Genomic DNA, 55,330 nt, shown 5'->3' with positions numbered 1-55,330 from the left:
TCTTGTATTTCCCACTTGAAAAAGATAACCTAATTCTCGCATTTTATGAATGGGGCAATGTGGATTCAGAAATGATGAAAGAAAAGAGAAATAACATTCAGTAAGTGCTTACAATCCCTAGTGTCCTTACAACAACCCTGTGGGGATCAATAATATTATCTTCCTTTGACAAATGAGGGAACTAAAAGCTTAGAGAGCTTAAGTAATTTGCTCAAAGTCACATAGCTCTTAAGTAACAAATTCCAAAGCTCATATTGTTTCTGTTTCACCAAATTATCTCTCAGAACTGAGGTTACATGAGGAAAATAGTAGCAGAGCCAGGAGTGAAGCCTGATACTCAGTCTGCAGAACCCAGAGCATAATTTGGATGTTGGGATTACATCTGGTCAAAGTTTTGCTCCTCCTCAGAGCTGTGAAAAGAAGGTAAATGAGTATCATACAATCAGGATCCCCCAAACCACTTGTGTTCATTCTCTCATCAAATATTTATTGAGCCCTACTGTGTGCCTGACACCATTTTAGACATTGGAGATGCAGTCGTGAACAAAAGAGTCGAAAACCTTGACTACTGTGGCACTTCTCAGGGTGTACAAAATGTCACCAAGTAAATAAGGTACTTTCAACTAAGGATAAGTATCAGAAGGAAATAGGACCAGATGGTGCAACAGAGGGTGGCTATGGTTGGGGACTTCTTTAATGTGAGCAGGGAAGGCATCTCTTAGGAAATAACACATGAAATGAAACTTGAATGGTGAGAAAGAGTTAATCATTTGAAAATCTAGAGGAAGAATGTTCTAGAGAGAACTACAGAAACTTTATAGTGAGATTAAAGTTGGCATGTCTGAGGGAAAGAGAGAAGACTTGTGTGACTGGAGCCAAATGAAGAGGAATATCATGTGGGAGTTGGAAAAGAGGCAGGCAGGGGTCAGATTATGGCTGGAAATCTAGCAAAAGGCCAGATGTGCTTCCCCCTGATTCAGAGAATCAGTGAGGAGACTCAGCAGGGAGCGGTGAAAGTCCCCGCTGGAAGGTCCTCCTACCGTGGGAGGACTTGGGAACAGACACTTGCAGAAGGAGGATCATGAACAAGTATCTATCTGGAATCCATGCTAGTTCCTGAGAATCTTACTCTAGTAAAGAATATAATGATTTTAAAATACAGATGTAGGGCTTCCCTGGGGGTTAAGTGATAAAGAATCCCCCTGCCAATGCAGGAGACATGGGTTCGATCCCTAATTGGAGAAGATCCCACATGCCATGGAGCAACTAAGCCTGAGTGCCACAACCACTGAGCCTGTGCTCTAGAGCCTGGGAGCTGCAACTACTAGAGCCTGTGTGACTACAGCCTGTGCTGCACAACGAGAGAAGCCACTGAAATGAGAAACCTCCGCACCGCAACTAGAGAGTGGCCTGCGCAGCAACAAAGACCAGCACACCCAAAAATAAAAAGTTTTAAAACCCAATATATTCTCCAGGGGGATCTTCCCAACCCAGGGATCGAACCGAGGTCCCCTGCATTGTAGGCAGATTCTTTACTGTCTGAGCCACCAGAGAAGCCTAGATAATATTTTATATATAATATACATATGAAAGGAAATAATAGGTGTTCTGGCAGGAAAATAGTGGGGTGAGTGAATCACTCCCTGGAAGGGAGTGGATATTGGGTGCAGGCCTCACTGAAGAGATAAAGGACCTTCAAAGATGAGTGGGGGTTGCCAGATGGACAAACAGGTAGCAGTTCGTGAGACTGTGAACTCTCGTGAAGAGCACATCATGTTCAAGGACATCATTCACCAAAGTATTGAGGGAGGGCTATCGTGTGCCAGGCCCCTTTTAGAATTAGGCAGTAGAAAGTTGAATTTGGAAAAGTCTTTCTCTTTCTTTTCACTATTCTGCATTTCACTATTTGCCTTCAGCCTCAGTAGAAGTTTACTTGAGCTTCTGAATCCCCAAGGACTTGGTACAGAGAACACACCATCCGCCATCCCATCTCCCAACTCCTCCTTTCTTAGCATATTCCACATCATTCTTTACGTCTTAACATCATTCTTAACGCCTTAACATAATTGCCACTTCTTTGAAGAGGCATTGGATCATATAGGATTCTCTCCTACCTGCAAACTTCCTACCACACTTGAAAATATTTGTTCAATGTCTATCTTCTGCATAGAAACTGAGGGCAGAAATTTTATCTTGTTCATCTTTCTATGTTCAATACCCAGCACGCAGTAGGTAGTGCTGTTGTTGAATGTCTCTTTATTCTAAAGAAGCTCTTGATGTGTTAAGGGCTCAGAGGAAGAGGGTACTAACCCAGGCTGGAAGTTTAGGGAAGGCTTCTGGGAGGAAGTAACACTTAAGGTATTTGGATAGGGGGTGGGGAACATTCCAAGTTAGGAAAACAAAACGTTTAAGAGGCACAGAGCTGAAACCACACAAGTGGAAGGTCTTGAATGCCAACTAAGGAGTTAAGTTTTACAGACAGGACATGCTGCTATACGGTAGGGTTTTTAATAGGGGAGTGATGTGGTCAGATTTTTACAAAGTTCACTGCAGAGTAGCTTGGAAGCCGACCTGGTCGGGTGGGGAGACACGGAAACCAGCAGAAACGATCTTCCCAAAGGCCTCCATTAAGGTCTTTGAGGGGTGTGTGCATCTAAGGACAGAAGCCGCAAAGAATCCCGCGGCTGAAGTCAAAACACTGGGATTTCGAGTCTGTATAACAACTTGGTAGGGGTGGGAAGGCTGGGAGGAACCGCGCTGCATCAAGCTTTCATTGGTTTCTAGGGAAGCCCGGCCAATGGTTAATGTCGCGAGAGCTTCTACCCAGGGACCGTTCCCGCACGCAGATTAACTGAAATGCCAAGCCAGCGAAGTTGCAGAGCAGTCTTGTACTTCGTTTCTTAGTTCGGTGAACCGCCCTAGTCTTTTTGGTCCCTGGCCAACCAGGTCAGTTCCTCTTCCCCCCTTCCTCCCTACTGGCGCCCTCCTTGGAAAAAGCTGGGAATTAAGAGTCCAGCATCTAACGACGCACGGAAGGCTGGGAAATATGGTTGCCTTTTCCAGGGGATAGAGACATCGCCTTTGGGCTATGCAGCCTAATGACCCGTTTCTCGACAAATAAAAAGGGGTCGTAGGGAGGCGGGGTTTCCCTGAAGGCAGAGCATCAGCGTCTGGGTCTTCTGCGCCGCTACCAGACCGGTTGGCCACTTTTCTCCCGGGTACTTGTCGCCATAGCAACAGCGCTTGCCTAACACCAACCCCTCACGCTCCCACCCGTGGCGTCGCGTTTTTCCTTTTAAGGGTCGCGCTAGATCCTGTGGCGTAGGTGGCGCCTGTGGGCAGCCAGCACTCAGGTCTAGGGCATCAGCTGACAGACCTGGTGGCCGTTTTTTAACCTGTTGCCAGAGCTAAAAAGCAGCTTTGACGACCCAACTTCTTTGACGGGCTCAAAGACGGCAGGTTTACACATGGCTTGTGGGTTTTGTCTGTGGTGACCCTTCAGCATCTTTCTCACCCCTCGATGCACACACACGCACACACCAGTCCAAGCCTCAGATAAGAAGCAGTTTATTGGCGAGAAGACATAGGGAGATGTGGCTGTCAGGCCTTGGTGCTTCCCTGGCCATTCCTCACTCCTGTAATGCCCTTCTCCCAGCCAAGGTGTCTGCTGCCGTCCACCAGGACCTGGGCTTGGGGCGCAGAGCAAATGAGCGCTCATTGCGCTATCTCTCACCTATTCTGTTGTGTCCAGGAGGTCAGGGCAGTTGGGTCTGGACTCACTCCAAGTGTCCTCTTCCTGGCTCCAACCATGTCCAGTGACCCGAGGCTGGGTACTGCCTGCCTACCAACAGTACTCTCCCATCAGGAGGATGGTCAAGATGGCCCTGCCTCACACTCTCACCCTTAACCTCAGAAGTCTCATTGCTCCTAGGTCTAACAAATCTGGTTCAGAATGCTGGTCTGGGTGGGGGTGGGGGGAGGCAAGGTTGGGAGGGGTCAATTTACAGGCAGTAGGAATTTAGAATTCTTTAAGGGCCCTCAGGCTAAGGCTAGTTTATCAACAAGTATTTATTGCCTATTGTATTCTAGGCAGTGTTCTAGAAGCTAGGGGTATAAACCACACTGGCAAGGTCCTGACCCAGCCCAGCCAGGACAGTTTCCTGAGCTCCAAGATCATTTGTTTCCAAATCTCTATTTCTATCTATTCACTCCTTTCTCCCCTTGGTTTCTTCCCTTCCTTCTCCCTCCCACCACCTCCCCGGGCCCTTTCTTCTCTGCTTAAGCAGCAGATACCCTCCCTTTGGTCTCTTGGGCCTCCACCCTCCCTGGACCCCATCATTCCAGTCCCGTTGATGGCTCCTCTTTGAGGGGCCTTGCCCGACCATCTCCTGTCCCAAAGGGCCTCAGGATCAGGTGCCCACGCTGGTGCTTGATACGGGCAGAACTGTCACCAAAGCCCTTGCCACACTCCGCACACTTGTATGGCTTCTCCCCAGTGTGTGTGCGCCTGTGTTTGACCAGGTCTGAGCTCCGGGGAAACTCCTTCCCGCAGAAGCCGCACACGTGGGGCTGGCTGGGTCCAGATGGCTGAGCCCGGACTCGTGATCGAGGGGCAGTGGGTGCTGGGCCAGGAGGGTTATGTGGCCTCAGGAGAGTGGATGGTGGTGGCGGCCTAGCCCGTTCCCCACGATGGGTGCGGAGGTGCTTGACACGGGCTGAGCTGTCGGCAAAACCTTTGCCGCATTCTGGGCAGAGGTAGGGTTTCTCCCCCGTGTGTACGCGATGGTGTTTCACCAGGTCCGAGCTCCGGCGGAAGCCCTTGCCACACTCAGGGCACTTGTGGGGCTTGTCACCCGCCAGTGGTGGTGGCGGCTCTCCAGGTTGTGGGCCCCCGGGCTCCGGCTCCAAGCCAGGCAGGCCAAAGGGGCCATCCCCTGAGTGTGAAGGGCTTCGAGGCGTCAGCGGGGGGCTGGTGCCTAGAGGAGGTGGGGGTGGGCTGGAGCTGGGGGGCGGGCTGGGGATCAGGGGGGCCAGCGGGTAGCCTGGGAAGCTGAAGTCCTGGGGCTCCATGTGAGTGAGGCGGTGGCGGAGGAGGGTGGAGCTGAGGCTGAAGGTACGGTCACACTCGGGACAGGCGTGAGGCCTTTCGCCACTGTGGGTGCGGAGGTGCTTGACCCGCGCAGAGCTGTCAGCGAAGCCCTTGCCACACTCGGGGCAGAGGTAGGGCTTCTCTCCCGTGTGCACTCGCAGGTGCTTCACCAGATCTGAGCCCCGGGCAAACTCCTTTCCACACACATCGCAGCCAAAGGGCTTGGGCCCCAGGTGACTGCGCTGGTGGCTTAGGAGGCTGCAGCTGAGCACAAACCTTTTGCCACAATCGGTGCAGATGTATGGCTTCTCCTGGGCCTTAGGTCCCTGTGCGGCCACCGTGGCGGCTCGAGATGGCTGCCGCCGGGGCACCACGGGCCGGGGGGGCTGCTCCCCTCGGTGCGTCCGCTGGTGCTTTATGCGGGCAGAACTGTCGCCAAAGCCCTTGCCACAGATGCCACACTTGTACGGCTTCTCGCCCGTGTGTGTCCGCTGGTGTTTCACCAGGTCCGAACTCTGCCGGAAGCTCTTGCCACATTCACCGCAGATAGTGGGGCGCTCACCAGCCGGGATCCTGGACCGAGGAATCTTTGGGGGCCCCTGGGCTGGCGCCCGGGCCCTGTAGGGCTTTTCGCCACTATGAGTTCGCTGGTGCTTGATCCGGGCAGAGCTGTCCCCAAAGCCCTTGCCACAGACCCCGCACTTGTAGGGCTTCTCCCCGGTGTGGGTTCGCTGGTGTTTCACCAGATCTGACATCTGCCGAAAGCTCTTGCCACACTCGCCACATACAGCAGCCCGATCACTAGCCTGGCCCCAGCGTGGTTCTGAGACTAGGAGCCGAGGGCCTCTGTCCCGAGCCTGAGGTTTTCCAGGTCCCTCCCTCTGGACCCACAGGTCATCCCAGGTCTGAATGCCTTCAGGTTTGAGAGAGGCATTTCCTACTTCATGACCTGGGGCCAAATCTTCCTCTTCCTTGAACTCCAAGTCATCCTCCTGTGGGGCATGTTCAAACTCATCTGGCTGAGAAATCTCCACATGCTCACTCCCTAGACCTGGGGAAAGAAAAAGGAGCGGTAGACCCTGCCTTTTGGCTCAGCCTTCCCGCCGAGGCTCAGACGGTAAAGAATCAGCCTGCAATGTGGGAGAAACAGGTTCGATCCCTGGGTCAGGAAGACCCCCTGGAAAAGGGAATGATCACCCACTCCAGTATTCTGGCCTGGAGAATTCCACAGACAGAGGAGCCTGGTGGGTCCATGGGATTGCAGAGTCGGACATGACAGAGCGATTAACAGACTATCTTCAATAGCAACCTCCCCAGAAAGGCATCCTTGATAATATGTCGTCACAAAGATCTCTCTCCTCTGAATTTCCGAAACCCTTATATTGTTTGTGCCTCTCAGTAACAGTAACCTCCTTTTACCATTCCTTTCATATGTGCCAATCACTTAAGTAAGCGTTACTGAATCCTTGCAAACAATCCTATGAGGTAATACCGTTAACTGTCCCCATTTTACAGACATGGAGTCTCTGAGAATTTTAAGTCACTCGCTCAAGGTTATAAAGTCACAAAGCCAAGTTTCTAACTCGGGTCTGATTCCCAAGCCTGCTGTTAAGCCCTACCTTATATTCTATTTGGAAAGCCTAGTATTTACTAATTAATTTTTTTCTTTTATTAGCCCAATCTGTAGTTTATTTCTTCAATTATCTTGTATGTACCTGAGAGGAGCCAGACACACAGCTGTCCCTCAGGATACTTAGCGTTGGTAGGAGAGATAAAACATAAATAATTATAATTGCAGGCTCAGAATGAACTGTGCTGTCACAAGAGAGAGGGGACATTAGAGAGAGGGCTAGGCTTTCACAGCAGAGAAAAAAAGTAAACCATGGAAAGGAATGTGTGATAAAGCTGGAAAAGGGATGTTGGGACTAGATGAAGCATGGAAGATGTGAATTGAACGCTAGACTAACACTTTTAATTAGTAGCAGAAGGGAACTAGGGAAGATTTTTGTGGAGGGAGACAAGATTAGACCAGACTCAGATCAGTGTGGCTTGCACAGTGAGTGCCACACTGGAGAGAAAAGGGCTGAGGGGAGGCCGCTGCATTTGCCAGGATGAGACTGAACGAGGCCTGAAGTAGGACTGAAGCAGCGAGATGATGATGACTGCAGGGGACGGGGAAAGAGTCCTTGAAATGACGCCTCTCAAGGGGTGTCGCTTAGTAGGTGCTCAGAAACACTGGTTCCCTCCCCCTCCCTGGAATCACAGTTCACGTCCTATTTTTCTGGATCTGGGCTAGGCAAAGCCCAGAACCGGGGGCCCCACCCGGCCATTACCTGCCCATGGAGGTGCACCGCTTCGGCCCTCACCTGTGCGGGCGCCTCTCAGCTGCTCTCTCTCCTCTGAGCCAGGGAGATCCGGACCCCAGGGCCCCACCGCGCGCTCCATCGCCGGCACGCCGCCCTGAGCAAGGAGACAGACACAATTTCACGGTCACACAGCCATGTGCAGACGGCGGCGCCCTGCCGCTGCCCTCTGCCGGCCGGCACGGGCACCGGACAGCATTCCGGTGTCCGAGGTACGGGGCGCGGCTCCGGTGACCCCCACCCGCGCGGCCGGCCGCCCCTGCACCTGCTGCTCCTTCCGGCGCGCAGACGCCCCCTTCCCCTCCCGCCGCTGCCGCCGCCTTTTCAGCCGCCGCTTCCGCCAGTCCGGGGCCCTCCGGAGCTCCTCCGCGGGGCTCCGGCGCCCGTGCCACCAGTGGCTCGGGGATCGGGCTCGGCGCCAAACCGGGAGGGGGCTCGGACCCGGGCGTCCCGGGGGCGGCCGCTGGGGGCGGGGACGGGAAGCGGAAGCGCCGGGCGGCACCGGGCCGCTCTAGGACCCTGGAGGAGCTGCACGCCTGTGGGGGCCGCCCGTGTCCTCTGGAGCTCGGTGGCCGGCGGGCGGCCGCGTGCCGCGGAGAGGGCTACTCTGAGCCGAGTCCAATTGCCCGAACTCGGTGGTATTAACCGTGTGCTTCCTGGGCTGGAGCTGGATGCGGAGAGCCGAAGACTCTTCCTAATTGTCGCTGTGTCCGGCCACCCGCGCCGACCTCCGGAGGTGGCAGACAGCTCCAGCCACCCCAGCCTGGAGAAACAAAGAGACAGCCAAAGATAGACCCAGGGAAAGGGGTGGGGGAAAGACCTAGGCAGACAAAGGGCGGCAGAGGGCGGCGGAGACCCCAGACGGGGCGGGGGCGGGGCGCCGAGACGCAGGAAACAAAGCCGGGCTGGTCGGCGAGGCCGAGGGCCGGGGGTGGGGGCTGGGCTGGGCTGGGCTGGGCTGGGCTGGGGGAGACCGAGGCAGGATCGGGAGCTAGTGGCAGACGCCAGATAAATGCTGGGTAGAGGCAGGCCCATGGACTTAGACTTGGATTGGGAGACTCACAGAGTCGTAACCCTAAGAGCCCCCAGTCAGAGAGAATGCAAAGGCAGAGAGACCGAGAGACTGCAGCGGACCAAACACACAGGAGCAAAAGATTGGCCTCCTGAAACAAAGACATGTAGAAACAGATAAGAGAGATATCAAGTCGCTGAAGCAGAGTCGGAGGAACTGGGCAGGGCACCTGGCGAGAAACAAGCCCGGAGGCAGAGGAACAATGAGTGAAACTGGCAGAGACAAAGACAGACGCAAAGAAAAGAGGCCACGGAAGACTAGGGACAGGTCTACACCGCTACAAAAGGAGCCGAGGGAGAAGCTAAAACATTAAACCTTGTTTCTCAGCTTCGTGCGGCCCTGGTTGGGGCTGTTTCAGTGGTCCCAGGGGTGTGATCCCCAGTATCTCCTCTGGGCATGTTTGCCTTTGGGGAGCAGGTGGGGTGCCTCTGCCGCTCATCTGATGATGGAGAGGGTTAATTAAGATTTGTATATTAATCAACACTTATTAGTGCCTCAGTACTATGCCAACAGTTTGATAAAGAGATAAAACACATATAAGTTGTCTTGGGGTGCTACCATTTTAAAGGGGCAAGCACACATTTCATGATAAATAAGAACTGTAAGGGCATGAGAGTTATGTGGGCTAATCCAAGATATTATAGTATGGGAAACCAGGAAGAGGTCTAATTTGTGGGAATGAGCACGAATGTTTGTTGTTGTTTAGTTGCTTAAGTCATGTCCAACTCTGTGACCCCATGACAAGCTTCCCTGTCCTTCACTGTCTCCCAGAGTTTGCTCAAAGTCCTGTTCATTGAGTTGGTGATACTATCTGACCGTCTTATGCTCTGTTACCCGCTTCTCCTCCTGCCCTCAATCTTTCCCAGCATCAGGGTCTTTTCCTATGAGTCAGCCCTTTGCATCAGGGGGCCAAAGTATTGGAGCTTAAATTTCAGCATCAATCCTTCCAATGAATATTCAGGGTTGATTTCCTTTAGGATTGACTAGTTTGATCTCCTTGCTGTCCAAGAAACTCTCAAAAGTCTTTTCCAGTACTGCAGTTTGAACGCATTAATTCTTTGGTCCTCAGCCTTCTTTATGGCCCAATTTCTCACATCTAGAACATGGAGACATACAGATGTTGTGGACAGAGTCTACACTGACCTAATGAACAAAGATATGATAGGAATGTAGTACAGAGAGAAACCTGTAGAGTTTAGTGGCTGCGGACATTATCTTTAAGGTCATTCATGCAGAGTTTTATTCCTGATCTTGTCATTTACTCCCTTTAACCTTGGGAAGTTACTTCTGTTTTTTGAACTGTAAAATGGAGATACTACCTAATTTGAATGGTTGAGAATAATATGTGTAAAGTACTCAGTAAAAAAAATATCAGTTGTGACTCTTTGGGCTGAAGTAACCAAGGAAGAATGTGGTGTTTTCAAGCTGATCCTTTCAATCAGCTAAGATTTCAGCGAAGTCCAGAGCCTGGCTGAAAGGGACCCTGAATGAAGAACTCCAGGCACAGTCGCTCACAAACTAATGGAAAACCTACTATGCGCTAGAAGCTTGGGGATCCAAAGATGATTAAGGGGACTTTCCTGGTCATCTGATGGCTAAGACTCTGAGCTCCCAATGCAGAGGACACGGATTCAATTCCTGGTTGGGAAGCTAGATCCCACATGCTGTAACTAAAAGATCCCTGATGTGCAATGAAGATTGAAGATCCTTCATGCTGCAGCTAAGACTTGGAGCAGGCAAATACATACATATATATATGAAAAAATGAAAGTGTTAGTCACTCAGTTGTGTCCAACTCTGCAATCCCATGGACTGTAGCCTGCCAGGTTCCTCTGTCCATGGAATTCTCCAGGTAAGAATAGTGGAGTGGGAAGTCATTCCCTTCTCCAGGGGATCTTCCCAAACCAGGGATCAAACCTGGGCCTCCTGCATTGCAGGCAAATTCTGCAGATACTTTACCGTCTGAGCCACCAGGGAATCCCTATATAGACTGTAATTATGTATATTAAATATGTATAATTATAAATATGTATAATAATGTAATTATATATATAAATATATATCCTCCATGATTACGATCAATCCTCAAAAGAGGAAAATAAATAATAGCTCTGATTAATGTGTCATAAGTTTACATAATAGGAAAGTAGTGGAAGCTGCAGATAAGATGGTAAGTTAATGATTGATTTCACAAACATTTCCTGGGGGTCCAACATGTACAAGGCACATTGCTGGGAAACTGAGGTAAGAGGGTTCCAAAATGGCAAAGAGCCAGCCCCTCTTGGAGGGAACCCCCCAAAGGCTGGTCAGCCTTCATGCCATAGTCACTTGTAGAAAGGGTAACTTTGAGAAGACGAAACCTGGAGTTATTGGGTCTGAATCTGAATTCATGTCTGAAAATACAGAAGGGACTTCCCTGGTGGTCTAGTGGCTAAGACTCTGCACTCCCAGTGTGGGGGGCCTGGGTTCATTCCCTGGTCAGGGAACTAGATCCCATATGCTGCAACTAAGAGTTCCCACAACTAACACCTGCATAGCCAAATAAATAAAATTTAAAAAATAAATTAAAAATACAAAAGCCCTTCCAGGGGTGTCTGGTAGGGCCATAGGTGGTTATGAAGATATGATGGTGAGATGAAAAAGAAGTAATCCAGGTGATTATGAAATGGAAAGACTGCTGTCTACCATTCACTGCCCCATAGAAACTTGGGGCCCCAAATTTTATCATTATAAAGTCATTATCCCAGGAATGACTAAGCATAATTTGTTGGAATTAATAAGCATGTAAATGAAATATTGTGTCACTACTAATTCATGTCATTTCTGAACTTAGCCAAGCCACCAACCTTTTTTGAGGGCGTTTGTTAATATGCACAAATGCCTTAAATATGTGGCTTCCTTTGACTCAGTAATTCCCCTAATAGAAATGAGGCCCAAGGAAATGGTTTGGACAAGTGCTCAACGATAGCACCACATAGTCATCCCAGCTCAGTGTTGTTTATCTCAGGGAAGAGTGGGAGTCAACCTAAATGTGCGTGTGTGTGTGTGTGTGTGTGTGTGTGTGTGTGTGAGTGGGAGTCAACCTAAACGTGAGTGTGTGTGTGTGTGTGTGTGTGTGTTTCGCTTCAGTCATGTCCTACTCTTTGCAACCCTATGGACCGTAGCCCAAACACTTTCACTCCATTTCCTCCTCCAAGGTATCTTCCCAACCCAGGGATCGAATCTGCATGTCTTACGTCTTCTGCATTGGCAGGCGGGTCCTTTACTGCTGCTGCTGCTGCTAAATCACTTCAGTCGTGTCCGACTCGTAGCGACCCCATGGACTGCAGCCCACCAGGCTTCTCCGTCCATGGGATTTTCTAGGCAAGAGTACTGGAGTGGGGTGCCATTGTCTTCTCCGGGGTTCTTTACTAGTGCCACCTAAATACTAAGCCCATCAACCTAAATACTAAGCAGCTATGAAAACGATAATGTAGGCTGAGACGCCACACTCCCAATGCACGGGGCCCAGCTTCTATCCCTCATGCCGCAATTAAGACCCGGCACAGCCAAATAAATAAATAAATACAAATGAAATATAAGTGTATATAAATAATAATGAAATAAAATTATTAAAAAATGATAATGTAGATGTGTGTTTATGATTATAGACTTACAGGACATATTAAATGATAAAAACAGGCTTCTAAAATTATAGTATGATCTTAGTTTTGTGAATATATATTTATTAATATGCGTAGGCATATGAGAAAATCCAGAAGGATGAAAATCAAAATGAGGTTATATCAGTAATGATATTAGATGTATGTTTTTCTAACCATTTGCAGTTGTGCATTTTTCCATGAGAATATGTATTGATTGTACAATAAATAAATGAATATACATGTCATTTTTCTCTTGTTTTCTTTTTTTGTTGAGGTATAGTTGATTTACAATATTATATAAGCTTCAGGTATATGACATAGTGATTCATAATTTTTAAAGATTATACTACATTTATAGTTATTATAAAATATTGGCTCTATGTCTTGTGCTGTACAATATATCCTTGTAGTTTATTTATTTTACACATAGGAGGTTGTATCTTTTCATCTCTCAGCCCTATCTTGCCCTTCTCCCCCCACAACTCCCTACTGGTAACCACCAGTTTATTCCCTAGATCTGTGAGTCTGTTTTGTTATATTCATTAGCTTGCTTTATTTTTTAGATTCCATATGTAAGTGATAATATATAGTATTTGTCTTTGTCTGACTTATTTCACTAAGCATAATAACTCTCCAAGTCCATCCGTGTTGTTGCAAATGGCAACATTGTATTCTTTTTTATGACTGAGTAGGTAGTATTCCATTGTGTGTGTGTGTGTGTGTGTAACACCACATATTTATCCATTCATCTGTTGATGGGCACCGGTTGCTACCACATTTTGGCTATTATCGCTTCCATATTTTGGACATTGGTGTGCATGTATCTGTTTGAATTAGTGCTTTTATTTTCTTCAGATTCATACATGAGTGGTGGTGTTGGATCACATGGTGATTCTATTTTTAGTTGTTTACAGAACCTCCATACTGTTTTCCACATTGGCTACACCAATTTACATTCCCACCGAGAGTGTACGAGGGTTCTCTTTTCTCTACATCCTTGCCAACATTTGTTATTTGTGGTCTTTTTGATGATAGCCATTCTGACAGGTGTGTCCATGTTATTTTCTTGAAGGTTGTTGAGTAATTCAGGGAAGAGCCTGATCTGAGTCTGAAACCAGGGCAGGGGCAAAATGGTGAGGGATGTAGGCAGGAAGGGCTGCTTTTTCTCATCAGTAGAAAGGACTTGGAAACCAACTGGATATATTTGCAGAGGGCAAGGGAGGGAGGCGTTCAGAGTTTTAACTAAAATGGTAGGGCTGCTTAGCCTGATGAGAAGTGCAGAAGGAAGGGTTGTGGTGCAGCGAAAGGGTGTAATTATCCCGTCCCTCGGCTTCTCAGAGGACTCTGTTTATCTCCTTATTACACTACATTTTTAGCACCAGTGCTGTATGTCACACTTGCGGCTGTCTCCGTCTCCCCAGAGGGCAGCAACCCTGACTGATTCACTCCGTCTGGATTCTCAGCAACTGACCCAGAAGAGCAGTCTCTAGGTTGGAGCTATTGGCATTCACACCTCTCAGCTCATGTCATAGCAAGAGCTAGCATTCAAGCTCATCTTTTAGGTCAGGCACTGCTAAGAGTTTTATGTGTATCAGATATATAATCCTCATCATGGCCCTATGAGGTGAAATTATTAATGAATCATTTAACAGATACAGAAACGAAGTCACAGGAAGGTTAAAGTGAGATACCCAAGGTCACACAGTTCTTAATCCCTATATGTTTTTGTAAGCATAGGAAACTTGAACAACTTCTGTGGATTCAGTGTGGCAGGAGCATGCAATCCCATATGATAGATGAGAAAAGTAAGGCCCAGAGGGGTGGTTTTCCCAGGGTTACAGAAAGGGAGTACTAAAAATGAGGTTGAAGGACTTCCCTGGTGGTCCAGTGGTTTTGAATCTGCCTGCCAAAGACATGTATGTGTTTGATCCCTGGTCTGGGAAGAGCCCACATGCTATGGGGCAACTAAGCCCATGTGCCACAACTGCTGAAGCCTGTGCTCTAGAGCCTGTGCTCAGCAACTAGAGAGTAGCCCCCACTCGCTGCAACTAGAGGAAGACTGCGTGCAGAAACTAAGACCCAGCACAGCCAAAAATTAATAATTTGAAATATACATATATAATAAAAATGAGGTTGAAACAAGGATAAGATGGCAGCATGGATGAATCTTAAAAGATAATGCTAATTGAATAAATTAATAAGTAGAAACATACATTAACACATATAACTATTTGTGGCTCAACTGGTAAAGAATCAGTCTGCAATGCGGGAGACCTGGGTTTGATTCCTGGGTTGGGAAGATCCCCTGGAGAAGAGGAAGGCTATCCACTCCAGTATTCTAGCCTGGAGAATTCCACAAACTGTATAGTCCATGGGGTCGCAAAGAGTTGGACAGGACTGAATGTCTTTCACTACTACACTACTATTTGTGTAAACATTTGTGTACTGTTACATACATAGTGGAAGTCACTCAGTCGTGTCCAACTCTTTGTGGTCCCATGGACTGTAGCCTGCCAGGCTCCTCTGTCTATGGAATTCTCCAGACCAGAATACTGGAGTGGGTAGCTGTTCCCTTCTCCAGGGGATCTTCCCAACCCAGGGATTGAACCCGGGTCTCCTGCATTGCAGGCAGATTCTTTACCTTCTGAGCCACCAGGGAAGCCCATTACATACATAGCATATATATAACACATATGTAAACACATACAACTATTTCTGTAAACATTTGTGTACCATGTACTACATATTTTTCAAAATATATACGAACCCCCCAAAATTACACATTGTGCACATTAGAGTGGTTGCCTTAGGATAAGGGGAAAGGAGGGTGCTGTGAGGCTGTATTAACTCAGGCTGGCATAACAGAGAACCACAGACTAGAAGTCTTAAACAACAGATATTTACTTTCTCATAATTCTGGAGACTAGAAGTCCAAGATCAAAATGCCAGCAGAGGCGGTTTCTGGTGCGGCCTCTTTTCTTGGGTTGCAGACAGCCACCTTCTCACTATGTCTTCACATGGCCTTCTCTCTGTGCATGTGCAGAGATTGCTGGTGTCTCTTCTTATAACAGAGCCCTACCCTCCTGACCTCATTTAACCTTAATTACCTCCTTAAAGGTCCTACTTCCAAATATAGTCATATGGGGGTTAGGGCTCCAACACATGAAGGCGGGCGGGGGGACACAACAGGGTCTAAAGGGGAAATGATAAATAGAACCACAAGGATTGAAGGATGAAAATGGGGTTGGAGCAATAGGCAGGATCTAGACCAAGCAATGGGCTTCCCTGGTGGCTCAGATAGTAAAGAATCTGCCTTCAATGCAGGAGACGTGAGTTCTATCCCTGGGTTGGGAAGATCTCCTGGAGAAGGGAATGGCTACCCATTCCAGTATTCTTGTCAGGAAAATCTCATGAACAGAGGAGCCTGGCAGGCTATAGCCCATGGGATTGCAGAGTCAGACACGAATGAGTAACTAACACACACACACACAGACCAAACAATGCTTTATAGGTCATATTAAGGTTCACAGAGGTCATTCAGTTCATCAATTCTAAAGTTGGGATGTATATGTGTGTGTGTATGTGCGTGCCAAGCAGGAGATGCAGGTTCGATCCCTGGGTCAGGACGATCCCCTGGAGAAGGAAATGGCAACCCGCTCCAGTATTCTTACCTGGCAAATTTCATGGACAGGGGAGCCTGGCGGGCTACAGTCCATGGAGTTGCAAACAAATCAGGCACAACTTAGCGACTAAACAACAACAATATGTGTACATATATATTAATATGTATGTATACATGGTATGTTGTATACATAAATGATTAGCTCCAAAGCCTGTGTCATCCAAAACCACTCTGATTCCTGATAAAAAGTCTAAGTGTGTACATTTCATCTTACTCTGAAAAAAAAATGGAGTTCAGAGAGGGCAAATGACTTGCCCAAGATCACACAGCAAGTGGTAGAACTGAGGTCTGGGAAGTTCTTTCTGACTCCAAAGACAAGCTCCTTTTACACATTCTGCAGCCTCCCTGCCTTTTCCCTAACTAACTTCAATCACTCACTCTTTCATGCATTCATTCATCTGGTATATTATTAATTGGCACCTTCTTGGTGCCAGGCCCTGGCACCAGGGATGTAAACATTAGGAAGACATAGTTCCTGCCCTCAGAAATTTCAGCCAGGAGTAGAAGAGACAGCCAGGTAAGCAAAGGTGGGCATTGGAGGGGCTATGAAAGGTGCTGGGGAGTTCAGAGGATGGAAAATGACTCTACCTTTTGTGGGTGGGGAAGATTTCATAAAGGAGGAAGAAGAACTCTTTGAATCAAACTCTTGAAAGATAGAGTTCACCAGGTGCAGAAGAAGGAAAAGTCCAATAGAGACAGAGCCAAGGGTGGTATCCTGGTGACTCAGTGGTAAAGAATCCACCTGTCAATGCAGGAGACATGGGTTCCATCCCTGATCTGGGAAGATCCCACATGCTAAGATCCCACATAACTAAGTCTGTGTACCACTACTGAGACTGCTCTAGAGCCCAGGAGCTGCAACTACTGAAGCCCTTGCCCCTAGAGCCTGTGCTTTGCAACAAGAGGAGCCACCACAATGAGAAGCCTGTACATCCCAACTAGAGAGAAGTCCTTGCTCACTGAAACTAGAGAAAAGTCCTTGCAGCAATGAAGACCCAGCACAGGCAAAAATAAAATAAACAAAATTGTAGACAGAGCCAAGGGCGAATCAAAGAGGAGGTGATGAGGTCAAATGCAGGAGGCTTTGGCCAGGACTCTCAGACTTGATTCTAGGATCACTGGGAAGTCCGTGAAGGGTTTTGAGCAGAGGAGTGCCTTGGCTAGGATTCTGAAGGCAGGCTCTCTGGCAGTAGTATAAAGACCTGAAGTCCTTTTTTAAGAATCCAGTGCAAAAAAAACAAAAAACAAAAAAAACCAATCCAGTGCATGAGCTGGGGAGGAAAATTGATGGTCCCTCCCACCCTCAATCTTGTTATTGCTTTTGGTCTACTCAGACCGTTGGAAATTGTTTGAAATTTTATTATTTTTTAATTAGAAGATAATTGTTTTACAATGGTGTGTTGGTTTCTGCCATACCACAGCATGAATCAGTCATAAGTATGTATATATCCCCTCTCTTTTGAGCCTTCTTCCTACCCCACCCCCATCCCACCCCTCGAGGTCATCACAGAGCATCAGGCTGAAACTTTTTTAAACTATCTTTATCCAAGTCTTCACCTCACTTGCTAGAGAGACCAACCCACTTCCTTCCTCTCTGCTTAAACCATACCTTCCATCAGGGTGATGGGGCCACAGTGGGGCTTGGAATAAAGGTGTACAGAGAACAGAGGGATTACTGGCTTCCTATTGGGGTGATGGGCAAAGGGACCCAGGAATCGAGAACCAGCTGTTCTCAATCTTGGTTTTCCCCACTTCTTCGGGCCAGTTGGAGCATCTCATCTCCTATAGTGCCCGCCCCCTTGTTTGCCGCCCTCAACTTCCTGCCCCACCAGAGGAAGTGGGGAGAGCCATCAGGTGCAGCAACAGCTATCGGGGCCATGGTGAGTCCTCACGCCCAGGAATTCAGGCATCTCTCCATCCCCAGCCCTTAGGGTAGCCCAGCCCAGGTCAACCCACAGTCAGCTGACTTCTCCTAGCCTCTGAGATCAGGTCATACTGGGGGACCCTGCCTGCCGCCCCCAGCAGCCTCATATCGTCCACCCTCACCAACAGGACAAGGAGTATGTGGGGTTTGCCGCCCTCCCCAACCAGCTGCATCGCAAGTCTGTCAAGAAGGGGTTTGACTTCACACTCATGGTGGCAGGTCTGAGGGTTTTGGAGAGGGGCCTGGTAGGGGGTCCTCAAGAGACCTTGGCTGTCCACTTACCTGACCAGCTGGGCTTGACCTGTCCACAGGGGAGTCAGGCCTGGGAAAATCTACCCTCATCAACAGCCTATTTCTCACCAACCTCTATGAGGATCGGCAAATACCAGAAGCCAGTGGTAAGACGCCCCTCTCCCCACCACACTGCCCAAGCCCTCTGACTCCTCACCTTTCATGTCCCCAGACTGCACACCCTTCCTTTCCTTCTGGGTCTCCCATGACATTCTGGGGAACGCAGGCAACTCACTGCTTTCCTCCGAGACTCAGTCTCTTCCCCTGAAAAATGGGGGGGGGGGGGGGGAGCAACTGTGAGTCTGAGAAAGGAAATTAGTCCTGCTTCAGACCCCTCGCCAGCTCCCTGACCTCTCCCCATCCTCATAGCTCGCTTGACGCAAACGCTGACCATCGAGCGCCGGGGCGTGGAGATCGAGGAGGGGGGTATTAAGGTGAAGCTGACTGTGGTGGACACACCTGGCTTTGGGGACTCAGTGGACTGTTCAGACTGGTGAGGAATGGGGGAGAGCCCAGGGCTCAGCTTCCCAATGTGGCTACTCTGTGGAGACCAAGGGGTCGGATTCAGGGCTGGTCTGCCCTGCCCTACCCACGCCCCCGCAAAAGCAGGAGCTGTTTCCGGTGATCTTGGGGCCCAAAACGCCTTGTGCTTCCCAACATCTCGCCTGCCAGTTTCTTCTGACATCTTTGGTTGGAGCCAAAGACCCTGCTTCTCACCCCCACTGTCCCGGCTAGCCTTGCCCCCTTCCTTCCCCTGCGATCCGGATCTCTGACTGCTCTCCCCACACCCCCAGCTGGCTGCCTGTGGTGCGCTTCATCGAGGAGCAGTTTGAGCAGTATCTTCGGGATGAGAGTGGCCTGAACCGGAAGAACATCCAGGATTCCCGTGTCCATTGCTGCCTCTACTTCATCTCACCCTTTGGCCGGGGGTCTGTGGGACACCCTGGGACATTTGGGGAGAGCCGGCGGGGGGGGGGGGGGGGGGGCGGGGCGGGTCTCTGTACCCTGAAACTGAGCCCTGACCAATTTCTGGGTGCAGGCTCCGTCCCCTAGATGTGGCCTTTCTCCGGGCGGTGCACGAGAAGGTCAACATCATCCCAGTCATTGGCAAAGCAGATGCCCTGATGCCGAAGGAAACACAGGCCCTCAAACAGAAGGTATGTGTGAAAAAAAAAAAGAGAAGGTATGTGTGGTGGCCTCTGACCTTTGGCCTGCACATGAAGCCAAAAGTCAAGACGAAAGCTGAACTCAGTTTTGACTTCTTTGATCTTGGGGTAGCCTTTTTGGAGTGTGACATGTCAGGCTAGACTGGAAGAAAGTTTTTGAGATAGGTGGGTCATAAGCTGCCTCTGGAAGCCACATCTCTGGAGGGTCAGAATAAAATCCCTGGACTGGATGCTTGGCTAAGATCTGTCTGAGGGCAGGAGTGTGGACATAATGACCCATGTTATCTGTCTGGCCCCAGGATGCTGACCATGCCCCCATCTCCCCACTTCTTCAGTGCCCTCTCCCACTGTTTCCACTTATATCTCTCTGTCCTGGTCTTTTGGTGTCTGCTTATCTTCAAAACTTCCCAAACATTAGGCTTTCCTCTTAGGGTAAGGTCTCAGTTTTTCATCATCTATGTCTCTGTCTCTCATGTCTGAGATTTTGTTTTCAGTCTTCCTGGATGCCCATCTCTCACCATCTATGTTTTTCACGCCTTCCTCTCTGTCTCTTTCATCCCGTGTCTGTATCTAGATCTCACTGTCTCTGGTCAGGCAATGTCTTTGTGACTCACAGCCTTTGTGTTTCTGTCTGCATCTGTCTCCTCCAAGATCCGGGAACAGTTGAAGGAGGAAGAGATCAATATCTACCAGTTCCCCGAATGTGACTCTGATGAGGATGAAGACTTCAAGAGGCAGGATGCAGAGATGAAGGTTACAGAGGCAAAGCAGGACGGGACTGAGAAGCCAGGGGAGGCGGATGTGGAGGTGGGAGCTGAGAAAGGTTTCTGTCCACGGGGCGGCGAGAGGATGGAGATCGCTGACTCCTCCCCTCTAGGAAAGCATCCCTTTTGCTGTCGTCGGTTCCTGCGAAGTAGTGCGGGACGGCGGGCCCCGACCGGTGAGGGGACGTCACTACTCCTGGGGCACTGTAGAGGGTGAGTAAGGCTGGGTACGAGTTCTGAGGCCAGAAGGGAGCCCAGACCTCCTCCCAGTCAACCGTACCCAACATGTGAAGTTGGGGAAAGTTCTGGTCCCAGGGGTCGTAGGAGCCCAAAGATGGGTCCTTGGGCAGCCGACCCGATCCAAGTTCCCTGACGCTCGCGGGTCCGCCCCCCAGTGGAGAACCCACATCACTGTGACTTCCTGAACCTGCGACGGATGCTCGTGCAGACACACCTGCAGGACCTGAAGGAGGTGACACACGACCTGCTCTACGAGGGCTACCGGGCCCGCTGCCTGCAGAGCCTGGCCCGGCCTGGGGCGCGGGATCGAGCCAGCCGTAGGTGAGAGCCAGCGCGGGCAGTTAGGTGCTTCCAAGGCCCCGCCCTCACTCTCCATGACCTCGACCTTCACCTTCTCTCCCAGAGCCTTTCTTTCCCCATCCCCTTTGCTTACAGCCCTAACCTATGGATATGGCCCCGCCTCCTAAACTCCAAACGAACTCCAGATCCTGTCTTGCGGCGGTGACTCAACCAAGGCCCTCGCCTCTGATTCCTTTCCTTCTCTCCCAACCCCTAGTAAGCTTTCCCGTCAGAGCGCTACAGAGATCCCGCTGCCCATGCTGCCTCTGGCCGATACGGAGAAGTTGATCCGCGAGAAAGACGAAGAGGTGAGCTTTCCCCCAGATCAAAACCCCCAAGTCCTCTTCGGAGTCCCTCTCTGGCCTCGCCCGGACTCAGTGCCTGCAATCTTGCCCCGCACAGCTGCGCCGCATGCAAGAGATGTTGGAGAAGATGCAGGCCCAGATGCAGCTGAGCCAGGCTCAAGGCGAGCAGTCGGACGCCCTCTGAGGCCCCCATCGGGGTTTTCTTTACCTTGCCTCTGCCTTCGGTTCGTCTCTTGTCCAATCCCTGACCCTCAGACTGCCAGGCGCCTAATCCCGGAGCCCCAGCCTGTAAGGCCCGCCCTACTAAGGGGCGGGCTCTCAGGATCTCCCAATCCTGGAATTTGTAGCCCCGCCTTTGGCTCCGCCCCAGCTCACTTCAGGAGCGCGACCTCCTCTCCCAACCCTGAACACCTCCATCCCCTCCCCACTTCTCCCAATCGCGACTTCAATAAAAACTGAGTTTCTCTGAGGCCATGCAAATCTTCTCTTTCCCAGCGGGAATAAGTGGCGGGCGTAGCGGGCGGAACCGCTCCACCCAGGCCTCCGGGCCACTATTTATTCATTCATTTGCTGGGCACCCGTTTCGTGCCAGCCGGTGTTTCTGCCCAGCCTCCCACCTGAGTCCCACTCGCACAAACGCACTGAAGGCGCCGCGGATAAGAAACGAGACCCTTTCGATTTATTAGGAGTCTGGCTGGGGAGGTCGAACTGGCAGGAAGGTGCTGACTAGCAGAGGCCGAAAAGGGTCCGCTCTACTCCTGGTCCTTGGCGTCGCCATGCGTAATGACGTAGCAGATGTTCTTGTAGTCTACGTTGCCGCCCACGTCGGGGGGGAAGGCAGCCCACATGTTCCTCATCTGCGGAAACCAGGCCGGGTATCGCCAACTGGTTCCTTACGTTCCCCTTCTCCCATCCCTCCGCTTCTCCCAGACCCCTCCTCCACTCACCTCTTCCTGGGAGAAGCGGTCACACTGCGTGGTCAGCAGCTCCTCCAGGCTGGAGAGAGGTGATATACGGAAGGTTTGAGATTGGACTTCGGGATTCCTTTCCACGCCCTCCCACCTCATCCCCCTGCCATTCCCAGTCTCGTCTTGAAAACCCGGGTCATTCTGGATTCCTCATTGGTCTCCCAAACACTCTAGCCTCCCCTTTTGCCCTTCTTCCTGTGTTCCATCGCCCGTTTCCACAGTCCTGACTTTTCCCTTATCCCTGTGCTATGCGAGGCTTGGTCGATCAGTCACGTCCGACTCTTTGCGACCCCATGGACTGTAGCCTGCCAGGTTCCCCTCAAGAGCTTCTCAAGGGATTCTCTAGGCAAGAATACTGCAATGGGGTACTATGCCCTCCTCCAGGAGTTCTTCTCAACCCAGGGATCAAACCCAGGTCTCCTGCATTGCAGGCAGATTCTTTACTGTCTGAGCCACCCTTATCCCTGGCAGTGCCTAACTCTTGGTGGGAATTGAAAGGGGCTTTCTGTGTGGGAGCAGCTGGAGTGTGTCACTTACAATTGCTTCTTGATGGTGCCTTTCCCCTCAGGGTCTAAGACCTTGAAGGCTCCAGTGATCACATCCTCAGGGTCGGCACCTGGGGGGGAGGTCAGAGGGCACATGTGGCTGAAGGGTTGCTAAAGGGTCAGTCCCTGAAAGTTCTGAGGAGAGGCAGCTGAGGGGTTGGACCAAGGACACATCATACTTCATTCACCTTTGAGCTTCTCCCCAAACATGTTCAGGAAGACAGTGAAGTTGATGGGCCCACTGGCTTCCTTCATCATGGCGTCTAGCTCCTCATTCTTCACATTGAGACGCCCTAGAACAGGGTTGGGGAAGCAGGGGCTGGAGTGGAGTCTTGCGGCCAGAGAATAATGCTTCCTATAAATTCAGATCATCCCATCCATTTTTTTTTTATCCCATCCATTTTTTATCCTGGATAGACTGAGTCCCAAGGTGGACCTGGCAGGACTGGGACCCACAGCTGCTGAACGCCCAGGACTCTGCAGCCTTGAATCTTTACAGGTAGAGGAGGCAGCTCACCCATGGCTGCAAAAGTGTCCCGCAGGTCTTCCTTGTCAATAATGCCATCCCGGTTCTGGTCAATTACTGTGAAGGCCTGTGGAGGGCAGAGGCAAGGAGAGATTATGTCTCCCGTGGCCAAGTTTCAGCATCCTTACTGCAGGCAGATCAGATTCTGAGATTCTGGTCGCCAGCCAAAGGTCCTCTTACACTCCAAGCAAGGAGGGGAGTAAGGAATCTAAGCCCTTCTCCTTCCCCCAAACAGGTGCACATTCCAGGGAGGGGTGGGGGGAGGGGCAGCAAGGGGTGCCTTTGGTCAGCCTTCAGTCTCCCTTCTCCCCACACTTACCTCCTTGAACTCCTGGATTTGGGTCTGATCAAACATGGAGAAGACATTGGAGCTTCCGCCCTCTGCCGCTGCCCTTCTCTTGGCCTTCTTGGGTGCCTGAAGGATGAGGGTTGGGCAGAGGCATTCGTGAACCCATCCTTACTCCTCTGGAGGCAATGAACTCTTAGAGTTCATTCTTCTAAAGCAACTCTTCTGACTCTAGGCTTCTCCTTCCTTATGACTTTTTGCTGAGGGGACTTGTTTCAGTTGGATCGTCAAATTTCTATCTGAAGTCCTCAAGTGCCCATCCTTTCACCCTACCCAACAAGTGAAATGTTTCTTGCCTTCTCAGTGCCCTGAGCCTGGCTCCTCTGAATCCTAGACTTGCTCTGTGTCCCTGATCCACTCATTCACCTTGTCTAAACCTCTACTTTCTCATTTATAAAATGGGAGTGAGACTCCTGGCCTGGCTGGTTCTAGGGGATTTAGAAAGGTGGAGGAGTGTGCTTTTGAGAGGGACTGGGCTCCTTCGAGTGGAGTGTCTGGGCAGATTATCCTTGGTTGGGTCCTTTAGGGTATCATTCTATATATTCCCCGTTAATGATACCAAGAAAGGGAAGATTCATCTTTTTCCCTCTTGCCAGACTTGGAATCAGCTCCTTTCTTCCAAAGGGTGAGGCTGCCCTGAGGTCTGAGAGATCTGAGCTTGGGCTGGGGGATTCTCACTCACCATGTCTTAGGTCTTCCGGGGGCAAGGCAGTGGCTCTGGCTGGAAAGGAGCAGAGAGTCAGTCTGGAGCACTCCCTCTGGAGTTATATAGTCCTGCCCCAGGGAGCCCTTAACATACCACTGTAACCTTAGCCCTGTGGGTGCCCACCCCAGATACCAAAATAGCCCAGCTCAGGGCTTCTCCTTTCTTGGAGGGCCAGCAGCAGCTGGAGCCTAGGGAGGGAGAGAGAAGGGAGGGTGTCTTGGTCTGCATGTCTCGCTAGGCCCTGGGCAGGAAGGGATGTTCTTTCTCCCCGAAGGAGGCTGGAATGTGCCAGAGTTCAGAGGGGGCCCAGGCTGAGACACCGGACTAGGAGAGAGACGAACCAGGCTCTTGTATCCCTGCAAGGTTTAAACCCAGTAAATTTATTAAGCATCAATAGTGTACCAGGCACTGGGCCATACTTCAGTCTCCCGTCTCCCCATATTTATCTCTTTGAACTCCTGGATCTGGGTCTGATCAAACATGGAGGCATTGGAGAAGGGAGGCTGAAGGCTGACCAAAGACATCCCTTGCTGTCCCTCCCCCCACCACGTGGGTACACATGGACAAACACAGTCCCTCCATTGTGGAGTTCACAGTCAAGAGTATGTATGTGTTGGGGTAGTGACAGAGGTTAAAAGTGGGAGAGAGCTATTTGGGGAAGCTGAAGGATCAGGAAGTCTTCTATATCCCCTTTAAGGAGAGGGAGGAGTTTGTGAGGGAAGATATGGGGCATGGAATCACTAAGTATGAAGAGACTAGACAGCCTGGAGCAGAAAGCCTGCTCTGTGACATTGGGTTTTGTGCTCCAACTCTCTGGGCCCTGGTTTCCCCCTCTGTAAAATGGGAAGGTAATTCCCAGGCCAAAGAACTTGTGGATGTGAACACTATTGGGAAACAATTAGTGATGTATGATCATTATAATTTTTTTTTTTTGGGCAGCACTGCACAACTTCTGGGATCTTAGTTCCCCGACTAGGGATTGAACCTGGGCCCTCGGCAATGAAAGCCTAGAATCCTAACCACTGGACATCCAGAGAATTCTTACAATCATTATGATTAATATACAGGCCCTGCCTTGGTAGAACTTACAGTCTAGCTGAGGAGAGAGGGTAAATGCAGAAAATGACACACTAGTTGGAATATAGATGTAGAGGGCATAGCAGGCCTGTGTAGGAGTACTGAAATGACCTTATGAAGGCCGCTAGAAGTGTCAGGTGGAAGGGAGAAACAGACATGCTAAGTGGAGGGCAAGGATGAGCAAAGGCCTGGAAAAATCAAAGATCAGAAGTGTTCAGCTCACCAGAATTGGGATGGGGCTTGAGCAGAGGATACAAGGGGCTGGACACCGGAGATTGGAGAGTCTTCAATGCCAGACTGAAGGCTGAGAACTTGGGAGCCTTGAAAAGTTTTGAAACAGGAGAAGGACATGGTCTCGTGTGAGTCTACAATCACTTTTTTGGATATGGATGTAAAAGTTGGAACTCAAGAGGAGGGGAGTCAAAGACACCAAGAGAGAAGCTAATTAGTCACCTCTACCTTGGTGGCTGGATGGCCAATGGCTTCTCTCTCCAATCTGGGCAAGAACCAGCTTGGTTGACTGTGTGATTTTGAGGTCCCCTCTCCCAACCCTCTGGGCCTCAGTGCCTCAGTCCATTCCATACAGTGGAGGTCTGGGGATATAGTGGCTGAGGAAGCCCCAGGAGGTTCAAGGTTGGCAAGGACACCCATGTCTCCTCCTCCTCCTGCTCCCTTTGGGACCTGATGTCCTTAAGAAGTTGCCTCCTCCCCGCTCCCTCCTCCAGACTCATGCCAATGCCTCTAAGACAGTTTCTTTTCTGGGCACTGAGGTCGAGCCACCTGTTGTCTCTAAGAAGGGAGAAGGAGCCACCCTAAACTTAGCAGCTGCCCTTGGCCTCCTGCACTGGCCCCTCCCTGCCTCAGTTGACAGCTGCCTCACCTTATAAGGTTACCATGGGGGTCCAGGCGCAGGGAAGAGCCCACTTCTTACTGGGTTGTGGGAGGGGAGGAGAACTCAATAGAAGGAAATGGAGGAAGTGCTTAGAAAGCTTGGGCCTAATGCAAAGTGGGGAGTTTGAAGAGAAGGAGATCAAGAGAGGCAGATCTCAGACACTGGAGTTCACAGGATCTGAGTCTGAGCTGGGAAAAGGAGCCTCAGAGAACTCAGAGACCAAGCAACTGGGAAGCTGGGAGCTAGCTAGGCCTGACTGAAATTTCAGGATGGTGGATTTTGCACAGAAATTGGAGCCCTTCTGGGGCTGAATCCTGAATCCTGGGCCTCAGGGAGATGGAGCCCAGAGAGAGGAGGGGCTGGTAAAGTCTGGGCTTTGTGTTTGTGGTCTAGGGTAGCTCGGGTGGGGTGAGGTGGGGAGTAGGTGGATTATGAGATTGGGGTCTGGTTTCCTAGCAGAGAAGGAGGAGCACAGAACAGTGTGTCAATGAGGAGAGATGAGTTCAGAGGGTTTGTTCTGCATCCTCCAAAGAATAAGAACAGAGATATGGGAGTTCGTGGTAGTGGGAATCCATGATTTGGGGTCTGGGCTTCCCACTAGAATGGAGGGGGCACTCGGAGGATGAGTTCTGAGGAACTGGAGCCTGGATTCTGGGAGAAGCTCAGATAGATGGATCTGAGGACAGGGACTTAGGGGTTGGGATACCCGCAGGAAACGGTGGATCCAGAAGGACGAGTTACAGGATTTTGGGGGTCTTGTTATAGTCACCTGGGGTTTGTAGCGGACTGGGATAAGAATGAGAGACAGAGTGAAGGGCAAGAGTACTTGATCAGAGAGCACCGAATCAAGTGGTGGGTTTGGGAGCTGAATGGAGAACTGGCCCAAGAGAGGACTCAGGCAGGGCAGCGTGGCGCTTATTGGCTAAGGGTTTCACCAATGCCCCCGAACCCCGCCCCTCTTCGCGCTGTCCCCAACTGTCACCCCCTCCCGCGCTTGTCTCCGGTTGTCACCGACATCCCTGGCTTGGCACCGCCTGCTGGTAGCACCCCTTTCCTTTGGATGCTGCCATTGGCTGAGACAGCTGTCTCTCTTCCTCCCTTATCACTAAAGTGAGAGGATGCATTCATTGGCTGACGAGGCAAATTAATCGCAAATTTGGCCCGCCCCTCGCAGCTGTCATTCCTTCCGGACCTTCTTGGGCGACCCAAAGAATCCCTCAGCTGCTATTGACTGCGGATGCTGTCTGTCACCGCCCAAATAGCTATCACTGTCTGTCAACCTGACCTCCGCCCACTTCTTTTTTCATTGGCTCCCTTTTAACCATTCTTTTTTAGATAGGCCCGCCTCTTCTCGCACAGCACCCGCCTCCTTCCACGGTCTGTCACTCTTCAGTCATCCTTATTGGCCAGGAGGTTCGGCTTCCCTCTTTTCTATTAGTTAATCTCTTCGTCCCGCCTCCGTTAGGTTTCACTCGTCCTCACATTGGTTTTATAACCCTCCGCCTTCTCTGTTTCCTCTTCCCAAATTACCCACCCCCTTCCCACCTCCAGCCCCACCCACCCTCTCAACGATTGGCAGAAACCCAGTTCCCTCTCTCCTATTATTCGTCCAAGACCTCTGACGAGGCGGGAGAAAAAAGGAGCGCGATGGGACTGCCCGCGCGCAGGCGTAAAGCGCCGAGACGCAGGCCGCTGGGCCGGCACCGGGGCGTGTGCGCAGGCGCGAGATCTGCCGCTCGCCCGACGCGGGAGGGAGGGGGCGGCGGCGAGAGAGCGAGAGGGAGGTAGAGGGCGCGAGCGAGACCCCGGCGGCCTGGCGCCCCGGGACCCTTTTCCCGGCTCCGCGCGCTGGGCAGTCGCCTGCGCGCCGCCCTCGACCCCGGCGCGCGTCGGGCCGCGCCCTTCGCTTTCTCCCCTTCCTCGGCGGGCGGCGCGGAGCGGCCTGAGGGGCGGCGCCTTTTGCGGCCGCCGCTGCGGGGGGATGTGAGGGGCGGCCCGCTGACATGGAGACGGGCCCGGCGCCCCTGGTGGCCCCGCCGCGCCGTCATGGCGCCCCCGCGGCCCCTTCGCCGCCGCCCCGCGGCTCTCGGGCCGGGCCCGTCCTGGTGGTGGCTCCGGGGCCGCCAGTGACCACGGCCACTTCGGCCCCGGTCACCCTGGTGGCCCCCGGGGAGGCGCGGCCCGCATGGGTGCCGGGTCCGACCCAGACCTCAGACTCGGCCCCCGGCCCGACGGTCACGGGCAGCACGGAGGTGGGACAGACTCTGGAGGCCTCACCCGATGCCCCCAGGGCGCAGGTCTCCAGCCCGGAGCCCTTCGTGCCCGAGGCTGTGGCTGGAGCCGAGATGTCCGTGGCTCAGGCCCCAGGGGCAGACCCTCCGAAGACAGAGGAGGCTATAACCTCACCCGATCCTGGACCCGGGACCCTCACCAGGACCCCTTCAAGAACGGCTCCTGGGGCCCTGACAGCCAAACCCCCGCTCGCCCCCAAGCCGGGAACCACAGTGGCCTCAGGTGTGACTGCACGGGTTGCAGCTGTGACAGCAGGACAGGTGACAAGTGGACATGGAGCTGCGGCAGCAACATCAGCATCAACTGGACAGGCTCCCGAGGACCCTTCAGGGCCTGGTATAGGCTCTTCAGGGACATCTGAGGCCCAGGTAGCTGTCGTGACGGTGACCCCAGCTCCGGAGCCCGCTGAAAACTCTCAGGACCTAGGCTCCATGTCCAGCCTGGGACCTGGCATCTCTGGGCCTCGAGGGCAGGCCCCAGACACCCTGAGCTACTTGGACTCCGTGAGCCTCATGTCTGGGACCCTGGAGTCCTTGGCGGATGATGTGAGCTCCATGGGCTCAGACTCTGAGATAAACGGGCTGGCCCTGCGCAAGACGGACAAGTACGGCTTCCTTGGGGGCAGCCAGTATTCAGGCAGCCTGTGAGTACCCATTGGGCCTGTTTCAGGGAAGCAGAGGTGGGGTGGGATAGGGAGGAAAGGATACACCTTGCCTACACTCTCTCAGTGCATCCTCCTCTGAGGATCCGGGGAGTGACCAGTGGGAGTGAGATGCTTAAGGATCCTGTCCTGCCTAGAGCATCCTGAGGTTTTCTATGGCACCGGCCTGTTAAGGTTTCAGGCCAGGTGTTAGGAGTTCTCGGTTTGAGTCTAAGCCTTGCCTTTGGTGGTGGGTTGCATGCCCTTGAGTGAGTGCCTTCCCCATTGGAGTTAGGGCCTCACTTTCCTCCTCTGTGAAGTGAAAGGTAGAATGAGATGATGATACCTCCGGTTGTCCCAGCTCCTTGATGGGAATCTCCAGCTACAGGCCGGATAGTCTGGTGGTTTGACCAGACAGGGGTTCTGATGGAGATCGTTGGTCCCTTAGGGGGAAAGTCTGGAGGGATGCAAGCACCTCTCCCTCGTAGCCCTAGGTCTCATGGGGTGATGAGTTGGGGAAGTCTGATGGAGGAGAGACCCGAAGGCAGGGCGTCTCTGTGAAACAGAAGAGCAGGCTTGTGTTTTCACTGAAGGAAAGGGGGTGGGGGAGGCCTCTTCCCCATTTCCTCATCTCCCCAGCCGGGCTTACTCTTTCCTAGTTCCCTCCAGGGGCCTGAGTCACTCCTAAGGTGGGGGTGTAATTACTTCTGACTTCTTCCTTTCCTCTCTTTGGATGCTGCCCATTGGTCCTGTACCCCTTTAACCTGCTGGTCAGTTCACTGTATAGCATCGCCAGAGAACCCAAGTGCCAGGCCCTGTGCTGGGTACTGAGAATCAAATAGGCATTTCAAGGTGTTCATCATCTAGAGGGAGAGACAAATACTTAAACCGTTGGTTTCGACGTAATATGTTAGGTTTAGCCTGGAGATCATCACAGGGTTTTGTGAGCACCTAGAGAAGGGATCTTTTGCCCAGTCTGGGAATTCAGCCAGACTGATCTGAATTGTGAAGAATGAGGAGGATTTAGTCATGACTGTGTGTGTTGGGGTCAGGGGGACCTGCCTGGTGTTGGGGGAAGCCCTGTAGGAGGGTATTCTAAAGAATGCAGGGTGTATAATCCAACAACAACAAAATTTCAGAAATTCTTCGAGTATCAACATTCACGATCCTGTGTGGGGAAGGCTGGTGCTTTCCCATGCATGACGGAGGCATTGTTGTACCTAATTCACAGATGAAGAAACAGGATTAGAGCAATCCTGTGAATTGCCCCATTCAAATAATTTGGATCCGCGTGACCTATGGTGCTCTCCTCAGTGCTATCCTGCCCTAAAGAACTTGGATTGAATTGGATTTTAGTGAGCCCCTCTTGTGTGCCAGGCACCGTGCTGGGTGCTGACTCTCTGCTTTGTGATTTTGTCCCTCTAAAATCCATCTTCACGCTGGCAGAATCTACTTCTGAGGTCAGGCTGACCGTGGGGCACATTATCGTACAAGCTTTTAGTGGCTCCCACTGTCCACAGGATAAAATTTAAGCTTTAGCCTGGACACAGGTTCCTTATTTTCAGCCCTGACAGCCTCTCTGGTCTTCTTTCCCACCACTTTTCACATGTGCTGTGTGCTGTGTCCTGTTGAAGTGATTGTAGTCTTTCTCCCTTCATACTCAGGCTGTATCATCAGCCAGGAATGGCCTTCTGGTCTTTTCCTGCCATCTTTTACTCAATCCTTCATGGCTTCCTTCAGATGTCCTTTCCTCCAGGAAACCTTCCCTGATCTCTATGGCCCCTACTTCAGTTAGCTGCCTCTTCTGTGCATCTTTGTCATTGCGTTTCCCTCATCACATGCCGTCATCCCTCTGCTAGCTTGTGACATTTTGAGGGCCGGAAAGGGATCTTACTCCTCCTGGCCTTTAGTAGAGTTTGGAATTGACTTTTAAGATAGAGATTAATGAGAAATCACCTTTCAGTTTAAGGAGCTTCTGGGACAAAAGAAACTAACATTAAACCTTTCATTTAACAGTCCTTTATATACAGTTTCTCAGTAGTCCTCTTGTAACTTGGTGATGTAGGTGGTGGCATCCCTTTTAACAGATAAGGAAGAGACTTGATTCTCACTTGCTAAGACTCCCCAGTTTCTAAGGGACAAGTGGGATTTGAGCTCAGGTCTATCTGGGAACATGTGTTTTCTCCCATTTCACTCACCTAGTGCTGGCTCCTCCAGGTAACTGTTTTAAGACTGATGCCGTATCTTGAGTGTGAAGCTTTGCTAGAACAGTGAGCAGGCAGTGCAAGGAGAGCTTCATTTGCTTGGTAATCTGGGGTGATTCCAAGGAGGAGGAGGTAGAGGAAATTGCAGATGGTTCAAGGGATCTCAAGAGTCTGGTAGAAGGAAACTCAGTTGCTTATAAGGAGACAGATATTTGTTCTGTATTTAATTTTGTGGATAATAATACTGTTTACTCACTGAGGCCGTGCTAGGTGATACTGTTTTTTTCTCCATCTTACAAATGAGGAAATTGGGGCTTAGAGAGTGACTTGCCCAAGGCCACACAGTGAGTAAGTGGCGAAGGTCTAATATAAAGCATGTGAAGTGAGAGTGAGAGTGTTAACTGCTAAGTTGTGTCTGACTCTTTGCGACCCCTTGGACTGTAGCCCACCAGGCTCCTTTGTCCATGGAATTCTCCAGACAAGAATACTGGAGTGGGTAGCCATTCCCCTCTCCAGGGGATCTTCCCAACCCAGGGATCGAACCTATGTCTCCTGCATTGCAGGCAGGTTCTTTACCATCTAAGCCACCAGGGAAGCCCCAGTACAAAGTATACTTTATACATATCCTGTACTCTCTCCCCAACTTTTATGTGTCAGAAGTGGGATTTGAACACAGCCTCTGTACAGATGTCCAACATGAGAATGTGATCTCTGTTCGGAGATTCCGTCCAAAGAGAATTCCTTTCGGTGGTGAATTAGGGCCTTGGAGGGCCGAGTGACCAGACATCTTGATGTGTTGATAGCTCATAGAATGTGTTTGTGGTCTGGTCTCTCATTGGCAGTTGGGAGGTGGCTTGCCTCAGTTCCTCCAGCGATCAGGATTTATATTGCTGTTACTGACTTCTTTCCTACTCCCCATATCCTCAGAGAGAGCTCCATTCCTGTGGATGTGGCTCGGCAGCGGGAGCTCAAATGGCTGGAGATGTTCAGTCACTGGGATAAGTGGCTGTCACGGCGTTTCCAGAAGGTTTGAGAAGGCTGTGGTGGGCAGGGCTGTGGATGTGGTGGGGGTGGGGAGGACAGAGTGAGCCCACGGGCTCTGGGGAAGCCCAGGAACCTGATCTTACTGCTCTCTGGACCATGTTGGGGGTAGGTGGTTCTTGGGCCTGGGGGAGGAGTAACTTTAAAAGATAGAAGGCCAGGTCGGGTGTCCCAGGGAGCCTGAGGGCTTCAGGGGAAGGCTTGGAGGCTGTGGCAGTCACTGAAGCTGTTCCCCTGCTGGCCACCCTGCCTTAGGTGAAGCTGCGTTGCCGGAAGGGGATCCCCTCCTCCCTCAGAGCCAAAGCCTGGCAGTACCTGTCCAATAGCAAGGAACTCCTGGAGCAGAACCCGGGCAAGTTTGAGGTGCGCACAGCTCCAGGGTGTGGGGCCATGTGACACGGTCTGTGTGAGGGCCATCATCTGTCCCCTCAGAGTCTGAGGTAATCTCAGCTGTCCCACTGCAGGAGCTGGAACGGGCTCCTGGGGACCCTAAGTGGCTGGATGTGATCGAGAAGGACCTGCACCGCCAGTTCCCATTTCATGAGATGTTTGCTGCTCGAGGCGGGCACGGGTAAGGCAAGCTGACTGTGTGTGTCCATGGTGGTTGGATGCAGGGCTGGGCTGAAAGCAGTTCTTGCCTTCCAGGAATTCTGCAGGAGTGGTCTTTCATGAATTGAGTGTCAAGACATACTGAAGGATGGGTCCAGGGAGGGAGACACTGACTTGGGTTGATGGAGTGGCATGGGGGTATTGGAGAGGGGGAGGTGGGACACGTCAGAGCCTCATTGGGGAGGTTGCATGTGAGTGAGGTTTTGAAGGATAGATGGAAGCAGAGCGAGGGGCAGGGTTTCCCTGGCTGGGGGGTTATGTAAGCTCTGTCTGGGCAGTGGCGTTGGGTAGAGCTGCTGAAGCTGGCAAAGCAGTTAAGGGCCCTTAAATGCTGTGCCAGGGCCCTTCGATTTTTGTTCTGTTTGCCAGACTTCCTCGAGAAGTCTATATATCGCTCCCTAGTAGTGTGCCAGATGTTTTTAGATGGTTCTCAGCTCCTTGTGGGAGCACGTGGATAAACTTTGACAGTAAGTTCATCCTCTCAGCAAGTACTTATCAACCACCTGCTATCTTCCAGGTATTGTTTTAGTTACAGATGATAGCAGTGAATGAAAGATAAAAACTCCTGCCCTCTCCAGGCTTATTATATTTTAGTAGGGATAGACAACAAAGAATGAAAATATGTTGTATGTACAATGGTGGTAAATAGAAGAGTTTAAAGCAAGAAAGGCCAATAGAGAATGTGAGTGGAGATGGGGTTACAAATGACCTGATCTGACTTGTGTTTTATTTATTTTTTGACTTGTGTTTTAAAAGGATCATTCTGGGACTCCCCAGGTGGTCCAGTGGCTAAGACTTCGTGCTTCCACTGCCAGGGGCACTGGTTTGATCCCTGGGATTCCTGGTTGGGAACTAAGATCCCACATACTGTGCAACTCTGCCAAAAAAATCCAAAAACCCTAGGATTGTTCTGGCTGCTGTGGTGAGAATAGATGATTGGAGACGAGGGCAGAAACAGAGACCAGGTTGACTGTTTCCATAACCCCAGACAGAGACAATGGTAGATAAGACCAGGGTGGTAGCAGTGGAACTGTGGGGAGGAAAGGTTGAACTCTGAATACATTTTCAAGGTAGAGCCAAAAGGATTTGCCAGTGGATTAGATGTGGAGTGGTGTATGTGTGACAGAGTAGATAAGGAAGACTCTTAAGGTTCTTGGTCTTAGAAACTAAAATGAATGGAGTTAGAATATACTGATATGGGTGGATGGGGAAAAATAACCTTGAGAGGTGTATCAGGAACTCATTTTGTGAATGTGAAGTTTGAAATACTCACTGGACATCCAGTTGAGATGCCAGGTAAGCTGGATATACAATATACACAGCGTCCAGGGAGAGGGTTTTTCTTTTTTGGTCATCCTATTCGGCATGTAGAATCTTAGTTCCCCAACCAGGGATCAGAGCTGTGCCCCTGCAGTAGGAGTGTGAACTCTTAACCACTGGACCACCAGAGAAGTCTGGGAGAGATTTAAACTGGAGATAAATTGGAAGTTGAGAGATGTCAGCCTCTAGATGGGACCAGATCTCACCCATGGGACTAGATGAGGTCATCAAAGCAGGGAGTGTAGATATGAAAGGAAGCTGTTCAGAGACTGAGCCTACAGTGCTAACATTTCAAGAATAGGAAGATGGGAAAGGACCTGTAAAGGAGACTGGAAAAAGCTAGAAGGAAAACCAGGAGAGTGTTTCCTGGAAGAAAAGTGAAGAAGTTTCAGGATCAGCTCTTTGAAGTGCTGCTGATGGATCGAGTCAAGTCAAATCTGTAAACTGACCTCTGGATTTAGCAATGTGGAGGTCATTGGTGACCTTGATAAAAGTGGTTTTGTATGGAGCAAGGACTAAAGCCCGACTGGAGGATGAGAGGAAAGAGACTGAGGATAGCAAGTCTGTACTCTAGGTGGGTTTGCCTGAACAGGCAGGAAAGAAATGGTGTGATATTCAGAGGGGAAAGTTGGGTAGAGAGATGTTTTTTATTTTTTATAAGCTAGAGGAAATGACATGTTGGTATACTGCCAGCATCTGTAGTTAGAGAAAAATGGATGCTACCCAAGTGATGGGAAGGTTGCTAGAAGGGTGGCCTGTGTAGGCAAGAGGGGATGGGACCCAGTGGAAAGGCTGTGGTTGGTCAGATTCACGAATAGTTCACTCATAGCAGCGGGAGGAGGCAGAGAGGCACAGAAGCAGGCAGGTGGGTGAAAGCAGCGTGAGAGCTTGTGGAAGTTAAATATTTAATACATATTAGGTGAAATAACTAGTATATCAAACCTGTCATTTCATGGATGTTATTACAAAGTAGAGAAAAAATAACAGTGGGGAGGTGTGCAGATAAAACACAAATGAAGGTCACACTTCAGTGACTGCATTTTGAGAAACACTGTTGTAAGCTGTGGTCAGAAGTGTGTGACTGGAGGCAGGGAGAGGATCTGGGAGGTTATGAACATTTCCCTGGTTAAGAGATGAAGGGCTGAGCTGCTCAGTAACTGTGGAGGTGGAGAGAAGGCCTCGACACGGGTGAAATTCAGAATGTAGTGTTTATACGATGTGACAACCAGCTGTGGGTAGGGGTGGCAGGCCCTCTGCTTTCTAGTGGGGGGCTGAGGGGTTGGAGTTCCCTCATACAGCCATGGAGCACCCTCAAGCAAAAGGGACAGATCTGGGGCAGAGAGTGTATTCTTTTGGATGCAGAGATAAGAGGAAAATCTGAGGCCCAGCTGGCTTCCCAGGCCTCCACGAGAACCAAGGCCCTGCCCTGGGGGAAAACTGATGAAATCCAGTCAGACAGATAAGACGGGCCCTGCCCTAGGAGAGCACCTGCTGGGAGGTAAAAGCACGCAGACAGTGCCAGAAGAGGGCCGATGGTGCAGTTGTCAAGAGCTTCCTGGAGAAGGTGACCTTGAGGGTTTAGGGATTGGCAGATGGAGAGAGAGCAGAGCCTGTGTGGGGAATGGGTAGGGAGCATGTGGGTGTGCAGCCAGGGTGGAAGGCTGGAGCCTGGGAGAAAGCCTCCATGATGATCTGAGACTTTGGCTTAAGCTCGGGAGGTGGGATCAGGAAGGCAGCTAGATCAGGTGTGTGGTGGTAAAGCTCTGGAGTTGATCCTGCACAAGCTCTGGGGGAGTCTGGGGTGGGGTTGGTGGGGGGGTGGTTTGGGGGCAGGGAGTTCCCAACTCCTGATCGCCCTTTCCCCATACCCACAGGCAGCAGGACCTGTATCGAATTCTGAAGGCCTACACGATCTACCGGCCCGACGAGGGCTACTGCCAGGCCCAGGCCCCCGTGGCCGCAGTGTTGCTCATGCACATGCCTGCCGAGGTCAGCAGACACCCGACCTGGTCGGGGAGGGGCTGGGCCTGCAGGGCTGATGGGGGAGCTCCCTGCCCCGTTCCTCTGGCCCCATCCCTCCCTCCTTGTTCTTGTCCTTCTCAGCAAGCCTTCTGGTGCCTGGTGCAGATCTGCGACAAGTACCTCCCCGGTTACTACAGCGCAGGGCTGGTGAGTGTCTGGAGGCTGGTGCATCTGGGGCTATGACTTGTTCCTAAGACTGCAGGGCGGGCCAGGTCCTGCCTCACCCTGTGCCCTTCTGGCTGTCTGTTCTGGGCCCCTCCCACTGAGGTGAGGATTCCACCTCATGGATGGGATCTGACTACCAGCGCCAGTCCTACCCCAGTGGGCCCACAGCCAGGGGGTCTCTTCTCATGGTTCATCCCATCTTCAGGAGGCCATTCAGCTGGACGGAGAGATCTTCTTTGCCCTGTTGCGTCGGGCCTCCCCACTGGCGCATCGGCACCTGCGACGGCAGCGCATCGATCCCGTGCTCTACATGACAGAGTGGTTCATGTGCATCTTCGCCCGCACCCTGCCCTGGGCTTCAGTGCTCCGGGTCTGGGATATGTTCTTCTGTGAAGGTACTTCTGTAGCCACGCAGGCCAGGAGGGGGACTGGGGTTCCCATGGTGGCTGCCAGAGTGGGACCTGCTGACAGCAGGCTGCTTCACTGAGATCCATCTTGGAGCTGGAGAAACTGAGGTTTGATCTTATTGGCTCTGCCACCAGCCACAGCATGCTTTACCTCCCAGGAACCTAAATCCCCTGGCGGCTCATTTTCTCCTTCTTGAGGCCTCCATTTCCTCATCTGTTGGGTCAGCAGTACAAAGGGATGGGGGCTGTGAGTACCCCCTGCATAGGCCAGGCTGAGACTCCGAGGCTGATCACCCATGGCCTCTTCTCTTCGGGCCTGCAGGCGTCAAGATCATTTTCCGGGTGGCCCTGGTGCTGCTGCGGCACACGCTGGGCTCGGTGGAAAAGTTGCGCTCCTGCCAAGGCATGTATGAGACCATGGAGCAGCTACGGAACTTGCCCCAGCAGTGCATGCAGGAGGACTTCCTGGTGCACGAGGTAGGTCCTGGCCTTAGCATACCTCACACCTGCTTCAGTAGATCCCCACCCCCCACTTCACCCTGGTACCCATGTCTTCTCCATCTAGGTGACCAACCTCCAAGTGACAGAAGCACTGATTGAGCGAGAGAATGCAGCCCAGCTCAAGAAGTGGCTGGAAACCCGGGGTGAGCTGCAGTATCGGCCCTCACGGAGACTACACGGTTCCCGGGCCATCCACGAGGAGCGCCGGCGGCAGCTGCCCCCCCTGGGTCCCTCCTCCAGCCTCCTCAGCCTCCCTGGCCTCAAGAGCCGAGGCTCCCGGGCAGGTGGAGGGGTCCCCTCCCCACCCCCTCCCGTCCGCAGGGCCAGCGCAGGGCCTGCCCCAGGGCCAGTGGTCACCGCCGAGGGACTGCATCCATCCCTTCCTTCGCCTACTGGCAACAGCGCCCCTCTGGCCCCCAGCGGCAAGGAGGCCCGGAGGCAGGAGAAGGAGCGACAAAAACAGGAAAAGGAACGTGAGAAGGAGCGGCAGAAACAGGAAAAAGAACGGGAGAAGCAGGAGAAGGAGCGGCAGAAACAGGAGAAGGAGCAGCAGAAACAGGAGAAGGAGCGGCAGAAGCAGGAGAAAAAGGCCCAGGGCAGGAAGCTCTCGCTGCGTCGAAAGGCAGATGGACCACCCGCCCCCCAGGACAGCGGGGACAGGTCCTCAGCATCAGAGGCCCGGCAGGATGCATACTTCTGACCTCTGCCCTGGGGCTGGACTGTGTGGCCCCCTCTTTTCCCTCAGCCAAGAGCAGACCTAGCCTGGGGTGTTGCTCCCAGCCCGCCCTTGGCAGGCTGTCCCTCTTTCTGAGGAAAGTGGCTTGATTCCCCATCTCCGTGCCAGCCGCTGATCCCCACATGGCCGGGACAGTCAGAGAACGGGGGGCAGCTACATTTCCCTGGGGGAGCAATGGACACCTCACCTCCAACTCGGCCCAACTGGGGTCCCTTCCCAGGTGCCGTCCTCCTGATTGGCCTTTGGTCATCACAGGGGTGACTTGTGGCAGTGGGAGTCAGCAGTTTTCAGATTCTTACACTCCAGTCACTCCCCTTACCCATGAAGTGAAGCTGGGTTCCTTTACCCCCTTCAGTCCTGCCTGTCTCCCCCAGTTCCTGGTTGGGGGCCCAGGCTCTTCTTGCTCTCCTTCTGGACATCTCTGTGTTGTAATTATGTACAGAGGACCTGGTTGGCCCAGGGTGGGGGTGTTCACTCCATCTTCTGTTCCCTGGTTCTCCCTCCCCAGTGTTCTTGCACTCTAGTTTATTTAAGGGGACATGCACTGGAACAGGAAATGTCTCCCACCTCCCACCACCACCCTCCTTGCTCTCCTTCCTCTTCACCCACCTTCCTCTCTATTCTCAGGCCTCCCCTGCTTTGTCTGACCAGGGCCCCTGCCTTTCACTTTGTCCCTCCCAACCCTCCAGCCCCTTCCTGGGTAAGGGGCCTTCCCCTGAGCTCTAGGGGGTGGAACCCAATGTTTACATGTTCTTCTGTCTCTGCCCCCACCCTGTGCGGCGCTTTGAGGAACCGGAAAAGAACCTGCTGTTGTACCTGGGCCTGTCTTCTGCCTTGTTATTTGATGAATGGGGTTAAAATAAGGACAAGGAGGGAGGGAGTGGTGAGTTAGCAAGGATCTGGGTGTCTCTTGAAGCTGTTGACTGGTCTTGGCAGGTACCTTTGGGCCTTTAGTCTATTAGTCGCCGCTCATCAACAGTTGTTGAGCTCCTGCTTCACCTCCACCTGCTGGGGATCTGCTGCCTCCGTTGTCACTGGCCTCCTGGAACTGTCTATGGACCGCCTGCAGCATCCGGATCTCCTTTCCAAAGTGCTCGTGCAACTCCTGGAAGCTGAAGAGGGTCCTGGGGGTGGCTGGGGAGCCACAGTCCTCTGGGGGTGAGCCGGGTTCTTGGCCAGCTGCCTGACACAGCTCCCGGTACTGGGCCTCCAGGGGGCGTAGCAGCACAGCCAGCCGCGTCCAGGTGGCTCCGGCCAACGCCCACAGCCAGGCTCTCAGCTCCTCCGGGTTTTCTGCTGCCAGCTTGTAGGCCCGCCCACCTCCCCCTGGGGTCCGAATGGTAAAGGCATAGGGTTCTGTGGCTCCAAGGCGTGGCTCCACCTGGCAGTTCTCTAACAGGATGAGGCCCAGGGGTGTGTGGTCAGCCTGGTGTTCCAGGTAGAAGAGGAGATTTCCCCGCAGGATGAACCAGCGGCGCTGATAGCTGGTATTTCGGGCCCCCTTCTTTAGCAGGATGCCCTCCCGGTCTGGAGCCTGTGTTCTGTACCCACGGAAGAAACGGAGCACGGACTTTTGGTGCAGTTTCATGGTAGCCCACTGTGGGAAGAAACCCTAGGAGCAGAAAAAGGAGGAGTGGTGCATTTGGTTATCCGGGGTACCCCCGCACTACCCTCCTCTGGCTCCAGTAGGCTCTTTCTGGGCCCAGTCTTGGTCTTGGTCTAGAGGGATTCAAACTTGAGTATCCTCAAGAGGGACGTCCCAACCTCACTTCTGCCCCTTGGGCCAAATTACAAAATCTGGGCAGGACTATAGGGCTGGGGTCCTGTTTGGGGTTGGGGGGGGGGGGCGCGGATATCCACTACGGCCCTTTCCCAGGCCTACCTGAGATGAGGGCACAAGGGACTTCAGGTCTCGGTACTGGGAACAGGTGCCACTGCCACCTCTCCTATTTTTGACTCTCCCCACCTCAGAAACCAGGAACTTACCCAGGGGATAGGAGGTGGCTGATTTTAGACTTCCCCTGGGTCCTAAAAGGAGCTGGGTTCGGAAAGTGTCCCAGGAGCCTCCTGGAGAACCGAGCTCCCGGAGAACCTCTGGGACAAGAGCAAGGCTACACCTCGGGCTAGCAAAGGGCGGACAACTGGTCGCCAAGAGTAGGAAGGCAAGATTTCTAATGAGATGATGAAGGGCGCAGAGCCAGCCGTGGGGAAAAGGAGACTCAACCCGGGAAAGAGAAAACTAGGGCAGAAACCCACCGGCCCTGCTGGGACTTTGCTCCTCCATCGTGAACCTGGGCGGCCCTTTCAGTAAAGCGGGCTCCACTTTCTCCTCAGAGCCTCTACTGTTGTAGGAGGAAACCGAGACCGCTTCCGGCCATCCTTGTCCGATCAGGATCTAGGCGTTCAAACGTCCCCTCTTCTCACCATAGTCGCCCCACACGGCTCGCGTCACTTCTGGGAGGGGGCGTCTCTCCCCGCGCGGCGCGTACTTCCGCCCGCTCCTTCAGTTGTTGCTCTAACCCGAGTGAAGCCACTTCCGGCCTTCCCCGACGGCTTCCGCAGTTCTCTTCCGGGTGGTGGCGGGCGGGTGGCCCGGATGTAGCCCTGGTGAAAACCTCTCTCCCTTTCTTCCCCCACCTTTCCTGGATCCTTAGGTGAGCGCGTGCCGGGGCGACTGCTGGTGTCCCCGTGGCCCTGCCGCCTTTCTAATTTGTATACAGCCCAAGACAGTTGGGAGTCACCCCGCGGAGTTGGGAGTTCGGCACAGGGAGGAGCGGGGCTGCCAGGGCGCTAGGTCCTGGGTCCGCCGGGGCCCCTCCGGCTCCGAGGAAGCTGGGGGTGGTGGAGCGGGTGTTTGCCTGCAGAGCACATCGCGCCCAGCACTGCTGGGGCCTGGAATGAGGGTGGTCACGTGGGGGAGCCCGTCTCCTCTCCTCAGGGGTGGGGGTGCCCGTAGGAGCCCCTCCGCCAGTCCGCTCTTGCGTCTCCGCTCCAGCAGCTCTTTTAGATGCTAAGCCAAGTCCCGGGGGGTTTCTGGACTGCCAGCTCCCCTTTAGGCTCCTGATTCTGTACTCCCTCCCTTCCCAAAGAGGATCTAGTACCCGCCAAGTGAAAGATCTGTTGTGCAGGGGGCCCCCTCGCGGGGAGTTGCCTCCTCACTCAATTCCCTTAATCTGCACTCTTTCCTTCTGCTCAGTTTGGGAAAAGCCCTTCTGTCCAGTCATGCCAAAGAGGAAAGTGACCTTCCAAGGCGTGGGAGATGATGACGAGGATGAAATCAGTGTCCCCAAGAAAAAGGTGAGGGGGCCAGACTCCTCTGTTCTGCGGCGGAGTGAGGGGAGAAAAAAAAATTAGTTAGAAGCCAGAAGAGAGATCTGGAGAGACAAAGAAAGGATGGAAAGGGCCAGCTTTTCCGCATATTTCTGAGATATGGCTTTGCAGGATTTTCAGTTTGAGTGTAGATCCTAGACTATTTGGGGTCATAGCCAGTAACTTGCTTCTTTCTTAACTTCTGTCTCCTGCCCACAGTTGGTGGACCCTGTAGCTGGGGTAGGGGGTCCCGGGAGCCGCTTCAAAGGCAAACACTCTTTGGACAGCGATGAGGAGGAGGAGGAGGATGAAGGGTCCAGCAAATATGACATCTTGGCCTCAGAGGATGTGGAAGGTGAGCTGTACCAAGAATTGACTTTTTGCTGGGGGAACAAATAGGGACGTCTGGGATCATGGAGGACGGTAGGCTCCTGTCTCTTGCACGCCTAGCATGGGATTCTTGTGTCTGTCTGGGTGCAGGTCAGGAAGCAGCTACGCTCCCCAGTGAGGGAGGAGTGCGGATCACACCCTTCAACTTACAGGAAGAGATGGAGGAAGGCCACTTTGATGCAGACGGCAACTATTTCTTGAACCGGGATGCTCAAATCCGAGACAGCTGGCTGGATAACATTGACTGGGTGAGTCCTGGAGATTAGCATGGCTGGGCCTGGGCCTTGCTGGCAATTTGTCAGAAATAAAACCTTCCTGTTTTCCCATTGCAGGTAAAGATCAGGGAGCGGCCACCTGATCAGCGGCCACCGTCAGACTCAGAGGAGGAGGACAGCCTGGGCCAGACGCCAATGAGCACCCAAGCCCTCCTGGAGGGCCTTCTGGAACTGATGTTGCCAAGAGAGACAGTGGCTGGGGCACTGAGGCGTCTGGGAGCCCGAGGGGGAGGCAAAGAGGGCAGCAAGGGGCCCGGACGGCCCAGTTTCCCCCAGCGCCTCGACCGGCTGTCCGGGTTGGCTGACCAGATGGTGGCCCAGGGCAACCTGGGAGTGTATCAGGAGACAAGGGAACGGTTGGCCATGCGACTGAAGGGGTTGGGGTGCCAGACCCAGGGACCCCGTGACCCCACACCGCCCCCCTCCCTGGACATGTTTGCTGAGGAAGTGGCGGAAGGGGAGCTGGAGACCCCAACCCCTGCCCAGAGGGAAGGTAAGATTGAAGGGCAGTGGAGGGGGATTGTGGGCAGGGAGCAGGCCATTGGAGGCCCAAATGACTTGGCCTGTTATTTTAGAAGCAGAGTCGCCCGGAGATGGTCTGGCGGACGTGATGTGGGAATATAAGTGGGAGAACACAGGGGATGCTGAGCTGTACGGGCCCTTCACCAGCACCCAGATGCAGGTAAGCTCCTCTCTACTTTGCTATGCCTCTTCTCTCCCTCCCCCCACCCCATCAGTTCTCTCCCAGCTCTGCCCTCTCTTCCTGCAGACCTGGGTGAACGAAGGCTACTTCCCAGATGGCGTTTATTGCCGGAAGCTGGACCCCCCAGGTGGCCAGTTCTACAACTCCAAACGGATTGACTTTGACCTCTACACCTGAGCCTCCTGAGGGCCCAGTTTGGTGGTCCCTTCTTGCCTGGACTCTGTGGAGGAGGCCCTAGCTGCCTCAGGCAGTGAAGATGTTGGGGGCCACTTTTCAGTCAACTTCCTTTTCCCAATAAAAGCCTTTAGTTGTGTATTAGGGACCTTGGCTGTGCTGATGGCCAGAAGCTGGAGCCGGGAACCTCTTCCAGGTCCCTTTGGACTTGTTCTTGCCCTTAGTGTTTCTTCTCATGAAGTTCCTCCTTGGGAGTTTCTCTCTGGACCCTCCAACCACCTCACCTTTGTTTCCCATTCCTTGGGGCAGAGCCGGGCCTGTCCGGTGTCCTGTGGCCTCCCAGTCCGGACTCTGTTCTCAACTGAAAAATCTCTCTACTCACATGCAGTTCTCCAGAGTTCCCTGGGGGTTCCTGTTTTGCTGTTCTTAGGTCTTTGGCTTCTAGGACCTAAGATATTCTGCCTTGTAACCAATATAGGATAGAGCCCCAGAAGTGGAGACTTGAGGCTTGGATGGGCTGGGACATCTGTTGGGAATGAGCAGGAAGGCTGATGCTTACTGGTTTGCTCCCCACTGTCTCAGGCTTCTTAGAAGCAGATAGAAATGGCCCCTGAGGTAAAGTCTAGACTCAGTGTTGGCACCTAAAGGACTTTTCAAGGCCACCTGAGCCAGTCTACACAGGCCCAGAGATGGGCAGTGTCTCACTGGAGGTTACATAGCTAATCAGAGGACTGTCCCCGACCCAGTGGACTCCCTTCAAAGGCCTTTCTTGGCACCAGGCCCTTTCTGACTGGCCTTGGAGTCTCTGCAGCTTACATTTCCTGGGCTCTTACAATATGTCTGACTCTGTTTAGTTATTTTAGGAAACTGTGAGAACTGGGTTGGTCCTCTCCATTCAGAGTGGGTCTGGGGAGGATTGGGAGGAAGACTGATAATTGTCATTGTGTAGTCTGGACCTAACACCTTCCACCTCCCGCCGGTGCTGCCTCATGCCTCTCCTCACTCACACCAGTTAGTTTTCCACCTGGCTCTCTGTTGGAATCTATGGGGGAACATCACTCCTCAGACATTATGAATGATTTGGTTTAGGAATGGCCTGGGTCTTTTAAAAACTCCCAGGTGTTTTCCAGGTGTTTCCCATGTGCATCCAGGGGGAAAACCACAGGGCCCAAGTCGAGGTTACACCAGGGGAGCGGGGCCAGTTCATGGACCAGTTCATGTGTTAGAGCTGAACGTGGGTGTGGCCGTGGTTCTGGTGGAGTCAGTTAGCCAAGAGTTGAGCAGCAGAGCCACGGGGCAAAGGGCGTCCTGGGGCGGAAGGAGGCAGGCCCAGAACCAGGAAAGGGTGGAGGGGCTGGGTGGGGATACTTGATTCTCTAGTGAGGCAGCTACCTTCTATAATAATTAACGTCATAGCAGTGGGGCCCACTCTAGTGCTCTGTCCAGACCTGGATTTCATTGACTTCAAGATACCTTCAGTTGTAAGATGTCTTCATGTGTTCAAAAGAAAACCCTGCCTGTTGCAGTTGTAAGATATCATTGATTCAAAGCTGCATCCTGCTTTCAGATATGTTCCAAAGTGAAAAAACAGATGTCTTAGGACCAATGAAATACAGTATTCACATTTATATCCCCGGTGACTGACTCATGGGAGGTGCGTAGTGTTTGGTGAATAGGTGGAAGCCAAGGGGAAGTTCCTCCAGATGTCCTGCAGGCATCCCAGGCTCCATCCAAAGCTGAGGACACATCTCTTCTGTGTTTACATCCCTGAGGACAACAGGTGTGGGCAGAGTAATGGCCCCCCAAAATAGCCACATCCTAAGCCTCAGAAGTTGTAAATGTATGGCTGTCTGGCAAAAGGGAGCTTGCAGACATGATCACGTTAATGACAGATGTGTCTTGGATTAGTGAGCCGGGCCCAGTATGTTCACATGGGTCCTATTAAGTGAATGGGACTGAGGAGGATCAAAGTGAGTGGGAGGTGAAGATATTAACACCTGCTGCTGGCTTTGCAGTTGCAAGATGGGGCCAGATACCAAAGAATGCAGGTACCTGTAGATGCTGGAACAAAGAAACGCAGCTCCACCGTGGGTTTTGGCCCAGTGAAACCATTTGGGACTTTTAACCACGGCTAGAACTAATAAAATTGTGCTGTGTTAAGTTTGAGGTCATGTGTTAACAGTCTCAACAGTAAACTAGCACTCCATCCAGCTGAATGCCTCTCCCCATGTTAAACCTCACTCAGTTCTTCGTTCGCCATGTCCCTATTTCAAGCCCCTCTCAACACTTAACTCCCTTGCCTTAAACCAAACAAACTGTATGTGTATATATATGTGTGTGTATATACATATATATAATTTTTATATGTGAGTATATATATAATATTTTTTTGCCACACCCCGCACAGCCTGTAGGACCTTAGTTCCCTGACTGGGGATTGAACTCATGTTCACTGCATTGGAAGTGCAGAGTCTTTTTTTGTTTTGTTTTAATTTTTATTTATTTATTTTTGGCTGCACTCTCTCTTCATTGTTGTGTACAGGCTCTCTCTGCTTTCAGTGGGTGGGGGCTGCTCTTTGTTATGGTGCACAGGCTTCTCGTTGCAGAGCATGGGCTCCAGGGCGCTCAGGCTTCAGGAGTCGTGTTTCGTGGGCTCCAGAGCACAGGCTCAGAAGTTGTGGCACAGGGGCTTCATTGCCCTGAAGCATGTGGAATCTTCTCAAACTAGGAGTCAAACCTGCATTGTCCCCTGCATTAGCAGACAGATTCTTAACCACTGAAGGGCCAGGGAAATCACTATATAATTTTTATATAAATAAGGTTTTTGTATCTTACAGTTGTTTTGTAGATTTACAAAAATAGTACAGAGCATTTACCCAGTTTCCTCTGTTGTTAACATCTTTCAGTGGCACATTTGTTAACAACCCATGAACCAATGTTACTATTTTTATTTTTTTACTTTTTTTTGTTTTTGTTTTTGACATTACTATTTTTAAATAGCTTTATTTCGTTAGAATCCACCCACTTAAAGTACTATTGTTTTTAGTACATTCACAGGGTTGCGAAAGCATTGTTACAACCTCATTTTAGAATTTTGTCTAAAAGAAACCCCACCTAGCAGTAGTTCCTCCCCCATTTCTCGCCATCCTCACTTACCCTCCAGCCCCTGCCAACCTCTAACCTACTTCCTGTCGCTGGAGATTTGCCTGTTACTGGGCATTTCACACAAATGGAATCATCCCATATGTGGTCTAATGTGTTTCCTATGTGTGCTTCTCGTACTTGGCATGCTTTTAAGATTCATCCGTGTAACGTATAATAGTACTATATTTTCCTTTATTGTTGGGTAACATTCCAGTGTATGGGTGGATTACTGTATTACTACATTGTGTGGATGGATTAAACTTTTATTTATGTTTTACTAACTTTCCATAACATGCCTGTTGTTTCAGAATCCTGTCTGGAACACCGTGGTACATTTAGCTGTCATGTCTACTTAGCTTTCTCTGTTCTGACTACTCCTCCCACTTGTTTTCACTGACCTTGACCGGTTTGAGGAGTGCTGGTATGGTTTTTTATCAAATTCCTAAGATTTGGACTTGTCTGAAATTTCCCCTATGATTCGATTTGGGTTATGGGTTTGGAAGAAGAAGACAGAAGTGAAGAACCGTGCCTTTCACTGAAAGTTTTTTTTAAGTATTTACATCTTTTTTTATGTTATATAAGTAGAATTGGTTTTTATCTGTTTATGGCTGTGCTGGGTCTTCATTGCTGTGCAGGCTTTTCTCTAGTTGTGGTGAGCGGGGGGGCTACTCTCTAGTTGAGGTGCGAAGGCTTCTCATTGCTGTGGCTTCTCTTGGTGTGGAGCACAGGCTCTAGGACAGTTGGGCTTCAATAGTTGGGGCACACAGGCCTGAGAGCCCTGGTTCAGTGGTTGTGGCTCATGGGCTTAGTCGCTCCGCAGCATGAAGGATCTTCCCGGCCCAAGGATTAAACCTGTGTCTCCAGCATTGGCAGGTGGATTTGTTACCACTGAGCCACCAGGGAAGCCCCTCACTGAAACTTTTCAAGGCTCCCCATTGCCCTCAAGATCAAGTTCAAAAACTTGAAGCTGATGGGTTTCCTATGGCCTGGCCTGAACCAGCCCTTCCAGCTCCACGTCTCCCTTCCCCCCTGCCTCCCTCAGCTCCAGGCTCCAGGCTCCATTACACCGGTGCTAAATCAAATCTCAGAGACAGAGTTTTGGGTGGAATAGAAAAGGAGAGCTTTATTACTTTACCAGACGAAGGGGGACACACTGGGATTCTGACTCTAAAAACTATGTGCCCCAACCTGGGAGAATTTAATGATGGGATTTATAACATATGGTTCACAGGTGAGGTCTCTGACAAGATTAGAGTATGAGCAGGGCTTTGTTGTTCAGTTGCTCAGTCCTGTCCGGCTCTTAGCGACCCCATGGACTACAGCATGCCAGGTTCTTACCACTGCGCCACCTGGGAAGACCAAGCGTCTTCCAAGGAGGCAGGGCTGAGGGGTCGTTCGTTTCATTCTAACTCCTGAGGTTATCATTGAGCCAGGGGCAGATTTACTGGAGAGTTCAAGGTCAAAGATGCAGGTGTCATTACTGCATCGGACACCTGCCCCTCTGGAATACAACCTTTTGCCTTTGGCAGGCTGTTTTCTGGAAGAGTAGCAGGATTCGGGGAGGGAAGTCTGGATACTCCAGGGTATCACACTTTGCCCTGGGCCTCTGGTGAGGTCCTGAGGGAGATGAGGTCTGAGAAGGAGCCCCAAAAGGGGTTAAGATTAATGAAGAGTCAGAATCCACAAAGCCTGAGTAGGTTTGGTATATTCATACCTTTGACACATGTGTCCTCCATTCTAGACCCCGCTGGCTGGCTTGATGCCTCATTGCACAGTCACTGAACCCCGGGTTCCCAGACAGTGGGGAGCCCTGAACCTGGCAGCCTGCCTTCCGCTCTGCTCCTAGCCAGAACCAGGCTGGAGCCCTGGAGATGTGCATCTCTTCCTGATGCTGAGACCCAAGAGGAATTCCTTTCAAGGGTGGGTTGGTTTGTTTTTGACCATATCCAGAGGCTTTTGGGATCTTAGTTCTCTGACCAGGATTGAACTTGTTTCCTCAGCAGTGAAAGTGCAGAGTTCTAACCCCTGAACTGCCAGCGAATTCCCTCAAGAGTGGATTTAGTAGCAGATGTTTTACACACAGAGGGCTTCCCAGGTGGCTCAGTGGTAAAGAATCTGCCTGTCAACGCAGGAGACACAGAGACACAGATTTGATCCCTGTTTTGGGAAGATCCCTGGGGGAGGAAATGGCAACCCACTCCAGTATTCTTGCCTGGAAAATCCCATGGACAGAGGGGCCTGGCAGTCTGCAGTTCATGGAGATGGAGCATGTACGTTTTGCGCATGATCCCAGGGTGAATAATGGACAAAGTCAGTAGCCATTTCTGAACTCCCCACAGAGACTGGGCTGCTCCTGGTCCTTTTGACTATTCCCCAAGTTCAATGATACACTTTCACTGTGGTAGGTTCACCACTTCACAGACCACCACCAACCCCCTTTAGGGGGAACATCCCAGTTCACATCTCCAGTTGGCTGGCCAGGGGCCGATACTACCCTGTTCTCCAGGAGGCTTGTCTGGCCCAGCCTGCCCTGCAGGTAAGGCCCACCTCCTTGTGTAAGCCACAGCTGCCCTGGGGGCTCAGACGGTGTAGTGCCTGCAGTGTAGGAGACCCGGGTTCCATCCCTGGGTTGGGAAGATCCGCTGGAGGAGGAAATGGCAACCCACTCCAGTATCCTTACAAGGTTAATCCCATGGGCAGAGGAGCCTGGCAGGCTGCAGTCCATGGGGTTGCAAAGAATTGGACACAACTGAGTGACTGACACTTTCTCTGTGTAAATTCTGCATATGACAAGTGTGTAAAATCTAGCTGCAGATGCTGATGCTGTCTGAGATTTGCTCGGGCAGCATCTGGTCTTCCTGTTCTGATGCTATCATCCTTGTTCTCACTTTCCTGTTCTCCACCCACTACCCTACATGTCTCTGCACCACTCAGCTCTCTGTGGTGTCCGTCCCTGTGGCTCCCTGTTTTGGACACATTTCTCTATTTCAAGCTTTCCACAGTCACTTGGACACGATGTGGGCTTTTGCCCTCTGACCTAAAGGCCTCTTATCTGTCTCAGACTTCCTACTCTAAACCCATCTCTATTTGATAAGAGAAAAGGAAGTCATTTGACATCTGTTTTTCTTTTCCTTTTCTTTTTTGGTCATGCCATGCGGCTTGTGGGATCTTAGTTCCCAGATCAGGGATCAAACCCAGGCCCTCAGCAGTGCTAGCGCAGGGTCCCAACCGCAGAACCACCAGGGAATTTCTGACATTTCTTAAGTATCTAAATAGGAGTATTATGTTTCATCTTCCCAACAACCTACTAGTTAGCTACCTATTTTCCCCATCTTGCTGATGAGAAAAATGAGGCTCAGAGAGGTGAGGAAAACTAACCTGCCCCATATTGAAGAATCTGAAAATGATAGAGTGAAGATTAGGACCCAGGCTTGTGTGATCCTGAAGTCTAGCCAGGATTTTTGGTGAGAGATCTGACCCAATTTATGGCCTATTTTTTTTTAATTTTTTAAAAATTATGTATTTATTTATTTTTGTCTGTGCTGAGTCTTCATTGCTGTACGTGTGGGCTTTCTCTAGTTGTAGTGCTTGAGCTTCTCATTGCGGTGGCTTCTCTTGTTTCAGAGCATGAACTCTAGGGCGCTCAAGCTTTGGTAGTTGTGGCTTCTGGGCTTCATTGCTCCATGACAAGTGGAATCTTCCCAGACCAGGGATCAAACCTTTGTCTCCTATGTTGGCAGGCAGATTCCTAACCACGGAACTGCCAGGGAAGTCCTTCAGAAATTTTTCATCATGCTAACAGACACTCTGTACCCTAACTAAACAAAAAACTCCCCATTCCTCCCTCCCTCCAATCCCTGGTAATCTCCATTTTTTTCTGTTTCTCTGAATTTGCCCCTTTGTGACCGACATATTCCACTTAGCATACTGTTTTGAAGATTTGTCCATGTTGTAGCAGGTCTCAGAACTTCTTTCCTTTGAAAAACCCATGATTTCTCCCCCTTCTCAAGGTGATCTATTCTTGATTCATTGTTGTCATGCTTTGAGCCTTTGTTTTGTTTTCACACTTTTCTTTGTTAGTTCTTTGAACATATTTATAATAAGTACTTTGAAGTCTTGGTCTATTACATTTTTTTTTCCTCACTGAGTTTGGACTGATGCCCCCTAAAAGTTGTTGTTGTCGTGGTTTGTTTGTTTAATAATTGGCCTGGTAGGCAGTATCTGTGAAATCTACCTCCTTCAAGGTGTGTGGCAATGGTCTCTACCCTGTTTTTTTGTGTTTTGTTTTTTTAACCAATTGATGTTTTTATTTTTAAGCTTGGGTTCCTAGGAAGACCTCTGTGTCATTGTCACTTAATGGTCAGCCACTGATTGAATGGAGGTTGTACTCAGTCACCTGGCATCAGTGAGAATTCTGTCCTCTGCCAACAGATCTGTGTGTGGGTAGGAGAGTACAAAGTTGAAGCTGTTTGCAAGTTGACCTCAGCTTTACTTTCCACTGAGCCCTTTTGAAGCTTCTTTGTGCATGTGGCCCCAGGGTTAGCCAAGCGTGGAAGGGTGGAGTGGGCCCCCCTGCCCTCTGCTGCAAATACACACAGCCTCAACTAGGAGTATGCATGCCTCAACCTCAACCATAGCATCAGGCTAGTAAAAGCATTGGCTCTTCTCACTTGCACACCCCCAATTTGGCTACTTCTACCAGCAACATTGCTTGGTGTGGGCACTGTCTGCATCTTTAAAGCCAATGAGCCTCCTTCATCAGTGAATCTGCTGGTCCTCAAGATTGTCCCACCTTGGCAGCTGGGATGGGGTGAGATGAAGCAGCCTCAAGCAAGAACACAAGAACAGCCTCCCACAGTTCTAACTCAAAGTTGAGCAGTTTTCAAGTCAATTCCTTCTTAGATTGGGGCACGTGTTTGGTCAGTTACAGAGCTCCGAAGTGACTGTTTTGTCTATTTTGCCCAGATTTATAGTTACTTTGGGGGAGAGGATTTGCTGACCTCCTCACTCAAACATAGGTGGCAACCTCCTCCTTTAAATATTTTGAACTTTGTTCTCAAAAACAGTTATGTTGGGACTTCCGTGGTGGTCCAGGGAATCCGCCTGTCAAGGATTTGTGCTCTACAAACCTGTAGAGGACACAGGTTTGTTTCCTGGTCAGAGATTCCACAGGCCTGGGGGACAGCTAAGCCCGTGCACCACAGCTTGAGAAAGCCCACATGCAGCAGCAAACACCAAGTGCAACCAAAAATAATTAATTAAAAACCAGTTATATTACTTGGCTAAGAAGTTTGGGAGTGGTGGGGTCATAGTGCCTTGGAAACAGTTTGATGCTTTCAAAGGCTTGTTTTTACAATCCCTTAGACAGGACTGGAGGGCTTCCCAGATGGTTCAGTGGATAAAGAATCTGCCTGAAATGTAAGAGACAGAGGCGATGTGGGTTCGATCCCTGGTTGGGGAACTAAGATCCCACATGCCAAGAGACAACCAAGTCCATGCATTACAACTACTAAACCTGAACACACTAGAGCTCAAGTGCCTCAACTAGAGAAGCCTGGATACTGCAGCGAGAAAGATTCCATACTTGTCCACTTTGACGATGTAGCCAAATAAATATTTTAAAAAATTAAAATTAAAAAAAAATTTTTAAGTAGGTATATCCAGCCCCTGTTACTCCATTCTGGTCAGAGCTCCAGGCAGGCTCTCTGGTTGCACCCCAGCCCAGCCCCATCTTGTACCCCCAGATCAGTGGCAGTTGAGACAGTAGAGGGCAGGTTTTGGTTTTCTACAAATGTCTGCAGAGTTCTCCATGGAGGTCAGCAGAAAGCCCCCATTCTCTATGTTCATGAGCACCTATGCCATGTGGGCTAGAGGCAGGCATGGGGAAACAGGGTGGTGGAAGGAGCCAGTCCTTGAGTGTCATGGCCATGGGCTTGTTACTGAACTCAGTTTTGGCTGCTCATTGCTCAAGAGTCCAATACCAGACAAGTGCTACATAAGGAAAAACAGCTTTATTGAGGAAACCAGCAATCCTAGGGAGAAGGTGGACTCATATCCCAAAGAACCAACTCCCCATTCCCCAAGTTTTTGCTTGGAGATTATATAAGGGAAAGAGGAAGGGGCTACATGTTGAGGAGAGGGTTGCAGAGCCCATGATCAGCATGTGGTTGTTCTTCTGATTGGTTGGCAGTGAGGTAACTGAAGTCAGCATCATCAACCTTCTGGTTCCAACCTGTCTGGGGTCTACATGCTTGTGGGCAATCTACAGCGAACTTCTTCCACCTGGAGGGGATTTCTGCAAATAGAAAGTATCTGCAAAATAGATCAAAGTATTATCTGTAGCCCTTGATAAGAGAGGGAACTAAAGGTCCTTGACTTTGTTTAATGCCTAAACTACTATTATTTTGTCTTGTTTGACTATTTTCCTTTGCTTCTGCATTTTCTCATTTCTCTGATTAAATTTATTCTTCGGAACTCCGGGAAGACCTCGGAGACTAAAGTTTTTCTATAGTAAAGAGGCAGGCAGAGGATAGGCAGGAGGCAGGGAGCAATCCTAGGACGGCCCCATAGGGTCCTGTTCTGTTACAGCAGGTTACCTGTGGCCCTACAGCCACCAGCTATTCTGAGATTTACAAGGAAGCAGGACATGTAACACCTACCTGAAGCCCACTGGAGGTTTGTCTTCTGATTGTTCTTGAAATTGCCTTGATGGTGATAATAATGCTAAGTTGCTACAGTCGTATCTGACTTTTTTTTTTTTCATGTCTGACTTTTTGTGACCCTATGGACTGTAGCCTGGCAGGCTTCTCTGTCCATGGGATTCTCCAGGCAAGAATGCTGGAGTAGTTGCTAGCCCTTTTCCAGGGGATCTTCCTGACCCAGGGATCAAAACTGTGTCTCTTGTATCTTCTGCATTGGCAGTTGTGTTCTTTACCACTATCGCCACCTGGGAAGCAGGCATAATAATAATAGCCAACATTTATTAAGTACTAATACTGTGCACTTAGGCACTAGACTAAATTTCATATAAATTAGTCCTCATGATAAAACAAGGGCAGGGTGTACAATTGCCCTCGTAAACTCATGTGTGCTCAGTCATGTATGACTCTTTGCAACCCTATGGACTGTAGCCCACCAGACTCCTCTGTCCATGGAATTTTCCAGGCAAGAATACTGGAGTGGGTTGCCATTCCATTCTCCAGTTGCTATCTGGGTGTAAACCCATCAGTAGCAGGAATGTGGGGCCTTCTGGAGTTTCCTGAAGGAGTAGCCAGAGTGACTCCATGGGGGGGTAATGGAGGGATTGCTTGGGCCAGTGGCTCTTTTTTTTTTGTTTGACTGCATCAGGTCTTAGTTATGCCACACAGGATCTTCCTTGCTTCACGAGGGATCTTTTATTGTGTAGCGAGGACTCTCTAGTTGTGGTTCTCAGGCTTAGTTGCTCCAAGGCATGTGGGATTTTAGGGATCGAACCAGTGTCCCTTCATTGCAAGGCAGATTCTTAACCATTGGACCTCCAGGGAAGTCCCAAATTGTATTTAATTTTAATTATTGCAATTTAAATTGAATTTAAATTGCAGTGATTATTGTATGGGACAGCACAATTCCAGAGGCTTTAATATAGGGACTCCTGGTAGAGTTATAGCTATGATTAAAGGAACCGGCAAAGAATGTTGAAGCCCCCAGAGGCTAACAATAAAGGGAAAATGTTACTAATTCCAGGATTTAAGGGAAGAAACAGTGTCACTGAACCCCAGTGAAAGCTGGAGACGTATAGGAGGGAATAAAATTCTGATCATCAATTCCAGTGTGCGTGTGTGGTTTGGGGGAGTTCTGTGCCAGAAATGAGACAAAGGTCAAATACATATTTCTTATTTCGAATCACAATATAATAGGAGGTCACCTCACAGATGCTATAGACATGAGCAGGAAGATAAAGTCAGAGGTGTGACCAGAACGGGGCAGAAATGTCCTCTCTTCTCTTTCCCTCTGATCTCCAGCCTGTCCTACCTTTAGCTGAACCCAAGTGGGAGCCAGAGAGCAAAGGAGCCTCCAGGGTAGAAAGCAGGGCAGAGAAGGGATCTGGGGGGTGGAAGGCAGATGACAAATCAGGCTAGGGTGACAAGCCCCAAAGCACCACTTCTGAACCCCAGGGTCTATGGAACTCTGAAAACCACTTCCTAGGTAGGATGTGTCAAACTGAACAAGTTCCTGGGGCAGAGGCAAGAGGGGACCCTTGGAAGTCTTATGGCTTCTGAGAGATCTCTGCTGAGATTCTTAATGGCCGAGGCAGGAGAAGAAATTCAACTCTGTGCCAGAGCTTGACTTAAGCTGGGTGATTTCACTGACATTTTCTTGTTTAATTTTATAGCATTCCTGGAGAGACAAGCATTATCTTTGTTTAATCACTTACCATTTTCCCATTTGTCATTTATCATTTTACCATTCCCTTCAATTTAGAGCTGGGATGAGGGCAAGCAGTTGGTGACACCCGTTGGTGACATTTTCCTGACTGGAGGAAAGCTGCAGGGGTGTACTGAGTACTTCATTAATTATTCTGGGGCTGGAATGCATCCAAAAACATGCCTTAATGGCCAACACCTGGTCAGCCAGGTCCTCTAACTTCCAAAATCTGGTATTTAAATTCCTACCACCTCTGGCTTTGCAAAGCACACAGATCTTCACTGTCTCAGTGCGTGGGAATCCCATCAGACCTCCAAGCCCAAACTTGGACTCCTGATTCTCTGGCTTTTCTCGAAGCTCAGATGGAAACATCAAGGGCTTTAGAGCCCACCAGTTAAACACCAGTTAAACTCTCTAAGGGTTTCCCCTTAGAGGGTGGTGCTCATGGTAAAGAACCTGCCTGCCAGTGCAGGTAGATATAAGATACACAGGTTTGATCCCTGGTTGGGAAGATCCCTGGGAGGAGGGCATGGCAACCCACTCCAGTATTCTTGCCTGGAGAATCCCCATGGACAGAGGAGCCTGGTGGGCTACAGTCCATAGGGTTGCAAAGAGTTGGACACGACTGAAGTGACTTAGCATGCACGAATATATATACACATCTGATCACTTTGCTGTATGCCTGAAACTAACATAACGTTGTAAATCAACTATACATAAAGTCCAGAGGGTTGCATAGAGTCAGACACAACTGAAACGACTTAGCATGCTTGCACACAAACCCTTTAAACATTTTTTTTTTTTTTCCTTTAAACACTCTTAATGATAGCCCCAGGTCAAATTGAATAAACGGAAGACTACAATGACAACTCTAAAGCAGTGCTAAAGATCTAAGACCTAGTTTTGAAGGCAGTACTAGGACCTAGTTGTGAATGCAGATTCTACCCCATGCCAGCTTTGTGATCTTAGGTAAGTCACTTAACCTCTCTGAGCCACCGTGGCCCATTCTTCACTGGAGTAACACCCATCTCACATGTCCTCATCTCTTCATCAACA

General features: G+C 50.9%; 6 protein-coding genes across 9 annotated transcripts; 3 read left to right on the top strand and 3 right to left on the bottom strand.

Annotated features, from left to right (window-relative positions):
* Positions 1-3,565: 3,565 nt before the first annotated feature.
* ZNF48 (zinc finger protein 48) lies at positions 3,566-8,247 on the bottom strand. Of its 4 annotated transcripts, none has more exons than XM_065924634.1 (3): positions 8,099-8,247; positions 7,423-7,549; positions 3,566-6,140 (listed from the first exon to the last, which is right to left on the bottom strand). In XM_065924634.1, the coding sequence occupies exons 2-3, from the start codon at positions 7,532-7,534 to the stop codon at positions 4,336-4,338; spliced, it is 1,917 nt and encodes a 638-aa protein (XP_065780706.1). In that variant the 5' UTR covers positions 7,535-7,549; positions 8,099-8,247; the 3' UTR covers positions 3,566-4,335. The 4 variants fall into 4 exon arrangements, with proteins under 4 accessions (XP_065780706.1, XP_065780705.1, XP_065780707.1 ...); XM_065924633.1 differs by lacking the exon at positions 8,099-8,247 and adding an exon at positions 7,718-8,014; XM_065924635.1 differs by lacking the exon at positions 8,099-8,247 and adding an exon at positions 7,718-8,007 and having other exon boundaries at positions 7,456-7,549.
* A 9,463-nt stretch (positions 8,248-17,710) lies between these two features.
* Positions 17,711-21,333, top strand: SEPTIN1 (septin 1). The gene is made up of 11 exons (XM_065924637.1): positions 17,711-17,730; positions 17,903-17,993; positions 18,086-18,172; positions 18,435-18,558; positions 18,860-18,994; positions 19,105-19,222; positions 19,883-19,984; positions 20,109-20,208; positions 20,391-20,556; positions 20,792-20,882; positions 20,977-21,333. The coding sequence occupies exons 1-11, from the start codon at positions 17,728-17,730 to the stop codon at positions 21,061-21,063; spliced, it is 1,104 nt and encodes a 367-aa protein (XP_065780709.1). The 5' UTR covers positions 17,711-17,727; the 3' UTR covers positions 21,064-21,333.
* Positions 21,334-21,536: 203 nt separating this feature from the next.
* MYL11 (myosin light chain 11) lies at positions 21,537-24,069 on the bottom strand. Its single transcript, XM_065924640.1, has 7 exons — positions 23,947-24,069; positions 23,238-23,333; positions 22,910-22,985; positions 22,581-22,685; positions 22,385-22,463; positions 21,827-21,875; positions 21,537-21,736 (listed from the first exon to the last, which is right to left on the bottom strand). Exons 1-7 carry the CDS (start codon positions 23,947-23,949, stop codon positions 21,632-21,634), a joined length of 513 nt encoding a protein of 170 aa, XP_065780712.1. The 5' UTR covers positions 23,950-24,069; the 3' UTR covers positions 21,537-21,631.
* Positions 24,070-27,631: 3,562 nt separating this feature from the next.
* On the top strand, positions 27,632-38,696 carry TBC1D10B (TBC1 domain family member 10B). The gene is made up of 9 exons (XM_065924629.1): positions 27,632-28,874; positions 32,003-32,102; positions 32,372-32,479; positions 32,581-32,687; positions 35,920-36,034; positions 36,149-36,214; positions 36,438-36,627; positions 36,962-37,116; positions 37,205-38,696. The coding sequence occupies exons 1-9, from the start codon at positions 27,943-27,945 to the stop codon at positions 37,838-37,840; spliced, it is 2,409 nt and encodes an 802-aa protein (XP_065780701.1). The 5' UTR covers positions 27,632-27,942; the 3' UTR covers positions 37,841-38,696.
* LOC136160668 (sesquipedalian-1-like) lies at positions 38,691-39,839 on the bottom strand. The gene is made up of 2 exons (XM_065924632.1): positions 39,759-39,839; positions 38,691-39,488 (listed from the first exon to the last, which is right to left on the bottom strand). Exon 2 carries the CDS (start codon positions 39,462-39,464, stop codon positions 38,835-38,837), a length of 630 nt encoding a protein of 209 aa, XP_065780704.1. The 5' UTR covers positions 39,465-39,488; positions 39,759-39,839; the 3' UTR covers positions 38,691-38,834.
* Positions 39,840-40,137: 298 nt separating this feature from the next.
* Positions 40,138-42,868, top strand: CD2BP2 (CD2 cytoplasmic tail binding protein 2). Its single transcript, XM_065924630.1, has 7 exons — positions 40,138-40,530; positions 41,073-41,173; positions 41,405-41,540; positions 41,666-41,823; positions 41,908-42,343; positions 42,426-42,532; positions 42,620-42,868. Exons 2-7 carry the CDS (start codon positions 41,099-41,101, stop codon positions 42,728-42,730), a joined length of 1,023 nt encoding a protein of 340 aa, XP_065780702.1. The 5' UTR covers positions 40,138-40,530; positions 41,073-41,098; the 3' UTR covers positions 42,731-42,868.
* The last annotated feature ends 12,462 nt before the right edge of the window (positions 42,869-55,330 follow it).

This window comes from Muntiacus reevesi, chromosome 2 (assembly GCF_963930625.1).
Source record: "Muntiacus reevesi chromosome 2, mMunRee1.1, whole genome shotgun sequence".
Taxonomy (NCBI): domain Eukaryota; kingdom Metazoa; phylum Chordata; class Mammalia; order Artiodactyla; family Cervidae; genus Muntiacus; species Muntiacus reevesi.
Note: the sequence above shows the minus strand (reverse complement) of the source record. Positions and strands in the feature narration are given on the sequence as shown.

What these genes read in the sequence shown, in the direction of transcription:
- ZNF48 (XM_065924634.1), bottom strand. Translation starts at nt 7,534, where the DNA reads ATGGAGCGCGCGGTGGGGCCCTGGGGTCCGGATCTCCCTGGCTCAGAG. An exon ending in CGGTGCACCTCCATGGGCAG is followed by an intron (nt 6,141 to 7,422) that starts GTAATGGCCGGG and finishes TTCTTTCCCCAG; the next exon opens with GTCTAGGGAGTGAGCATGTG.
- SEPTIN1 (XM_065924637.1), top strand. An exon ending in CTTCACACTCATGGTGGCAG is followed by an intron (nt 17,994 to 18,085) that starts GTCTGAGGGTTT and finishes ACCTGTCCACAG; the next exon opens with GGGAGTCAGGCCTGGGAAAA. An exon ending in TCAGTGGACTGTTCAGACTG is followed by an intron (nt 18,559 to 18,859) that starts GTGAGGAATGGG and finishes CCACACCCCCAG; the next exon opens with CTGGCTGCCTGTGGTGCGCT.
- MYL11 (XM_065924640.1), bottom strand. An exon ending in AAATCCAGGAGTTCAAGGAG is followed by an intron (nt 22,986 to 23,237) that starts GTAAGTGTGGGG and finishes TGCCCTCCACAG; the next exon opens with GCCTTCACAGTAATTGACCA. An exon ending in GGCACCATCAAGAAGCAATT is followed by an intron (nt 21,876 to 22,384) that starts GTAAGTGACACA and finishes ACCTCTCTCCAG; the next exon opens with CCTGGAGGAGCTGCTGACCA.
- TBC1D10B (XM_065924629.1), top strand. Translation starts at nt 27,943, where the DNA reads ATGGAGACGGGCCCGGCGCCCCTGGTGGCCCCGCCGCGCCGTCATGGC. An exon ending in TCATGCACATGCCTGCCGAG is followed by an intron (nt 36,035 to 36,148) that starts GTCAGCAGACAC and finishes TGTCCTTCTCAG; the next exon opens with CAAGCCTTCTGGTGCCTGGT. An exon ending in AGGACTTCCTGGTGCACGAG is followed by an intron (nt 37,117 to 37,204) that starts GTAGGTCCTGGC and finishes TTCTCCATCTAG; the next exon opens with GTGACCAACCTCCAAGTGAC.
- LOC136160668 (XM_065924632.1), bottom strand. Translation starts at nt 39,464, where the DNA reads ATGAAACTGCACCAAAAGTCCGTGCTCCGTTTCTTCCGTGGGTACAGA.
- CD2BP2 (XM_065924630.1), top strand. Translation starts at nt 41,099, where the DNA reads ATGCCAAAGAGGAAAGTGACCTTCCAAGGCGTGGGAGATGATGACGAG. An exon ending in GGCTGGATAACATTGACTGG is followed by an intron (nt 41,824 to 41,907) that starts GTGAGTCCTGGA and finishes TTCCCATTGCAG; the next exon opens with GTAAAGATCAGGGAGCGGCC. An exon ending in AACCCCTGCCCAGAGGGAAG is followed by an intron (nt 42,344 to 42,425) that starts GTAAGATTGAAG and finishes CTGTTATTTTAG; the next exon opens with AAGCAGAGTCGCCCGGAGAT.